This window comes from Pinus tabuliformis, chromosome 3_2 (assembly GCF_031772625.1).
Source record: "Pinus tabuliformis cultivar Carrire ecotype Pingquan chromosome 3_2, CPIR1, whole genome shotgun sequence".
In the NCBI taxonomy this organism is placed as follows: Eukaryota; Viridiplantae; Streptophyta; class Pinopsida; order Pinales; family Pinaceae; genus Pinus; species Pinus tabuliformis.
Genome location: NC_142302.1, coordinates 1,106,035,251 through 1,106,107,339, shown reverse-complemented (window position 1 = coordinate 1,106,107,339; position 72,089 = coordinate 1,106,035,251).

Below are 72,089 nucleotides of genomic sequence, written 5' to 3'. Positions count from 1 at the left end.
TTGAGTGAAAGTATGGTGTTGCCCTACCTTAAGGGTTTGATCAATAGAGAAGCATTTCTATCTATATTCAGATCTTGTTATTTTTGTGATTATTTACAGTTATTGGGTATATTGGTATCATTTCATATATTTGCAGGTCAGATCTATAACAAGTGGTATCAGAGCACTTTCTTGGGCAAAGCAGAGAAATTTTTTTTTTTTTGCAGGAAATTTTTGGGCGGCGAGTTTGTAGATCTGATCTGTAAATTCTGGTGAAAAATTTACAGAATCTAATTGCAGATCTGGTTTCTTTGCAAAAAATACCCAATTTGAAAAAAATAAAAAATAAAAAATAAATGGCCAAATCAGAGTCCGGATGTGGGAGATATCGTTGATTTAAAAATCAGTTGTGTTGCAGAAATTTTTTGGGGTGGCGAGTTTGCAGATCAGATATGTACATTCTGTTGCAAAATTTACAAATTCTAATTGCAGATCTGGGTTCTTTGTGAAAAAATACCAAATTTCAAACAAACAAAAAAAATCAGTCGAATCGGAGTCTGGATGAGGTAGATTTCGCTGATTTAAAATCAGCTCTTTTTTTTAGAAATTTTTGTGACGACGAGGCAGTTGCAACGTGAATCTGACCATTTTAAATTTTCGCCAAGTAATTGATTTTTTTTTTCAAAACCCTCTTCATGGCTTATAATAATAATTTTTTTACAGGAAAAACTGATGGGCCGACTATTGAAAATTTTATAGTATTTCATAAGTTTGACTTCCCAAGGTGTTGGAAGGACAAAATAGGGTATTATTTGAAAGATGAGGCTGTTATATGATGGAAATCACTTGACAGTGAGATTCTGAAGTTATGTCGTGCTGACGAAATTGAAGAACCATTTTTGGACAAATGGTCTCATACTAGAAATAAGGAAACCAAAAAACCTAGCCAAGATTTTATTTTTATGGGAAAGAAGGAAACCAAGAAACCTAATGGGCTATTTTCTGTTGGTATCTCCTTATTACAAGTTCATGGATTGATTCAGAAGGAGAAGATCATTGTGTCTATAAATCCTAGCTACAAGCATAATTTTATCAATGTTAATTTGGCAAAAAAATTGCAATTTACAGCAAAACACATTGAAAACACATAGGTTGATAATGAGGATGTTCAAGTTTATAAAGACTTGAAGCTTTCTATCGATAAGTATGTGTTGCATTGTGATTTTTATGCTTCATATATGGATAACATGGATGTTGTTTTGGGATATCCTTGGATGGAATCTGTGGGTACTGTCAATATTAATGTGCAAAAGAAATTCATGAAGCTCTGGTATAAAAAGAAGAAAATTACATTACAGGATATTTCCATTAAGACCCAATCAGAGACTATGGAGGCAGAAGCACAAAGCTCTCATGACATTTACACATCATATGATGAGCCTTTTATGATCGACAACCAAACACAAACATCAAACCAAGTACCAAAAAAACAGGCAGAGCCCAAGGAGGCTGAAGCCAAAAATGTTATAGGTACTGATATATCAGATGAGGAATTTGTGGTTGAAGTAATATTGGAAGATAAGAAACAACAACAGGCGCCATAACATGTACCAGATACCAATCAAGCTCCATTAGGTGGTGAGTTAAATAAATATACGTTGTTGGTTAAAACTTCAGCATATCACCACCCACATCACCCCGCAAGAAAACAACCAACCCGATGGCAACAAATTTGCCACAAGGACAACAACCCCTACATGATAGATAGAGAGGGGTGATGATCCACCCACAACACATTAACACAGAAGAGCCACCAGGGTCAACTTCCATCTCAAGTGAGCAAAGCACCAGCTAGATCGAGGGTTCACCTTTCTCTTGGATGGCTAGATGCACATGCATGGTACCAGTGGACTACTCTTTTGAGTAGATCTTATTATTTGTGTTCTTCTTATGTTTCGGGGACAAAACATGTTTAAGGGGGGTGGAATGTAGTATACCTAGGGGGGATAGTATGGGATACAAAGAGAGTACCCAAGGGAATAATGTAATAGTGGGATGGGCCATAGCTAATAAATAAAGAGGTTAACCTGCATCATGTAACGGACCACAAGTAGTTAGCAATGATGTGATAAGCCCATGGTATTAGATGTATGGTATTGAGAGAACCATGGTAATGACCCATGGTATTGTATCTATGAATCCTATATAGAGGCTAGAGACTCCCCATTGAGAGATGTCAAGGATTTTTGTATGGACAAGCATATGGCTTGTGGAGAGTTCTCCTTCCTTAAGGAGTGAATGTATGGTGTTGCCTTACCTTAAGGGTTTTGATCAATAAAGAAGCATTTCTATCTATATTTAGATCTTGTTATTGTTGGTGATTATTTACAATTATTGGGTATATTGGTACTATTATTTCATATATTTGCAGGTTAGATCTTGATCCATTAATGAAAAAGGTATTATAGATTGTTTTTGAATTCGCTTATGTTACTTAGTGCAATGGATCGAAAAGATTGTGAATAACATAAACACATGAACAATTTGAAAACACATTTAAACACATCAACACAACCAAATTTAATAAAAGAGTTCACCAGAATTTGTGGCTACGTCTCTTGGTCCTTTCGCTTCTAGTGCTGACCTATTTATTTTGTCTTCAGTATGATTTTACAAGCATGAGCTCGAAAACAAAGTCTCAGATGATAAAATGGACACCACCACTGCGTCTAGCTCAAAATTTCAAGTCAAATGAGTGTAAACTTGACCATATTTGGCCACAGTGACTTCCAGACCCCTTGGAAAGTAAAAAACCACCATACACCTACAAAAACCGCCTTTGCACTGCACAAAACCACCTTTGCATGTAAAAACCGCCTTTGGAAATACCGCGCGCTCCTTGGGCGGATACACCTACAATGAAATGCTATAACAATGTTGGAACGGCTTGTTAACGAGCCCGTTCATATGGTGTAGTGGTCATGCTTTGTTGTGGAGGCACATATATATAATGGAGGTCAGTGGGTCGAAACCCGCACCCGACCATCTGGCATTTTATATGGCATAGTTATGATACATATATTGCAAGTTTATTGTTTGATATATCGTATAGATATATTTCGATATGATATATATCGTGTGTGGAATATACATGGCCACATATGTTTAACACTATTGGTTTATGTGTGGTGGCCGACGGTTATGATAACACTTAATGTTAAGGGACCAGCAGTCGTGGGGTTAACCCAGACCGTTCGGCCCTTTTCCGATGGTTATATATCTGTTCACAATAAATACTATATCCACACCACCTATACACAAGCGACAAAATAGCTCGTCCGGCAAGTAGAATTCGATGAAGTATTAGCCTTCCAGGAGGTCAGGGGTTCGATCCTCCCTGACCCCCAAAATTTTTGGATTGCATGCCAATATTGGGAAAATCTAGGCTGCCACGTGTCAGAACCAGATTGGCCCACGTGAACCAATCAAAAATTGCCACGTCACCTTCTCTGTTGACGTCATCCAAAACATGTGGCACATTCCCAGGACAACATGTGTCTTGCTAACGTAAGAGTTGACTGTTGATCTATTTGACTTTGACTTTGACTTTCCTTTGATTTTGACTTTTTGACTTTTTTCCCTAATTTGCCTTGAAACTTTGATTGACCTTAACTTCTTCATCCGAACTTGGATTTTCGCGTTGTTAGCACTATTGGAATCATCTCGTCAAGCACTTTGACCTAATCCCACTTTCATCTGAGTTTGAAGACTTTGATCTGGAGGAAAAACTAGATCCATTTTGGATCACTCCTCCCCATTGGAAGCTTTTGGACCACCAAAAGTTGGTTTTATTTATCGAGTAAGTGAGGATAAAGTTCCCTCACTTTTCCAATCTCTATCCATCGTGATTTACTTGGATTTGTACCTTTGAGTCCAACCCAAAGATACTCAACATTTCCCCGTCGCAAATTCCTTATCCTCCTATCAATAATTGTGTCCTCTTGTAGCTCATTAAGATACTCGGGCAAAAGATCTTCAATGGAAGGTAGCTGACATTGCTCTTCAGGATCTTCAATCAATGAAGGTTCATACAATCTCAAGTTTTCAACAGTTACAATGGAATAGATCTGCATGTAAGCTAGTAGATCTAGGCAGAAAGAATTTTCACCAATTTTATCAAGGATTTTGAAAGGACCATATCTAATTGGTTTCAAATTTTTACCTTCCCCTTGTAGTCTTTCTTTGCTGATGTATAGCCAAACTTGATCACCAAATTGAAAATCATGCTCAACTCCATGCTTGTCATGTCACACCTTATACTTTGTTTGGCTTCTTTGCAGTTGTTCCTGTACTACCTGGTGAATTTCCTGGATTTGTTCAATGAACTTGGTTGCCTTGTCCACATCACTGTGTCCATCAACTACTATGTCTTTACCAAATACAAAATCCATGGGAGACTTTGGTGTAAAACCAAAACAAGTCTCAAAAGGAGATCTCTGAGTTGAAGAATGTTTTGCATGGTTGTAAGCATGTTGCACATAACACAAATTCTCATCCCAAAGTTTAGGATGATTGTCGCAATATCCTTGAAGCAACTATATCACTGTCCTGTTGACCACTTCTGTCTGACCATCTGTTTGTGGATGCAATGTCGTCCTCTTATTTAACTTTGTGTCCATTAACTATCATGGACTTGACCAAAAATTCCCGACAAATCGAGAATCTCGATCGGATACAATAGAAGTGGGTAAGCCAAAATGAACCCATACATTTTGAAAGAACAACTTTGCAGTTTATTCAGCTATGACCTGTTTATTACATGGTGTCAAAATACACATTTTACTGAACCTATCCACAACTACATACAAATAATCATGACCTTTTCTAGACTTTGGCAATCCCCCAACAAAATCCATGGAAACACTTTCCCAATGATGAGAAGGAATTGGAAATGGAGTATACAAGCCTAATTTTCTATTACTTGGCTTGCTTGTAGCACACATAATAAATCCTTTAATATATCTAGAAACTGTCTCATTCATTTGTGGCTAATAGCAGAATCTTTGTAATTGTGCGACTATTTTACTTACACCAAAATGACCTGATATGAGAGAAGTATGTGCTTCTCAAATTATGTTAACTCTTTTAGTTTGTGGAATGTATAACTTTCCCAAATGATATAAGAGTTTTTCCTTTATGTAATAATCCAATTCTTCTACTTTCTTGCCATGACTTAAAGTTGCATATACATCCCTAAAGTCTGTGTCTTGAGCATATTGTTCAATGTAAATTTCATGAATTACTGAATTATGCTTAAGTATTGTGGATGCATTTATGATTGGTCTTGATAACATGTTTGCAACCTTATTATGTATGCCCTTATTATATCTAATAACAAGATGAAATTGTTGTAGAAAACCCATCCACCTGTAATGTCGTGATTGTTGCAATTTAGTTTGTGAGTGTAAATATTGAAGTGGTTGATGTTCTATGTGTATGATTGTTTCTTTACCCATTATGTAATGTTTCCAATTTTTAACACTCTGAACTAATGCATATAATTCCTTATCATATGTAGGTTAGTTAACTACTGTTGATGTGAATGTCTCAGAATGAAAGCATATAGGCTTTCAGTGCTGCATCAACACTGTCACCATGGCATATTCCTTTCATCTATCTTGATCTCAAATGGATGTTGAATATCTAGCAATGTTAGTGGTGAGCTCCAGTTTTGCAGCAATAACGCTGCAACTCCTGGGGCTTCCTTCTTTACTTTTATCAACCTGGTAGTTAGTAACAATCTTGGAAGCAACGATGTTGTATGCACAAGTACTAGCTCTTACTGCAGGCTATCACTTGATCAGTTGCCGCAAGTTCGCTAGGAGCTTAAGCCAACTTCTATGAGTTCTCAGAAGAAGCTTTAATCTGATGGAAGAAAGCTAACTCTATAGAGGCTATTCTACTTTCAGAAAGAGAGGGAAAACTTAAAGGAAGTGCAAACCCTAATTTTGCAAGAAAAGAGATAGAAACTACTGAAATGGGTATCATTGGCTACTGAAAAGGTAAACTAAATTTATTCAAGCTACTTCTAAATAGAAATGAGAGGGAATCATCTTTTTGTACTTTTGAGTATTTTTATGTGGAATTATTATGCTTATGGTTTGACTAGTTGTGACTATGCAGAGGTTTGGTGGCCAAGGAAGATGGGGTTGGCTTTTGAAAATGGTGAGAAAGGTGTGGAGAGGTCCTAAGAATTCCCTAGTACCCTTCTGGAGACTTCCATTGTGATCAAACTTTGAAAAATCACTTGCATGAACTTCTACAGGAGGCTACAGAAGGTTCTACAAGAGGAGGTTGAAAGCGGTTTTTGGAGGTTTGAAGGTGGAGAAATGATGGGAAAAGTGAAATGAAGGTTGGATGAAGGTGTTGAGGGCTCTAGGACTTTGTTAATGAAGATCAGGAATGGAGATGGTTGGATTTGTTCAAAGGGCAAGAAAGCAACTTTATGGAAATATGCAAAAATTAGGGCAGATTGGCGAAATATCGCGAAAGAGTGGGGAAATCTTTGAAATATGAACTAGTACAGGCTATGCTATGGAGGAATGATGAGCTAGAATGTTCCATCAGTGAGATGCACACTTACCTCTCAAAACTGACCCAAGCAAAAACCGAAAAATGGAGTTTTGTCTATTTTGACCTAAAATCTGACCTAAAACCAGAGAAATGCTAAACAGAACTTTATGTACAGAAAATGATGTGAGAAAGCCATGATAAATGAACATGAAAATATCTAAGCATGTGAATCTAATCTAATATCAACTTCTCCAACTTGAAATATCACACTAGTAATTGCATTTGAAGAGCAAACACTATGTTTTTGGTGGCAGCAGTAGTGCCTTGACCTAAAATCATGGTCCCAAGGAGGGAGAAAGGATATCAAGACCTGCTAGTAGCCTTTTTAGATCTTTCTCTGTTACTGTAGAAAACTACTTAAGCAACTTGAAGCAATAACAACTATTCTAACCATCAAAAGCAACCTAATTTAACAAAGTAGGATTTACCTAAACAATAGAAATTATCTCATGAATGCAAGCAAAAGCATATAAATACACAAAGGAGGTGTTGGGAACTTGGGTTGGGCCCTAACCCAAGAGCTTCAACCCTCTAGGAAAGATCAGTGCTATTTCAAAACTGGATTCATCTTCATTGATCAAAAAATAATATCAGTTACATCACAAAACTGTCTTCAAAAAGAGCTTGAAAATGCGTTGAGTACAAGGCTGCACAAAAGTACGAAAATAGACTATGAAATGGCTAACCTACTGAGGCTTTAAGCCTTCTTATTTATAGAAGTGGGGACTCCCAACAGTCCTCCTAAACTTAAGGAACTTGGCTATGTGGAACTAAAGATAACAACAACCCTACTTGACTTGCTCGGCTGCCACTTGGAATCATCAATGTGGGCCCTTGCACTCTGAGCTATTGATGAAGAATTCGAGGAAGGGGTCATTTAATGAAGCAGACATCCCTCCTATAAGTCCATATCCCTGTTTCCTTGATTTTGGCTATCATTTTGCTCCTAAATTCCTGGTCCTTGTCCAAAATTTTCCAAAAAATATGCAATAAACACTCATTAGACCACGTGGCAAAGTGACCATCCCCATTCACTCTATTGACATAAATATATTCAAAAACATACACAAAACTATTGATAATAGTGGATTAAATGAAAATAATAGGCATAATGAGCCCATATAGTTACCCATTTCATCATCACCCCCCTGCTGAATGGGTTGCTCATCCTCAAAGCAACTAATCCAGTTCTTCATCTTTAATAGCTTTAACAGCCTACCTGACATCCCAAGTGATGAGCCCCAAATTTGGTAACATTTTGGGCTCATTTGGCCTAACTACCTCTGCTCAATCCTTCATTTTTCATAACTTATGCATCATTTTTTAGTATATTTATGTCATTTGTACGAATGAGGGCAGTCACTATTCCTAGGTGGCTAACATGTGCTTATTTCAGGTTTTTTGACATTTAATGGAGCAAAACCACGCAGATGAGGGCTAGGAGACAGCCAAGATGGGGTTGAGGATTCGTAGGAGGGTTGTCCACAGCATTAAATGGCCTTCCTTGGGATTTTCACCCCCAACTCCGGGCTCTGACAACCACCACAACCGGATCTAGAAGGCAGCCAAACGGATTTTGAGGAAGCAGCAGTTCACTCTTAGTTTGGTCAGCCAAGCCCCACTGATTTAGGAGGCCAGCTTGGGGCCTCGAGATGTATAAATGATAGGGCTTTAGCCTTCGAAAAGGACTTTTGAAACCTTGTGCACATTCTGAACTACGAGCTGTTAGCTCTGTTTTGCTCTTTTGTAGCCATCATTGGCATGTTATTTGACTTATGATTATTATCTTTTAATGGAAAGCAGGCAGATTTGAGTTCAGTTCTGAGTTCTTAAAGGAGCCATAGCTCTCGGGGTTGGGCCCAACCTGAGAGCCTAAGGCCTCCTTCCTTTGTATTGTTATCTTTCTTTCAGCATTATGGTTTTTATCTACATGCATTTGAAACATAGTTGTTGAATCAGATTTCTTGGTATGGTTAAGTAGGTCATTGGTAGAAGATAGAGTTGCTTTAGCTGTTTAGAATAAATTGGAGAGATTAGAGTTGATAAAGGTTCCAGAAAAGGGTTGCTTGCACACTCATTTTCACCTCTTTCTAGGGGCTGGAATTGCAGACAGTGCTGCCCACCAAAACCATTGGTTTACACATTCATGCAATCTTTGATGCAATATTTTTGTTTGTAGAATTTTCCATGCGTTCAGATCTCTTGGAATTTTTCTTCGTTTCAGTACCATGCATGATTCTCCTTAGAAATAACGTTGCTTCTCATTGGTTTTATTAAACAGATAGAATAGGTTAATAATATTTTGGTTATGTGCAAGACGTGGATGATTTATTTCGTTTACACTGTGCAGCGCTACTCCCTCACTCTCTTGTCCTTCTAAGCCGTGCCCAGGCTGACTACTCATCTCCCAATCATATCCCTTTGTTTTCGGGAAAAGTGTCTATTCAGAACGACCCTATCCCACTGGGTTGTGACAGAGACCTCAGAAACAAACAGGGAAAACTACTCTTGTATTCTCCTTTATGAACTATAAACGAAGATGAATAGGATGAACCAACCTGTGTCTTGCGTTAGTCCTTTGATCCAATCTCTCTTCTCTTTGACAGCTTCCAGCTACCTTCTCCCTTACTTTCCCAGGATCACCAAGTTCCTACAAGTTCACAGAAGGAAGAAACTACACAAAGACATGGATTTATGTTCATAAAAAGCTTAGGATCAGATTTAAGCTAAACATACAAATATAACAAACATCAGTGAGATACAAGCATGTAGGAGAAACTCAAGTAGTTTTATTGATAAAACAAGAAGATCCAGGAGGAGTTACAACCGATGATTCCTGATCCAGCATCAACCTCCCAGCATAGAATCTCTTCTTCACCTCTAACAAAGCATAAATCACCCAATACTCTAATATCTGTCACAAAACCAATAGCAATTCTCTGCAATGTACAAAATTCCAACCTCTGGATCTCTTGGTGAGGGATCCATATATAGATGTATGCAAAGAGGATGAGTCAGCTCATGAATTGATTAGTGGCTTCTCTCTGTCAGTTCTTGCTTCCACTTGGAGACTGAGAGCCTCTTACTCATCACTGGTCGAATTCAGTGAGGCAAGTGTCATTGGAGAAGATTCTGGAAGCTTCCATTGTCTCTCCACCTCGTGGAATGACTTTGCCACTTGTCATTTCCCGCTCAACGCACCCTGGTAGTGCATTCAAGTGCATTGCAACGCACCTAGACAGTGTATTTGGGTGCTTTGCAACGCAGCTAGCTAGTGGAGCATCTGAAATGATCCTGATTTGACTAGTTTTGAGCAGTTTCTGGTGGAGAACTTTTGGGAGAAGCTGTAATTTGTTGACCTTGTTTCTTTAGGAGCTGGAACAACACTTTTAGGGACTTAGGATCCCTTGGTTTATGGACATTTCATGCTTATAGCTGTAAGGCACAAAAATGTCTATAACAGTTGCCCCCTAAAGTATGAGGCCGTTTATCGGGTGAAATGCTTTATTAGGAGGATCCGAAGTTCTTCTAATGTTGGGGAGGAGACCTGTAATAAGATACAATACAATACATTATCTTCAAACTATTTTCATGATCTAGCTGAGGCGGGCATTCCCATGCTCATCTTTATAAATTCATTTTCATGTACATAGGATAGACAATCGTCTGATGGTAGACTGATGATTCTGATGAAGTCATCATCCTTTTGGTAGGATGATTATCTGTGCTGCAATGTTGTACATTTCAATGTCTTTATTTTTCCTGAATATATATCGCAGCCCGGATGGATGAAACTAGATCTGGGGTCTTCAATCTCGTCCGATCTTCACTCGAAGTACAAGTCGATCCATGTGAGAAATGTTTTGAAGTCGAACATGGAAAGACATCGCTTGATTACCAGTCAATGATGTAAATTGTTAACAAGCGCGAGAGGAATCACCGATAATGATAATGACCCTCAAGGTACTGCAGTACAATTCACGTGGTGTGAATAAAGGACTTGGCATCGAACACCACGCAAAATCTTTCGGTCGAAGGTCATTGATGTATACCTGTCGCCGGAAGTGAGAAACTTGCCATTGAGGCATGCAAGCTTCAAAGTACTGAATGGGGTGTTCCTAGATCGACTTCTTGAATAATGAGCTGATGTCGACAAGAAGCGATCCGTCAAAGGAGGCCTTAATGAATCCCACATCGATAACACGGAACGGAGCAAATGATTTTGATGGAGGTGAAAACGATCTGGTGATATATGGTTCAGGGTGGCGGTCATGAAAGAATGAAGTATAGTGTATGGTAGTGGATGGGACACGGGTGACTTCTCTGGAGGACTTCTCTTGAACATGTCGGCGACACTTATGTGATGGATCGGTAGCATTTACCCCAAATGTGGATGGTATGGCGTGACCATGGTGATGTGACCGGTGAATGAAACAACCCAACCTGACTCTGGCACGGAGTGGAAGTGTCATGTTCAAGAGCGACTTGCTACCAATAAAGTTTCTTTGAGTTTTCTTCCCAATTTTTCCCCAGTCATTGCTGACCAGTACCTCTTTATTTTTGTCAAGCTTGAGGAGGATAATATATGCTTGTTCTATAATTTTCCCTTCGGGCAAACCCATCGCTATGTTTTAACGAGCCTAGCGATAGTGAAACTCGTTCTCATCTAAAGACAAGTTTGTCGCTATTAATTCTTTTTAACGAGTCTAACGACAAAGATAACTCGGTCCTTTTCATTTTTAGAGAGTCTGAAAAGGTACGTAAAGGTAACTCTGGAATTCCTTTTTCGTCATCTAATCCCTTAAGTCCGAAAAAGTATAAAACAATACAGAAGGGATGATTTTTCGATAGTTTTAATGAGCCGAACAAAACAAGCGCTCGATCTTTTTGTGTAATAATCCCTCAGGTCCAAAAAGATTAAAATCTAGAAGAGGGATAGCACTTCTTGTCGCTTTAACGAGTTGGAAGGCCAAAACTCGGCAATCTTTTCATATTTTACGAGTCAGATGAAAAGAGCTTAAAGAAGACTCGTCTTTTGAGGAACGAGCGATAAAATGGGTAGCAGCTGATTCCAGGTAAGGTTTGGAATTTTCCAATCACGGCAGTGTCACAAGGATGGCTAGTGAAATCACTCTTCGCACCTGTTCCTCAAAATGGGTAAACAATCAAATGGAGGTGAATGATCGGCCAATGGAAAAGTGGAGGTGACGGTGCAAACACGACCAAGGCTTTAATGGCTGAAAATGCTTCATTCACGGTGGTTATTTACCGGGGCGAATAGTTCATTTTTTAACGAGCTTAAACGCGGGTGGAAAAGGACCGAACGACCCTATCCCACTGGGTTGTGACAGAGACCTCAGAAACAAACAGGGAAAACTACTCTTGTATTCTCCTTTATGAACTATAAACGAAGATGAATAGGATGAACCAACCTGTGTCTTGCGCTAGTCCTTTGATCCAATCTCTCTTCACTTTGACAGCTTCCAGCTACCTGCTCCCTTACTTGCCCAGCGTCACCAAGTTCCTGCAAGTTCACAGAAGAAAGAAACTACACAAAGACATGGATTAATGTTCATAAAAAAACTTAGGATCAGATTTAAGCTAAACATACAAATACAACAAACATCAGTGATATACAAGCATGTAGGAGAAACTCAAGTAGTTTTATTGATAGAACAAGAAGATCCAGGAGGAGTTACAACCGATGATTCCTGATCCAGCATCAACCTCCCAGCATAGAATCCCTTCTTCACCTCTAACAAAGCATAAATCACCCAATACTCTGATATCTATCACAAAACCAACAACAATTCTCTGCAATGTACAAAATTCCAGCCTCCGGATCTCTTGGTGAGGGATCCATATATAGATGTATGCAAAGAGGATGAGTCAGCTCATGAATTGATTAGTGGCCTCTCTCTGTCAGTTCTTGCTTCCACTTGGAGACTGAGAGCCTCTTACTCATCACTGGTCGAATTCAGTGAGGCAAGTGTCATTGGAGAAGATTCTGGAAGCTTCCATTGTCTCTCCACCTCGTGGAATGACTCTGCCACTTGTCATTTCCCGCTCAACGCACCCTGGTAGTGCATTCAAGTGCGTTGCAACGCACCTAGCCAGTGTATTTGGGTGCTTTGCAACGCAGCTAGCTAGTGGAGCAGCTGAAATGATCCTGATTTGACTAGTTCTGAGCAGTTTCTGGTGGAGAACTTCTGGGAGAAGCTGTAATTTGTTGACCTTGTTTCTTTAGGAGCTGTAACAACACTTTTAGGGACTTAGGATCCCTTGGTTTATGGACATTTCATGCTTATAACTGTAAGGCACAAAAATTTCTATAACAGTTGCCCCCTAAAGTATGAGGCCGTTTATCGGGTGAAATGCTTTATTAGGAGGATCCGAAGTTCTTTCAATGCTGGGAGGAGACTTGTAATAAGATATAATACAATACATTATCTTCATACTGTTTTCATGATCTAGCTGAGGCGGGAATTCCCATGCTCAGCTTTATAAATTCATTTTCATGTACATAGGACAGACAATCGTCTGATGGTAGACTGATGATTCTGATGAAGTCATCATCCTTTTGGTAGGATGATTATCTGTGCTGCAATGTTGTACATTTCAATGTCTTTATTTTTCCTGAATATATATCGCAGCCCGGATGGATGAAACTAGATTCGGGGTCTTCAATCTCGTCCGATCTTCACTCGAAGTACAAGTCGATCCATGTGAGAAATGTTTTGAAGTCGAACATGGAAAGACATCGCTTGATTACCAGTCAATGATGTAAACTGTTAACAAGCGCGAGAGGAATCACCGATAATGATAATGACCCTCAAGGTACTGCAGTACAATTCACGTGGTGTGAATAAAGGACTTGGCGTTGAACACCACGCAAAATCTTTCGGTCGAAGGTCATTGATGTATACCTGTCGCCGGAAGTGAGAAACTTGCCATTGAGGCATGCAAGCTTCAAAGTACTGAAGGGGTGTTCCTAGATCAACTTCTTGGATAATGAGTTGATGTCGACAAGAAGCGATCCATCAAAGGAGGGCCTTAATGAATCCCACATCAATGACACGGAATGGAGAAAATGATTTTGATGGAGGTGAAAACGATCTGATGATACATGGTTCAGGGTGGCGGTCATGAAAGAATGAAGTATAATGTATGGTAGTGGATGGGGCACGGGTGACTTCTCTGGATGACTTCTCTTGAACATGTCTGCGACACTTATGTGATGGATTGGTAGCATTTACCCCAAATGTGGATGGTATGGCGTGACCATGGTGATGTGACCAGTTAATGAAACAACCCAACCCGACTCAGGCACGGAGTGGAAGTGTCATGTTCAAGAGCGACTTGCTACCAATAAAGTTTCTTTGAGTTTTCTTCCCAATTTTCCCCAGTCATTGCTGACCAGTACCTCTTTATTTTTGTCAAGCTTGAGGAGGATAACATATGCTTGTTCTATAATTTTCCCTTCGGGAAAACCCATCGCTATGTTTTAACGAGCCTAGCGATAGTGAAACTCATTCTCGCCTAAAGACAAGTTTGTCGCTATTAATCTTTTTAACGAGTCTAACGACAAAGATAACTCGGTCCTTTTCATTTTTAGAGAGTCTGAAAAGGTACGTAAAGATAACTCCGGAATTCCTTTTTCGTCATCTAATCCCTTAAGTTCGAAAAAGTATAAAACAATACAGAAAGGATGAATTTTCGATTAGCTTTAACGAGCCGAACAAAACAAGCGCTCGATGTTTTTGTGCAATAATCCCTCAGGTCCAAAAAGATTAAAATCTAGAGGAGGGATAGCACTTCCTGTCGCTTTAACGAGCTGGAAGGCCAAAACTCGGCAATCTTTTCATATTTTACGAGTCATTTGAAAAGAGCTTAAAGACGACTCGTCTTTTGAGGAACGAGTGATAAAATGGGTAGCAGCTGATTCCAGGTAGGGTTTGGAATTTTCCAATCACGGCAGTGTCACAAGGATGGCTAGTGAAATCATTCTTCGCAACTGTTCCTCAAAATGGGTAAACAATCAAATGGAGGTGAATGATCGGCCAATGGAAAAGTGGAGGTGACGGTGCAAACACGACCAAGGTTTTAATGGCTGAAAATGCTTCATTCACGGTGGTTATTTTCCGGGGGAATAGTTCATTTTTTAACGAGCTTAAATGCGGGTGGAAACATTTGCTCGGTCTTATGTTTATTTTTTAACGAGCTTGAACTATGCGCTAAAATCGCTCGATTAATCCAGTCATATGATAAGAATGTCTCATATAAAAGCGGCAATCTTTCGAGTGTTGCCTCATATCCTTTCTTTATGCAAGTTAGGAAACGACCAACCCTACGAGTTTAAAGGGTTAGAGGTCCTATAAATTTAAAAAATAAATAGTCGCTCTTCGCTTGCATTCCAAAAGTTTTGCATGCCCCCAGGTATAAAACAGAGTTTCAAGGTTACCTCTGAATTTGTAGACAAAACATTTGTTCCATCAGGAGAGGCCTACCTCTTACAGGTTACCCAAAGATTGTTCTATTTACGGTGTAGACAAAACACTTCTTCGGCGATGTTGCTCGAAATAAACAAAGGTGAGTGACGATGCCCGCCAACTCACATAACTTTGACAAGAGAATCTTATTCTAGAATAACCCCTCTTCCACTGACGGATGGGGTACAGACTAGTCATATTCTCCCGCGGAAACCTACTCTATACCCGAAGTTTTCCTGCCGAAGCAGACCAGGGTGCATGCCCCCTGGGTTTCAGTCATATCCCTCTGAATTACTCGTGCTCATCGGGAGGACGGACTGGGGGTTGAGACATTTCTTGTGTGAAGAGACCATTTAGGGACGGTATATGACTATTTGCTATGCGTGATCCGGGAAATGAAAGTTGGTCCACGAGCTTGACCACTCTTTCTTCGTGCGGAAAACACATTACTCTAAAGAGTGAGGAGATGATGGCTCCCATGCAATAAATATAGTCTCGTCCAAGGAGTAGGTTATAATCCAAGGGTCCTTGAACGACCATGACGTTCATGCGAACTGTCTTCCCTCTCAATGTTATGGGCACATCGGGAAGGATCCCTAAAGGTCGACTGGTTCCTTTATTAAAGCCTGTCAAATTTCTCATTTCAGGAAACAACGATGGCGAACCAAGCGCTTTCCAAGCAATAGAGGAAAGGATACTCACAGAAGCCCCCTCATCTATGATGGTACCAGCCATGACCATTCTATATATTTGAACGATAATTTGGAATGGTACGCTTGCTGGTAGGCGGGGTCTGCCTAGTTGATTCCAATCGAAGGAGACAACTAGGTTGCTTGGAGGTGGGACCGAGTAGACGACCGGGTATGGCTCTGACGAACTTCCTTCCTGTGGTAAAGGAATGGGTGGATTGCCCCCATGTTCATCGGAGTCTGTGTTGATGAAGAGAATTTGGATGGTGTCATCCTTATTCTCTTCCGTGATTGTATCATTCGAAGATAAAACCTCTGAAGGCAAGACCGGGTCAACTGCCGCCTCGACCTTTTGAATTTCGTCTGGTATGGATTCAGTTGGTTTATCTTCAACGATAGGTGCTTCAGCCGACCACCTGAGCGGGCCAGCTGGGTTCTCAACTAGTGACGGACTCGGCAAGTGTTTTTTATATCCAGGAGGAAGTCGTAACGGTGAAACCGGACGATCATCCAAAACTCTTTTAGGTTCGTCTAAGAAGGGACAACGGTGGAGGGCATGGTCGCCTTCGCACAGTTTACAGGGAAATCTAGCTTTCCCTTTTTGTCTTGGGGCTTCACTTTCACTAGTTGACGGTGTGCTTTCAACATGATCTCCAGAGGTTGATGACACCGGATTGTGCAAACAAGGAGACCAGTCCCTTAGTATCCAGGGGATGCAAGGACAATCTTTGTGAAAGTGGTCTCCTCTGCAAATGACACATGGCGATTTAGGCCTGGTCGGTGCTGTTTGTGGATTTTCGTTAGACGACACTCGTTTTCCCTTATTCGCCTTTGGCTCCTTCTTATTTTTCTCTTTCTTCTTCTTTTCCTTCTTCTCCTTAGGAACTTGGCTTTTAGCTTTACCAGTCCCGTCAAGCGAAGAGGAAGGAGGAGAGGAAGAATTAGAGGAAGTAGAAGGCTGGTGGGTAACTCTGGACTCGTCTAATTGCTGATTCGACTGTTCAGGAATAATGGTGTTCTGAACGACATTGGTTGAGAAGAGCCATACTGGCAAGCCAATTGTCAGTCCTGGAAGCGATAATGTGGCCATATGGGGCGCACCAACATCTCCCCAAGAGGAGAAGGGACTAGGATTTCCACCAAGGGGAATTCCTTGGTTGGTAGGCTCCATTTTCTCAACCTAAAGATCAACGCAGGAAAAGGGTATGAATATTCCGTTTAAAATAAATTTTAACACGCTTTGACACAACTTGTTTTTTCAGTTTTAAAGAGTCAAGAAAAAACAAAAGATGACTCTAGTCTCCTTCGATTTTTAATGAGCCTGAAGTGACAAGTGCTCAGATGGGCCTTTTCCGTTAAGGAGTCTGAAAAGGAACGAAAGGGACTGCTTTGGAGGTCTAGGTAGAGGGAGTACCAAACCAATCGCAAAACTACAGAATACTTTTTAGGGTACGGCAGTCAATCTTCCTAAATGCTGTGTTCGGTGCATTGCGATCAGTAGGGCGGCCGACACGGCTTCCTATGGATAAAGGTTTTATGCCTATAGGGGTCTCCCAATATATACTCGACGGTACGTGGGAGCACAAGTCTGTACTGGCACTTATCGTCTCAAAGTGGAGGAATCACCCAACCATCAGTGAGGACAACAGTTACCAGGCTTTACGACGCCGGAACACGTCTCTAGCCTAAACCTCTAAATGTTGTGCGTTAAGTTACAAAGCGTTGTTAAGTTCATTGAATTTATTTTAGGTTGATCTTTCTTATGAAGTTTTCCTTTTGGGTTCACCACGAGATGTAGATGTAATTCCTAAAATGCAATCTAAAGATGATAAGCAAGCTTTTATCTCTTTTCAGCAATGAAAATCCTAGCTACAAGGGGAAAAGAAAGACACAAACTTTTCTCAAAGAGAAAAGAGCACACTATAAATGCACTTTTCCTAAATCAAGCCAAACAGAGTGTCAATATGAAAATGCACATGTGCATGTATTTGTTTTTCACTTTCTTAATATTGATGCCTAAAAAGAAAGTTTTTGTACAAATTTGAATTCGCTTTCAAGTGAAAAACACAAACAAGCTTCTTTTCGAAATCAAAAGGTAGAGATGACTACGACACTTTATGATTTTGAAGTAAACACTTGTTTCGACACTAGAAATTCACAAATTCAAGCCAAAGGCAAAAGTAAAAGCACAATCGACTGTCAACAGCAAATAAACTTTCTCCTAAGATCAAAATCGACACTCACGACAGATCTCAATCCAAGGACGACAGTATGACTAGTTTACTTTTGCAATGGGAAACTATAAATGACGCAACAAACACACAAAAACAAATACAGTTTCTTTTATACAACTGAGGCAGAATTAAGGCAAAGAAAATGGGTTTTTAAACAGACACACACACTGATCACAGGCTGCAAAAATCAGAGACAAAACTGGAAAAAATGAGCAAAGAACCTCAGCTAGGCAGGGCTAAGCTGATCAACGCACCTGCTACACAGAGAAACTGAATTGCAACGCAGGTAGCCCTCTCGGGAACTGCGCTGAAATGCAGAGTCTCTTCACAGAGCCTGCGCTGGAGCAGAAACGAGAATTCTCTCCGGGTTCTGGGTCACGGTTTGCAGTTTAATCTATGGTTTTCGGCCGGGTAAAAGCGATCAGTAATGCACAATCATAGGGTTGATTTAAAAGAGGTTTAAGAGCTATCACAAAGGGTAATCAGATCATTTGTGAATCAACTGTTCAGATCATAAACAGATCCAGTGAATGGACTAGAGTAGCAGATGTCTACTTTGCATTTGTAAATGGCAAATGCAGTTCGATTCGCTACTCCTAAGTTTATGAGATGAACAACAATAGAAACACAAACAAACTAACTAGACACGATCCCCAGCGGAGTCGCCATTTTGTTTTCGGGAAAAGTGTCTATTCAGAACAACCCTATCCCACTGGGTTGTGACAGAGACCTCAAAAAAAAACAAGGAAAACTACTCTTGTATTCTCCTTTATGAACTATAAACGAAGATGAATAGGATGAACCAACCTGTGTCTTGCACTAGTCCTTTGATCCAATCTCTCTTCTCTTTGACAGCTTCCAGCTACCTGCTCCCTTACTTGCCCAGCGTCACCAAGTTCCTGCAAGTTCACAGAAGAAAGAAACTACACAAAGACATGGATTTATGTTCATAAAAAAGCTTAGGATCAGATTTAAGCTAAACATACAAATATAACAAACATCAGTGATATACAAGCATGTAGGAGAAACTCAAGTAGTTTTATTGATAAAACAAGAAGATCCAGGAGGAGTTATAACCGATGATTCCTGATCCAGCATCAACCTCCCAGCATAGAATCCCTTCTTCACCTCTAACAAAGCATAAATCACCCAATACTCTGATATCTATCACAAAACCAACAGCAATTCTCTGCAATGTACAAAATTCCAGCCTCCGGATCTCTTGGTGAGGGATCCATATATAGATGTATGCAAAGAGGATGAGTCAGCTCATGAATTGATTAGTGGCCTCTCTCTGTCAGTTCTTGCTTCCACTTGGAGACTGAGAGCCTCTTACTCATCACTGGTCGAATTCAGTGAGGCAAGTGTCATTGGAGAAGATTCTGGAAGCTTCGATTGTCTCTCCACCTCGTGGAATGACTCTGCCACTTGTCATTTCCCGCTCAACGCACCCTGGTAGTGCATTCAAGTGCATTGCAACGCACCTAGCCAGTGTATTTTGGTGCTTTGCAACGCAGCTAGCTAGTGGAGCAGCTGAAATGATCCTGATTTGACTAGTTCTGAGCAGTTTCTGGTGGAGAACTTCTGGGAGAAGTTGTAATTTGTTGACCTTGTTTCTTTAGGAGTTGTAACAACACTTTTAAGGACTTAGGATCCCTTGGTTTATGGAAATTTCATGCTTATAGCTGTAAGGCACAAAAATGTCTATAACACCTTTGTCTCTCAACTATTCTATTACCCTCGTTATTCTACCTTCTTCGGCCTTCCATTCCCTCTGCCCTCTTTAAGACAACCTAGCTTTGTACACCCCCTCTTCATCTCAACTCTCTGTCCCTAAGTCATTACAAACCCCTCTCCTACCTCCCTATCCACCCATGCAGCTTCCTCCACTCACCCATCACCCAAAAATCCGATTGTAGAACATCCTGTAGGAATTACTGAACATCCTGTAGAAGTTCTGAAACATCCTGTAGAACCCCTGCAGACTTCCTGTAGAAGCTCATAAACGCGGTTGCTTGGCATCCAAACTTTGTGAAACTCTCTAAAAGGATGTTAGGGGCTCCTTAGACCCTCTCTGAGCCTTCCTAACCTCTTCCAAGCATTTCCCCCCTTGATCTACCCCTGCACAGTAAAGATCCAGTTAGAAGCACATGCATAATAACTCCAACAACTTGAACAAAAATACAAAAATATGTTCTCTTCAGATCAAAGTAGTCTAAACACCTGCATTTCACCTTCGTAGAAGTAATGGCATCGCTTTCAGTAGTTTGCATCCCCATCTCTGCATCGGTAAGACTAGCTGGTAGAATTAGGGTTTGCTAGGGTTTGCGTTTCTTGTTGGCTTTCAGTTCTTTTTTGCAAATAGATTAGCTTCCTTTGAGTTAGCTTTCATCCATCAGTTAAAAAGCTTCTTCTGAGAGCTCATAGAAGTTGGCTTGAGCCCCTAGCGGACTTGTGCCAGCTGACCAAGTGACAGCTGCGACAAGAGCTAGTACTTGTGCATACAGCACCGTCGCTTCCAAGTTTGTTACGAACTACCGGGTTGATAAAATTAGAGAAGGAAGCTCCAGGAGTTGTAGCATTATTGCTACAATACTGGAGCCCACCATCCTTTTAGCGCCGTTGCTGGGGAAGCATCAGATTATTAGTAATTGTTGCTTTTCTTCTACTTTCCTACTCCCGCCTTCTGCTAAGTAGTATTTCATTTCCATTCTGCAATTTCCTTTCTGCAAAAGTAGTATAGACATTTCCTGCTTTCATAGATTAACATTTCAATTCCGCAATTTCATTTCTGCAAGCGTAGATTAGCATTTCAATTCTGCAAGTGTAGCTTAGCATTTCATTTCTGCAATTTCATTTGAGCAAAATAGATTAGTTCTTTCATGCTTTCATTTCAATTCCACATTTCCATTTCAGCAAGATAGTTAGTTGCAGTTCAATCTATTTTAGTTTTGCAGGTACCAGAAAAACAAAAGCAATCAGAAGTCTTTTCATTTCATGCCTCGTAGAAACCGAGATAAAACAGGCAAATTCTTACCCAACACCCCCACCACATCACTAAGTCACCCTTCTCTCTTCTTTGGTGACAGTGATCCAGAAGAACCTATAGGTGAACCTCCTGAGATATACGAAGATCCTATAGCAGAAGAAGAGTTAGAGACCACTCCATCTGAAGCTATGGCTGACAATAGGGGAGAAGATGAGAGAATTGAAGGTGCCTTCCCCATCCGAGAGACCAATGGAGACATGAAAATGAAGAACATCAGTCCCTCCGCTTTACCTCACTTCCATGGACTGACTACTGAAGACCCTGATACCTTCCTATTTGAGTTTGTTGTCCTTTGTCGAACCTATGACTATACTGAAGATGAGCAGAAACTGAAACTCTTCCCCTCAACCCTTAAGGATGCAGCATTACGCTGGTTCATGGGCTTACCTGGGAACAGTATCACCACTTGGGCTCAGATGCAGCAAGCTTTCAATACCAAGTACAGGGACTACTGTAGGTCTAAGGAAACCAAGGGAGAAATCTTTCGGATGACCATGGGGAATGATGAGTCTTTAGAAGATTACGAGGAAAGGTTCCAACTCAGCTATAAACGGGCTAGGTGCACACTTGACCCTGAATCCCTCAAGTTGGTCCTGCTCCGAGGAGTCCCTGAAGACCTCTTAGATACCCTTCACATGCTAGCTGGAGGAGATATTTACCAACTGCCTTATGAGGACATAAAGACTGTGTTTAGAAACCACTCTAGGGTAGCCCGGAAAAGAGGTAGAGGAAACCTCCTCTCCGCTGGTATTCCTTTCTCCAAACATGAGTTTGCAAATCAATTAGAGGATCTCAATAGTGAGGTGAGACAGACCATTGCCATGCAACTTGATACATTCCGAATCTAGCAGAAGAAAGAGGAAGCTGAGAGGGCTTTGGCTATTTTCTGCCCTAGGTGTACAAGGAAACACCCTAAGAATGAGTTCCCATTACATTCGGTTGAGGTATGTTTTGTCTGTGAGGAGGACCACCCCACAAACCAATGTCCAACCTTACCTGGGCTTAAAGCCATGTATCAAGGGATAGAAGCACCCACTGAACCTCTTTATTTCCTCAACCAAAGAAGGCCACATGGACCTAGACCTTACCAACAGGGGATGCAAGGGACACCCCAAACCTATTACAGCCCCAACCAATCTGCTCCTATGCCTTCTTGGGGGCCCCCTATTCATCCTTCCTGGTCTATACCTCCTCCATGGTCTTACCCACCTCAGTACCATACTCAGCCCACTACTCCTTCGTTTCACTCACATGCCCAGCCACAGCCTCAGTGGAATGCACCTCAACCGGGGTGGAGGCCCCAGTATAATACTCCTCCCACCATTTTTCCTCCACCACCAGCTCAACCACAACCATTACCTCTTGCTCCTCCAAGGCAACCCAAATGCCTGCTCAACCAAACCCGAACCCCAACAACAGACAGGCCCAGCAGGTATATACTGGGGAAACATCATGCCCTACCTATGTTGTGGAGATCCAGGAGATCAATCTGCGATCGGGGAAGAATCTTCCGGATCGCCAACCTCCTCCCCCAGAGGACGAGGAAGATAAGCAGGAAAGTGAACCAAAGGCTATTCCAACCTTTCCTGAGAGACTAACGACCACCACACAACCCAACCCAGAGGAGGATGAGCTTCTGGGGAACTCAAACAGTTGTGTGTGAGAATACCACTTCTCCAAGCCATCAAAGATGTACCGATATACAACAAACTGGTTAAGTAAAAGTGTTTCAGACACCCAGGCAGATGAAAAAGAGATGCTTCAACCATCAATGTCATAGGACAACTGTCTGATCTTATGTTGGGACAAGTCATCTGCCCAAAGTATTTGGATCCTGGGAGTCCTGTAGTGGATGTCCACATCAATGGCACCATCATACCTCACACATTGATTGATCTGGGGGCTGCCATTAATGTGATGACCAGGGATACCATGCTCAAACTCAACCTTCAGGGTTCCCTGAGAAAGACCTCGACAGTCCTGCAACTAGCAGATCGCTCCACCGTGACACCCAAAGGGATCGTTGAGGATGTCTTGGTCTCGGTTGACTCTTGGGAGTACCCTGCTGACTTCTTGGTTCTGCAACCAAATGAAAAACTTACTGGATACCCTCTCATTTTTGGAAGGCCTTGGTTAGCCACTGCAGATGCTTACATAAGCTGCCGTGCGGGAAACATGACCATCAAAAATGGTCCTATGTCCAACCAGCTAGTCATGTACCCTCCTGCCCAACCCTTATTAGAGCATGACTTACCACTTTGGTTGGAAGAAGGAGAAGAAGATGAGGTGTACTCAGCACCTTTGTGCACCCTAGACACCACTAGGGGAGGCCTCCCGACAGAGGATGATTTGATTGAAACCTTGATCCAGACTCCACCTCCCAGTGCATTGTCCTTAGAGGAATTGGTGGAGGATGCCCAAGCCAACACCTTAGGGGACCTTTGTGTGACCGACCCTGTCACTCCCAGAGTCAAAAATGTGGAGTTCGGTCCTGAGAGAACGTTAAAGATCAGCTCCTCCCTATATCCTTCCCAGGAAAAGGAGCTGTGTAGTCTGTTGGCCAGGCATCTAGATGCTTTTGCTTGGAACTATAAGGAGATGAAAGGAGTTCATCCTTCGGTCTGTACCCATCACATCTACATCAAAGAAGACTGTAAACCGGTTAGGCAACCCCAAAGGAGAATGAATCCAACCCTTAAGGACATCGTCAAGGAGGAATTACAAAAACTGTTGGATGCCGGATTCATTTACCCCATCTCGGATAGCGAATGGGTGTCCCCTTTGGTGTTGGTTCCCAAGAAAAATGGGAAGTGGAGAATCTGTGTGGACTACCGAGAACTGAACAGAGCTACCAAGAAAGACCATTTTCCTCTACCTTTCTGTTGTGGTCACAAACAACCCCCCTCTTCGTTTGATATTAGTAATAACATCAAGCAAAGGGGGACCCTTAGCCAAAAATCCAAAAAAATATTTTTGTTTGAAAAATCTTTTATATCAACTCCCTAAGAGCTATATCGCATCGCAATGGAAAAAAGAGCGCTTGCCCAAAGCGCATAAACGCACTGAAAATGAGCAACACGAGAACCCATCGCATCGCGAGCATTAAAAGCGCTTGAAAAGGGAGAACCTAAAGAAACGCCGACGGCCGATATGCGACGTCGCACGTCGCAATGTCGCATGAGCAGCACGAAGTGACAAAGCGAAAACCTTGTGATATTGCGATATGCGATCTGCGACCATGCAAAGCTGCGATCTGTGACCGATGGTTTGCGACGAATGAGACTGTCAATGGCTGCGACGCCACCAATTTACATCGCAATTTTCAAGACTGCGATGCAAATCGCAGAAATCATTCGTCGCAGGCATTCCTCAGCATGATCTGTGAGCCCAAAATTAGGCGCGCACCTTACGGGAAATTAATGACCGCATGCTTGAGTATCCAGAAATGATTGCATCTCATTTATCGAAGTGTCAAGTCATGATGAATGTCAGAATTACGCATTCATTAGAATTTAATGCTTTCATGTCAATCTTTTCGTCATTTCCCTTCTTCTTTGCGTAAACTGCAAGACATGCTACTGATATAAATCTATATGCAGGAAACATCTAAGGGAAGAGCGCCAATAAGACAACAGAGAGAAGATGCCTCCGCAATTGGATGCCGCATGCAGCAGAACCTCGGATTCCAGAATATCGCCCAACAGGCACTGATGAAAATAGACTGTCCAAGACTCAGAGTCAAAGGCGCACAAAAGCAGCATGTTTACAAAAGATCCTAAAACTCAGACTTGGTAAAGCAAAGAAAGAAGCGCAAGAGAAGGAAGACGCTCTAGAAAAGCCTGGAACAAAGAACGAAAACAATTCTCGAAACAGGGGATTGTCCATACAGCGTGACTTCTAACTCATTGAGTCATTCGCACGACCGAAAACCGAAATAGCAACAGCAAAATCAGTTCGAGAAGAAACTGGGTTGTACTAAGTGTGCGCACAGCGAATACACCCAGCCAGAGAAAGGTTTTCGAAAATATCTTCTAGCCTGTCAGAAAGAGGTGCCAGCTCTTGTTATTTCTAATTTTCAAGCTCGAACAAAAGGAAAGGACAACCAGCCGACTCTTTCAGGGTGAACAACGCATTGCTTACAGCACTAAAGAACAGATATAGAAACGGTTAGAAATTAGATTTGATTTTTAGAAATAAATTTGCTTTTAGTAAAAGGGTGGTCATTTGAAGCCGTTCCCTCAATTTGTGTAATTAAAATTAGCCGGTTAGTAGTATTTAACCCTTCTCGTTGCATTGGAGAAGGGTCCGGAAATTTGTCAAAAAACTTGTCCTCAGAACATGCACTTTTGCACCCTCGGAGGGGGTTTTTGATGAATGGACGGATCAAGATTTATTTATGTTTGCATTTTAATACCTACTACTGATGTTGCACTTCTGTACTCTTAGTAGGCATTAGAAGTAAGTAGAAATAGATCATTATTGCTTCAGGTCTGTGAGTATAAAGTCAGTCATAAATGGTACTTTTATCTCTTGACGAGTTTTTGCTTGCATTCTTAGAGTAATATACAGTTGATGTTGTTTATATGTTAACGTATGAATGAGTGGACTACCATTTGGCACTTTTGTACGGTGGAGTCATTGATTTGTGCTTAATACATGAATAACTGATTATGCGATATGCTGTTCACAATCGTTCTGCTTAACTTTTTATGCAGGATGGTTCATCTTAATTGATTTATATTCTCATAATAGCTGAATAATCTTCATTACCAATTATTGTGTGAAACCTTTCTAGATCGCATAATGGAAAAAGTTCTATCCCGGGTTAGCGTAGATTAGATGTGTTATTCTTTATAGATTAAAGTAGTATAAAATTCACTCTCAGAGTTCAGAACTAGATTAGCTTAGAAATAATTCCATATTTTCATTATCATATTCTACACACACACACATCACTAAACTCTACACACACACACCCCCTTAGAACGGGAAGTTGGTCCCGTTATCCCCAGTCGGACCCGCTACACCAAACGGGCATGGAGCTGCCAACCAGGTTCCCGACCGGGTGGGTATCCCCCTTGTTGTTGACCCGATTTCAGGGCCCTCAACATATTTGGCGCTAGAAGGAGGGCATGAACCTCCGAATGGCACCTAAAGCAATATCTAAATACCATTCTGAGAGTAATACACCCTCATCAACTCCCTCGACTTCTCCAACACGGTTAAACCCGGAATTTGAAGTCGCTCGAGTATCTACCACTACTACATATTCGAATATATCAGACCAATCTATCATTGAACCCCCTGAAATTCGGACTTTGATTCGTAAACTCCAGGGATTTTCTATTTTTAACCAGAAGTCTGATAAATCTAAAAGCAGCATGACTTCGCAGTATAACCCTGCTCATCCCCTTACCAGATGAAAGAGTGAAAAATTTTGCATACAACCAAGTGAACTCCCTCTCCCTACCAGGAAAAGAGCAAGGAAAACACCACCAAAGTCTGACAGTCGGACTCCTTCATCCACTTCGTCCATATCAACTCCCTCACCGCGAAGTCAACCACCCACTCTTTCATTCCAACTCACTCACCCATATTCTACAAACCTTCCTCTTCAAACATCAAAGATCTTAATATCTTCATCTTCTCAGCATCAAAATTCATCTTCTACACTTCCATTAACTAGCAGCTCAACGATGGCCCAGTCTCCATGGAACAATCCTGGGGCGGTTTTAATGCCTCCACCCCTGAGCCCTATACCGGCCCATCCTGAGAAATGGCTGCCTAAATTCAATCCGGAAGCAGGCATGCTATCCGAGGAACATATCAATAATTTCATGCTTTCTGTTAATCTCAACGGAGTCACTAACGAAGACGCTGTTGTCCGGCTGTTCCCTTATACAATGCAAGGAACAGTCAGGTCATGGTACTTTTCGTTACCTTCCGGATCCATCACTAGCTGGGACATTTTTCAAAGTCAGTTCCTCACCAAGTTTGGTGATGACAGATCCACGACGACATTGATCAGTGACCTATCTAATATTAAGGCTGAGGCTAGAGAACCCATTAAAGATTTTAACTTACGGTTCAATAAGATCCTCAACAAAATCCTCGCTACCTCACAACCCAGCGAGGAAGTAAGATGTGAATGGTACATCACGGCTTTACCTCCAAACTTGGCTATCTTCATTGATAGGGCAAACAAGACCACCTTAGTTGACAACTTGATAGAAGCGTTAGCAGTGGAAAAACGCGTGGTAGCCCTAGAAAAGAGATCTGCTATAGAATAACGCAAATCTAAGAAGATCTCTTTCAAAGAAGACACCAAGAAGAAGCAAACGAAAGATCCTTTCGATTTGGAAGGATTACAAAAAGTGTTGAAAACCATGTCAAATGAGATGATTGATATTAAGAAACAAGTAGCAGAGACTTCTTCGAAAAAGCCCTTTAGGACTTTTAAAAGAAATCCTCCCATGGAGGTAAGACCACCTAGTGTTGTCTCAAACGTTGAATCTGAAGAAGACGAAGAAGAAGAGAATACCACTGAAGGGCAGACCGACGAGGAAGAGGTCGTAGAACTACAAGGAATGTGGGACTTCATCCTCCCACGAGAAGAGGATCAAGAAGCATTTCTTGTTAGCACGAGAAGCAAAAATCAACTTGATCCTCCCATAACTACCCCAAAACAAAAGGGCGCAAGCCCTGCAACAAAAGAAAAGGTCGCAACAAAAAAGACAACTGCTAAAGCGACCCAGATTAGCCCAGTCCAATCTGATCAAACGCCTCCATCAAGAACACTAATAGTGTCGGATGAAATGGAGTATAACATCACTGATGACATGAAGAAGACTAGGGCTAATATCACTCTGTATGAATTGAGTAAATTGAAACACCAGCAGAAAATAATGATGAAAGAATTACATGCTGTGCCTACTACATCTTTACCTACAGCGGTAGCTTCCCACAATCTGGGAAGGCCTCCAACCAACATGATCAATAAAATTGATCCAAATGACATCGCCTTGATTGGAGGAAGATCAAGATCTCATACTCCTTTTCTTCTCACATATGAAATCTTCAACAAAAATGTGCACAATTGCTTGGTCGATTCTGGTGCTTCAACGAATATTTTACCCAGGTCAATATGTGCTAAATTGAATGTGCAACCTCAAAAATCCGCAGTACGCATAGTTCAACTTGATCGATCCCAAGTCGAAGTGATTGGTGAACTCAATCAGGTGACCATAAGATTGTCGTCTAACCCGAAAGTGTGTCAGGTTATCGACATTCTAGTAGCTGATATCCCTAAGTTCTATGGTTTAATTCTTAGCAGGGATTGGTCGGAAAAACTCCACGGATATTTTTCAACCGATTGGTCGCACATGTGGTTACCATACAATGGTAAACCAAATCAGATAAAGTTTGAACGAGAGTTGCACCAAAAATACATAGTGACAGAACTGGAAGGAGAAAATGAGGCCATAACGTACAATAACAGCATTGTAGGCAATTACGCAATAGATTCTTTCCTAGGTAATTTCAATGCTCATATTTCACCATACTTAGAGAATTCAGTTTTATCCCAAATTGAAAATTTCTCACAGACTGATGACTCAAAATGTTTTAGTTTTTTAGATAATTCTGTAAATACATCTTTATTTTGGAAATTATATTTTGACGGATCTAAATCAAATGAGGGAGCAGGAGCAGGATGCGTTCTGATTAACCCAGACGGGAACAAGATTATGCTCACATGTAGACTTGAGTTCGATTGCACGAACAACACAGCGGAGTACGAAGCCTTGGTTCAAGGCCTATACAAAGCAATCGGATTGAACGTTAAATATCTTCAAGTCTTTGGAGATTCGGAGATCATTGTAAAACAGGTACGTAACACCATACATTGCCTATCAAGTCATTTAAAGCATTATCAATCATTAGTTCAAGATCTCACTGCACATTTCGTAGCATTCAACATCTCGTCAATTCCAAGAATTCAAAACGTGAGCGCAGACCTGTTAGCTAACGTAGCCTCTAGACTTATCCCTTCTGAAGATTTTAGTCCTGATAGGTTTTCAATAGAATTGATCTTTAAACCATCCATCCCTGACAATATCACCAATTGGAGAGTGTTCAACGACGATCCTGACATCGTAAATTTCCTTACTTCTGAAGGATCCTACTCAAATCAGATAATCGACGAAGACCATCATGATCATCAAATACAACAAAATAGCTCTGACAATGCTATACCGAAATCGGTGGTCAAGCTAGAAGATCTATATGATTTGAAAAGTCGGTTTAAAAGGTCCGCCAATGCTAAACTTTGCAGTTCTACCCTGAACTATGAATTAGTAAACCTAGGGACCGATCAGAAGCCACAGAACGTTAACCTAGGCCAGGGCCTAGCCCCTGAAGAAAAATCAGCATATATCCGTCTTCTGAGACAATACAAAAACGTTTTTGCCTGGAATTACGATGAGCTGAAGACTTACAACACTTCTATCATTCAACATGTTATCCCTATGATTGACAATGAAAAACCTGTCCAGCAGAAGCTCAGAAAAATACACCCTAACCTAGAAAATCAGATAAAAACTGAGCTTAATAAGTTGTTGAGAGCCAGAATAATCTTCCCCGTTAGGCATTCTAAATGGGTATCCAATATGGTGCCCGTTAGGAAGAAAAACGGAGGCATTAGAATCTGTATTGATTTCCGAAATCTCAACAAAGCCTGTCAGAAAGATAACTTTCCCCTCCCACCTATGGAGCAAATTCTACAGGCAGTAGCAGGCTCAGAATTAATGTCATTCCTGGATGGATTCTCAGGATACAATCAAGTACTGGTGCATCCCGATGATCAGTTAAAGACTACGTTCCGAACCAAATGGGGCACTTATGCATATCGGAAGATGCCATTTGGTCTGATCAATGCCGGAGCTACCTTTCAGAGAGCCATGGACATCGCGTTTAAAGGGTTAGTCAATAAATCAGTAGTGATTTACCTAGATGATATAACAGTGTACTCCAAAAATCGAAACAACCACCTCAAAGATTTGAAGCAAATCTTTCAAAGATGCTTGAGGTATGGGATTTCGCTCAACCCAAAGAAATCTTTCTTTGCGTTAAGCGAAGGGAAATTGCTCGGATTCATAGTGTCAAAATCCGGTATTCACATAGAACCCGACAGAATCAAAGAAATTTCCGAAATATCCATACCTCATAACAAGAAAGCCATGCAATCCTTCCTTGGACAGATCAATTTTGTCAAAAGATTTGTCCCGGATTTTTCACGTATTATTTCTCCCTTACAAAATATGATAAAAAAGAATTCAACTTTCAAATGGGGTCTAGATTAGCACGAAGCATTTAACTTAATCAAACAAGCTATCATCAATGCTCCATCTTTGGCCACCCCAAATTTTTCAGAATCTTTCATCTTATACACTTTTGCCTCAGAGAAATCCTATGCCGTGATTTTGACCCAAGCAAATCAAGAGAAAGCGGAAGCTCCAATTGCATTCTTTAGCTCGAACTTACAAGGTGCTGAAATTAATTACTCAGACGTAGAGAAACAAGCATATGCTGTTTTCAAAGCAATCAAATATTTCAGACCTTTCTTGCTTAAAGCCCACACCAAAGTCGTAGTGTTGTTTCCAGCGGTAAGAAACCTTTTGGTGCAGAAAGACGTGGGCGAGAAGAGAGCTAATTGGATTACCGCTTTACAAGAATATGATCTTGAGATCAAACCAGCAAACATCGTAAGAGGTCAAGGCTTCTGCAAGATGTTAGCCGGAGCATCGCAAATCCCAGAGAACTCATCTAAAGAGGTACAAGCATATGAGGTAAGCCTAAACGATGCAGAATCATTACATGCTGACACCATTTATTTTCTTAAGAACGGGTATGCTCCATCACATCTGGATCATACCAAGAAAAGAGCTCTGAGATTAAAAGCTAAACAATACCAGCTCATAAATGATGTCCTGTTTAAAAAGAATTACGATTCTGTACTCCTTAGGTGTCTTGAGAAAACTGAAGCCGAAAAGGTTTTGCAGGAACTTCACGATGGACCAGCAGGTGGACACTATGCCGGAGATGCGACTGCACACAAAATCTTGCGTGCAGGATATTATTGGCCCACACTGTTCAAAGACTCATACAATCACGTAAGGAAATGCCAAGTCTGCCAGACTGCTGCAGGAAAACAAAGGAAACCATCCATGCCGCTACAACCGGTCAACATCGACCAACCATTCAGTCAATGGGGCTTGGACATAATAGGTGAGATCGTTCCTCACTCTTCTAAGCAGCATAAGTATATCCTTACGGCAACTGATTATTTTACCAAATGGGTAGAAGCAGTTCCTCTCAAGACAGTTCATTCTGAAAACATTATTGAGTTCATAGACCAATTTATCATAACTAGGTTTGGATTGCCAACGGCCTTAATCTTTGATAATGCTTCATATTTTTCTGGAAATGCTATGACTGAGTTTGCGCTTAAAAGAGGGTTCAAACTGAAATATTATGCCAACTACTATCCGCAAGGTAATGGATTGGCTGAATCAACAAACAAGAACCTAATCAGAATTATCAAAAGAACAGTTGACCAAAACCAAAGGAATTGGCACAAAGCGCTGGTAAATGCTTTATGGGCTGATAGAATCACAAAGAAAGCTTCAATCGGCACTTCTCCCTTTAATTTAGTTTATGGGAGGGAAGTGGTTCTTCCGACTCACTTAGTCATTCCCTCTTTGTCTTTAGTGCAATACATCGATGAAGTACCTACTTCCTCATTACAGTTAAGACAAATGGAAATAATCAAACTAGAAGAACAAAGAGAACAAGCTAGGAAAACCCATGCTCATCACCAAGCGCTAATAAAATCTTCTTTTGACTCAAGCATCATAACCAGAAAAAACTTTCAGATGGGTGATTTAGTTTTGAAATGGGATAAGGCTCATGAAGAAAAGGGAAAACATACGAAATTTCAGAAGCTGTGGCTTGGCCCTTTTCAGATTGTGGAAGTCGTAGGCCCATCTACATTCGTATTGCAGGATCTGGCAGGAAGGAGAGATTCTTTACCTGTCAATGGACTGATTCTTAAATTATATTTTCCATAGAAGAGAAATCTTCTAATTTTTGTAGGATAGATTTAGTTTTTAGTTTTTATTTTTGTTTTGTTTTTCTCTTTTGAATAAAACCCGTTGTAGATGATCATTTAAAAAGGATTCATGAAAGAGCACGCCAATTCTCTATCAGATTTTGATTTCGCTTGTACAAATAGCAAAAATTTTGAAAAATCTGAATTTTATTATTGAAAAATAGAGTTAACTTCACTTTGATTACGATACTCGTTTCAACCTCTAAAAAACTTTGACAAAAGCAACCTCTGGTAAAAGAATTGTTTTGTATCAGCACCATGAAGGGTATCATCAATAATGAAATAAACATTCTCTGCAAAGCTGTTGTTTTCAAAAAACTCTATTATTGTCGTCCAGAGCTTTCTTAAGGAAAAACAATGACTTCCTCCCTGCAAAAAGGAAACTACAGCATCCAGAGAAACAATCCAAGCAAAACACTATATCTCAAAGAATAAGAGGTCTCATCACGAGCCGGCTTATCATGATCACAGATATTATAACTTGCTGACTTTGCCAATACTGTCTATCAAAACAGGGCAACGACTTAAGATTGTTGCAATCCAAAGACAAGAGGTCTCATCACGAGCCGGCTTGTTCAGCACAAGTGTAAATCAGGTGAATGACTATGTCATAATTTGGCCACCAAACCAAGACATTGTTCTTTAGAGAATTAAAAAGGAAAAGTGTGTTAAAAAGGATTTTTCTCTGGAATGTTGCGAGTAACCTCAAAGCAGGAAAAAGGATCATTGCTGGATAATATGGTAACCCTGTCGAGGCTATGGACGCTTGCGGGCAGCAGAGGCTCTACCTACGACAAATGAGCATACTTTTAAGCCAGTACGCAGAGAAGACCTTATTTTTTATCAAGACCAAGTAATGTCTGATGCAAGTGCAAGAAGAAACCTTAGGAAGCAAGAAATTGAGATATAAAACAGGTTGAAACAAAATATCGTCGACAAGGTGAGGGGCAATCTGCTCTATCTGTCCATAACAAAATTTAGACATATAAAAATTTTTGCTGTTTCGGAAGTGAACGGTCAATAGAAATATAGAGATAACTGGTTCTTCACAGTGAATCGCCATTGTTGTGGTCACCAACAACCCCCCTCTTTGTTTGATATTAGTAATAACATCAAGCAAAGGGGGACCCTTAGCCAAAAATCCAAAAAAATATTTTTGTTTGAAAAATCTTTTGTATCAACTCCCTAAGAGCTATATCGCATCGCAATGGAAAAAAGAGCGCTTGCCCAAAGCGCATAAACGCACTGAAAACGAGCGACGCGAGAACCCATCGCATCGCGAGCATTAAAAGCGCTTGAAAAGGGAGAACCTAAAGAAACGCCGACAGCCGATATGCGACGTCGCACGTCGCAATGTCGCATGAGCAGCACGAAGTGACAAAGCGAAAACCTTGCGATCTTGCGATATTGCGATATGCGATCTGCGACCATGCAAAGCTGCGATCTGTGACCTATGGTTTGCGACGAATGAGACTGTCAATGGCTGCGACGCCACCTATTTACATCGCAATTTTCAAGACTGCGATGCAAATCGCAGAAATCATTCGTCGCAGGCATTCCTCAGCATGATCTGTGAGCCCAAAATTAGGCGCGCACCTTACGGGAAATTAATGACCGCATGCTTGAGTATCCAGAAATGATTGCATCGCATTTATCGAAGAGTCAAGTCATGATGAATGTCAGAATTACACATTCATTAGAATTTAATGCTTTCATGTCAATCTTTTTGTCATTTCCCTTCTTCTTTGCGTAAACTGCAAGACATGCTACTGATATAAATCTATATGCAGGAAACATCTAAGGGAAGAGCGCCAATAAGACAACAGAGAGAAGATGCCTCCGCAATTGGATGCCGCATGCAGCAGAACCACGGATTCCAGAATATCGCCCAACAGGCACTGATGAAAATAGACTGTCCAAGACTCAGAGTCAAAGGCGCACAAAAGCAGCATGTTTACAAAAGATCCTGAAACTCAGACTTGGTAAAGCAGAGAAAGAAGCGCAAGAGAAGGAAGACGCTCCAGAAAAGCCTGGAACAAAGAACGGAAACAATTCTCGAAACAGGGGATTGTCCATACAGCGCGACTTCTAACTCATTGAGTCATTCGCACGACCGGAAACCGAAATAGCAACAGCAAAATCAGTTCGAGAAGAAACTGGGTTGTACTAAGTGTGCGCACAGCGAATACACCCAGCCAGAGAAAGGTTTTCGAAAATATCTTCTAGCCTGTCAGAAAGAGGTGCCAGCTCTTGTTATTTCTAATTTTCAAGCTCGAACAAAAGGAAAGGACAACCAGCCGACTCTTTCAGGGCGAACAGCGCATTGCTTACAGCACTAAAGAACAGATACAGAAACGGTTAGAAATTAGATTTGATTTTTAGAAATAAATTTGCTTTTAGTAAAAGGGCGGTCATTTGAAGCCGTTCCCTCAATTTGTGTAATTAAAATTAGCCGGTTAGTAGTATTTAACCCTTCTCGTTGCATTGGAGAAGGGTCCGGAAATTTGTCAAAAAACTTGTCCTCAGAACATGCACTTTTGCACCCTCGGAGGGGGTTTTTGATGAATGGACGGATCAAGATTTATTTATGTTTGCATTTTAATACCTGCTACTGATGTTGCACTTCTGTACTCTTAGTAGGCATTAGAAGTAAGTAGAAATAGATCATTATTGCTTCAGATCTGTGAGTATAAAGTCAGTCATAAATGGTACTTTTATCTCTTGACGAGTTTCTGCTTGCATTCTTAGAGTAATATACAGCTGATGTTGTTTATATGTTAACGTATGAATGAGTGGACTACCATTTGGCACTTTTGTACGGTGGAGTCATTGATTTGTGCTTAATACATGAATAACTGATTATGCGATATGCTGTTCACAATCGTTCTGCTTAACTTTTTATGCAGGATGGTTCATCTTAATTGATTTATATTCTCATAATAGCTGAATAATCTTCATTACCAGTTATTGTGTGAAACCTTTCTAGATCGCATAATGGAAAAAGTTCTATCCCGGGTTAGCGTAGATTAGATGTGTTATTCTTTATAGATTAAAGTAGTATAAAATTCACTCTCAGAGTTCAGAACTAGATTAGCTTAGAAATAATTCCATATTTTCATTATCATATTCTACACACACACACATCACTAAACTCTACACACACACACCCCCTTAGAATGGGAAGCTGGTCCCGTTATCCCCAGTCGGACCCGCTACACCAAACGGGCACGGAGCCTCCAACCAGGTTCCCGACCGAGTGGGTATCCCCCTTGTTGTTGACCCGATTTCAAGGCCCTCAACACTTTCATAGATCAAGTGTTGGATGGACTGGCAGGAAAGAAGTTTTTCTCTTTCCTAGATGGGTTTAGCGGGTACAACCAGATCCAAATCAGCCCGAAAGACCAAGATAAGACCACCTTCACTTGTCCTTAGGGTACCTTTGCTTACCGAGTTCTTCCCTTTGGACTATGCAATGCTCCTGCCACCTTCCAGAGAGCCATATTGAGCATCTTTTCTGAGCTGGTCCATGATTCGGTGGAAATCTATATGGATGACTTCACTCCTTATGGGTCCAACTTCCAGGAAGCATTGTCCAATCTGGGAAAAGTCCTCACCAAGTGCATTGAGATGAACCTGTCCCTTAGTCCTGAAAAGTGTGAATTCTTGATGACTGAAGGGACCGTGCTACGCCATTCCATTTCTTGCCAAGGGTTACAAGTGGATCCTAACAAAATTGCTCTCATCAAGAAGGTTCCACCCCCTCAGAAGGTAAGAGATGTCCAAAGTTTCTTAGGATTAGCAGGGTATTATAGGAGATTCATTAAATACTTCAGCAAGCTAGCCTCGCCATTGTTTGGCCCCTTGGCAAAAGATGTTGAGTTTAAATGGATTGACAATTTTCAGAAGGCTCTGAATGAATTAAAGGACAAGTTGGTGTCTGCCCCAATCTTGAGAGGTCCAAACTGGGCCCTACCTTTCCACATCCACACTGATGCCTCAAACAAAGCCATAGGGGCAGCCTTAGGACAAGTTGAACAAAAACTCCCATATGCCATCTACTTTGTTAGCAAAAATTTATCCAAGGCAGAACTGAATTACACTGTAACTGAGAAGGAATTCTTGGCCGGGGTCCATGCACTGAACAAGTTCCGACATTATATCACTGGCTATCAAACATTTGTACATACTGATCATGCTGCAATTAGATATTTAATGAATAAACCAGATGTGAATGCTCGTATTATTAGATGGTTACTTTTGTTGCAGCAGTTTGATTTGACTATCGTTGACACACCAGGTAAAGAAAATGTTGTTGCTGACTTTTTGTCTAGATTGGATTTATCTACAGATGAGGATGGAACAGTGGATGACCAGATGCCCGATGAACATCTGTTTGCTATTTCGGTACTCTCTCCATGGTTTGCTGATATAGCAAACTACCTTGTTTCAGCACAGTTCCCTCCGCACCTATCCTCAAGAGAGAAGAGCAGGATCATACGGAAGAGTGCCTCATTCACTTGGATCGGGGGCAACCTGTTCAAGCTTGGCCCTGATCAGATCTTAAGGCGTTGTGTAAGGGAGGAGGAAGTCTTTGATATCCTCCTCACCTGTCATGACAGGCCTTGTGGAGGACATTTTGCAGCAAAGAGCACTGCCTTCAAAATCTTGCAGGCAGGCTACTATTGGCCCACGCTTCATCAAGATGTCAGAAGGTATATCATCCAATGTGACCGATGCCAAAGGATGGGGAAACCAACTCCAAGGGATGAAATGCCTCTCCAACCTCAAGTGACTCTTGAGCCATTTGAGAAGTGGGGTATGGATTTTGTGGGTCCAATCAATCCTCCTTCGAGGCAGAGGTCTTACATCATTGTGTGCACAGACTACCTGACAAAGTGGGCAGAAACTAAGGCCATCAAAGCAGCGACAGAAGAAAAGGTGGCCGAGTTCTTAAGAGAGAACATCTTCTACAAATTTGGCTACCCAAGAGAGTTAGTCATCGATCAAGGAAGCCAGTTCACATCCAACTTAATTGAAGACCTACTCGCTCATCACAAAATCAAGCATAGGACTTCCACCCCCTATCATCCTCAAGCAAATGGGCAAGTGGAAGTCACCAATAGAGCACTAGAAGGGATCTTGACTAAGGTGGTGAGCAGCAGTAGAAAAGATTGGGCAGATCGCCTGGTTGAGGCCACATGGGCTTACAACACCACTTGGAAGACCACAACCGGCTTCACACCTTATGAGCTGGTCTATGGGAAGAAAGCTTTGTTGTCAATTGAGTTTGAATACAACACCTTGAGGATGGCAGCTCAGCTAGACCTAGATCTCAGCCATGCCCAACAAGAAAGGTTATTGCAGCTGAATGGATTGGACAAGCACCGAATGCAGGCCCTTCTCCACTCAGAAGTGGTTCAACTTCAGAGGAAGGTGTGGCATGACCAACACCTCAATGACAAACAATTTCAGCCGGGAGATTGGGCGTTGTTTTATGATTCCAGGCATAAAGATTTCAAGGGGAAGCTAAGAACCAGATGGCTGGGACCATATGCAGTGGAAAAATGTCATGACAATGGATCTGTTCTTATTCGGACCATTGATGAGGATGCCATCCCTATGCTTTTCAATGGGCATCGATTGAAGATCTACAGGAAACCTCTCTCAAGACAAGAATTCATCAAAACTGTGGAAAAATCAGTGTTGGTCATAGATCAGGGTTCTGCCTCTGTTTTGGGCACACCCTGAAGATCTTAAAAATAAATAAATAAATAAATAAAAATAAAAATAAAGATCCTTGGGTGAAAACCTTTCTGAGGCTCCCAAGGCAGATGGTAGGGGTGAAAACCTCATTGAGGCATCCCTACTATCTTTCTGAAAATGTTTGAGAAAAGACCCTTGAGTGAAAACCTCTTTGAGGCACTCAAGGTAGATGGTAAGGGTGAAAACCTCATGGAGGCGCCCCTGCTATCTTTCAAAAAAAAAAAAAGAGAAAAAAAAAATAAAAACAAAAAATAAGGAAAGCAAGTTCACAATGTGGCAATGCATGCAGGTTGCAGGTATTCTATGAAGGAAAAGAGGCCCTCAACTCAAAGATAAGGGTCCCTACGATGCTACCAGGTGACCTCACCAGCACCCCCTCCGGAAACACTCATCTTCTCCAAGGTCTAGGCACGATTTGGTCATAGTTTAGCCTTCTACAGGAAGCTACAGGACTTCCTACAGGAAGTTCTGTATTTCTATAGGAAACTTCCTGTAGAAGTTTTGGACGGCCCAGAACTAAATGTGTGGGGAGATCTAACGACCGAGGTCCGACATGGAGGCATGCAAGATACTATTTTCTCCATCACACACTGTTGTCGCCTCCTTCTACCACCCCAGTTGCCATGCAATGAAAATACCTGCACAGTCAAAACAGAACATTGAATTATCAGAGGAAGCGCTTCTCAAATGGAAAAAAGATGCAGAGATACCATGCAATACTTATCAAAGCCATCCGAGGGCCCTACAACCATGGCTATGATGCCACCATCTCCACTGTCTCAGCATGCACCCGAGGAGGAAAAACTGCTACAGGACATCCTACAGGAATCTTGTAGCAGTTCATCCAGCTAGAGTGTACACCATTAATTCGCCTGCAACATGCAATAATATAGCAGGCACATGCAGCCGAGTCACAAGCTTCGTCATCAGTGGCAGTCTGCAAGGAAGGACCCTCGGGCTTGTGCAAATAGCAGCAGCGAGCAAATTTAATCACCATCGTCCTGAAACCTGGAAAATCATGTCGCGGCCGCACAGGTAAGTGCCTCGCCCTTTCTTTCGTCAAATTACATGAATACTACTCTAGAATGTTTGCAAGTATGAAATGAACGGGTTGAGCAATCGAATGGCCATTCAACTAGCCACGACGACCAGTCAGATGGTCTAGTCGGATTTGTAAAGTGGTGGTCGTGGCAAGAAAAACGGGTAGTGGACACGTGAGAAGCGTCCAGTCGGGGAGAAGCGCAATTTAACAGAAATGGCGGCGGCAGATCTGCGGGGAATGATGCGGCAGTCGGGCAGATTTGCAGTGAATGAGTAGGTGACGTCGTCCAACGGTCCAGCAGGGACATCTGCATTTGGCCGGGATGGCTGGATCGGCAAGTCGAGTGAGCGTCCGAGAAGCTCATTGTCAACATCTAGTAGCGGCATGAGTGCGCTAGGAAAGCTACGCTACAGTCGTTGGTCCAATCGGTGGCGAATTGGAAAAGGTAAGCCTGAACCTGTTCCTCCCATGCAATTGGTTAAAAGGGTGGCTAAGTCGACGTCTTCGAAAAGCCTGAGCATAAAATTGCAAGCGTCGTCTTCCTTTTGCATGAATTGTCGTCGAAGTATATGTGGGGATTTCTATAGGATGTGATTTATAATTGAGCCCCTGTCAAGGCTCATCTGTAGAGAATCTTCACAAATTGCGTGCGTGACAGAGGCGTAATTCTACGCTCTGTCCCAAAGAAATCTGAAAGGCCATCTTTTGGTACGCACCCGCCACCTCCGGTTAACATAGCAGGTTTTCACCATGCCGGGTGGATTCATCAGAAAGGAACTGACCGACTCAAAGAAATTAACGGAGAACCCTGAGGTGGTAGAATTGTTCACTCGGGCGCGATGGATGTCGTTCTGCGACAAACTTCAAGGATATGATGATGAGGTGGCAGAGGAGTTCTTGTGAGCTCTGAAGCCAAAATCAAAAACGCTGGCCACCGTCAATTTTAGGGGTTTGAGTCTCAGACTCACCCCACAGTTCATCAGCAGAGTCACTGAGCTCCCAATGGGGGTACCGTGGGACAAGGAGGAGAGGAAATTAGGCTAGAAGGCTAAAAAGGAGTTCTTTCCACCAGAGGAGCAATTCTCAGAGGATAAGAACGGGGTTCACAGAGCTAGCTTGCAGCCACTTTGGAGTGAGGTCAGCCTCCAAATTATGAAATACATCACATGCGAAGGACGGTTCAGCATTGTATATGGGTACCATTTCCAGCTACTCACAGAATTAAGGCATCAGATGGACCTACCTGCAGAAAACAAACTAAGTATTCCCTACTTTCTACTGCAGTCTATGACTGAATGTGCCACCAAATTACGAGAGGGCACACCAGACCAGGTAGCTCATCATGGGCTCATTAAGCTCCTCGTGGAGGATGCACTCCACACATACAAAGTCCCTCTCTCGTGGGAAGCCTTCCGAAATCTGACTAAGGATGGCGATATAAAAATGTTGACCGAAGAGCTTGGTTCCTCCAGCAGTGAGGAGAAGGAGTCAGTACCCACAGAGAAGAAGGGAAAAGGCCAAGAACCCATGGCCAAAGCACCGAAGAAAGAGCAAAAAGGGAAACAAGAGAAAAAGGTTGCCGAAGAGAAGGATGACAAATCCATATTGACGCCCAGAGAGAAAAGATTACAAAGTAGGGTGGACAAGACTGAGCCAGTCCACGTCAGTAAAGGCACCTCGACAGCAGCTTCAGCAAAGTCAAAAAGCAAAGCCCCCGCAGTCAAACAAGCTAAAATGGTGCCACCTGTTTCTATAGGAAAACCAAAAACGGCTTCTATAGGAAGCCAGAAATCAGCTGATAAAGGGCCTTCTACAGGAAGCCCTGAGAAAGGAAAACCAAAGGAAAAGAGAGCCGACATTCTTGCAAGGGAGGCAGCCACCGTGCTGGCTGCCCTTAGTACACCTCCTAAGCCGAAAGAAAAACGAAAGAGGGAGATCCCTCTGTATTTTAAAGCCCAGAGAAGTGTGAGAATCAAAACAGGGAGGCCACAGCCTCCATCCAGCAGCCAAATTACTATAGAGGATGCCCCTACTTCGCCCAGGGAGAGGTCCCCCTCAAAAATATCAGTCACTTATGAGCGGGGGAGCCTGAAGACAACCACGTGGAAAGAAAGAATGGACAGGTTGGCTTCACAAGGCCGGCTATAGGATGCTGAGGCCGCTTTACAGGAAACCTTGGCCCGGCTTAAGGAGACAAAGAGGATGGAGGGAGAGGCACCCTCATCACCACTTAGGGAAGATGAAGTAGAACCACCAAGGGAAGAAGAAAAAGAGAATATTCCGGAGCCTAGTCCCCATCCAAGTTTAAGCTCATATTATAACTTCTTAGAAGCTGGAAAAATTATACCACAGAAATTCACTGTGCCACTCTTCTTCGCGTTGGAGGAAGAAAGAGTGAGAATGCACACGTGGATGAAAATAGCTAAATCAAAAGGCGTGGCAGATATAGGCCCCTTGGAGGAACAACTCAAGGAGGCAAGAAAGGAATTAGCTATGGCTAAACACATGGCAAACTGCCAGCGGGTGTTCCTACAGGAAGAGAACGAAAAACTTAGACTGTAGCTACAGGAGCTGAGGAAGGAAAAAGGCACATCCTCAGGGGACACTACAGCAGAACATCAAGGCAGAGAAGGACTGGAAGTTGGTCTTGGGGGGCAAATCTCGCATCTACAGGAAGAGGAACTGCAAGCACAAATTGAGATACAAGCTCTCAAACAACAGTTGCAGCAAAAAGAGGCACAACTGGCTTGCATGGCCAGTTGGGCCATGGATGCTCTACAATGCAGACAGCCGGCCAAATCCTATGGCCTGTACCTACGAGACCAGTGGCTGCAATTTCAGATAAATGCATTGGCACAGAGGGGTATCTCCCAGCTCCAAGACCCCCAGCAGTTCACAGCATTATGTAATAGCAGTTCATCAGAGGATAAGGCAAAACTCTCGGAGTTCTATCTCCATAATTTGGCCCTTCCTAACGTGACTACATGGGATCCCAACACAGTTGTAGGGGATATGCAATTGATGGCATTTGCCTCATGGTTGAACCATGAAGAAAAGAGGGAGCAGAAGTCAAGGAGGTCATGGACCGAGAATTACATGAGCCACTGCTGATCAGAGCAGAGCCAGGGGATCCCACTGCGTTGATATCAGCCCACCAACACTTAGCCACCAACCCTCAAACTTTATTGAAATACATGGATCAGCAAGCACAGGCCATAGCACATTTCGAGGATATGGAGCGACTGTTAGGGGACAACTGTGTTCATGCTTGCACCCGCCGATGGAACACATTGTCCCACAGCCTTACAATCATAGAATATCATACTCCAACTCGAATGAGGGAAGATCTAACATGGGTGCCCCTCTACAAAAAGTCCATACAAAACCTTCAAGCCAGCTGGATTGGCCTCAAGCTAAGCCCACCTCTGCTGTTAGGATTGATGGAAGGCAGCACAGACAAAGAAGAGAAAAAGTAGTGGGAAGAGGTGGAAAGGAAGGCTGGGTTCCATGCCAGTGAGGAGGAGACCACTTCAGAGGCCTGGGATGTGAGGGTGGCAGTGAAAGCAATGAAGGACGAGGAGCTGGATTAGTTGCTCAAGGATGAGCAATCATTTTAGCTGGGGGGTGATGATGAGCCCCAAATTTGGTAACATTTTGGGCTCATTTGGCCTAACTACCTCTGCTCAATCCTTCATTTTTCATAACTTATGCATCATTTTTTAGTATATTTATGTCATTTGTACGAATGAGGGCAGTCACTATTCCTAGGTGGCTAACACGTGCTTATTTCAGGTTTTTTGACATTTAATGGAGCAAAACCACGCAGATGAGGGCTAGGAGACAGCCAAGATGGGGTTGAGGATTCGTAGGAGGGTTGTCCACAGCATTAAATGGCCTTCCTCGTGATTTTCACCCCCAACTCCGAGCTCTGACAGCCACTACAACCAGATCTAGAAGGCAACCAAACGGATTTTGAGGAAGCAGCAGTTCACTCTTAGTTTGCTTAGCCAAGCCCCACTCATTTAGGAGGCCAGCTTGGGGCCTCGAGATGTATAAATGATAGGGCTTTAACCTTCGAAAAGGACTTTTGAAACCTTGTGCACATTCTGAACTATGAGCTGCTAGCTCTGTTTTTCTCTTTTGTAGCCATCATTGGCATGTTATTTGACTTATGATTATTATCTTTCAATGGAAAGCGGGCAGATTTGAGTTCATTTCTGAGTTCTTAAAGGAGCCATAGCTCTCGGGGTTCGGCCCAACCTGAGAGCCTAAGGCCTCCTTCCTTTGTATTGTTATCTTTCTTTCAGCATTATGGTTTTTATCTACATGCATTTGAAACATAGTTGTTGAATCAGATTTCTTGGTATGGTTAAGTAGGTCATTGGTAGAAGATAGAGTTGCTTTAGCTGTTTAGAATAAATTGGAGAGATTAGAGTTGATAAAGGTTCCAGAAAATGGTTGCTTGCACACTCATTTTCACCTCTTTCTAGGGGCTGGAATTGCAGACAGTGTTGCCCACCAAAACCATTGGTTTACACGTTCATGCAATATTTGATGCAATATTTTTGTTTGTAGAAGTGTCCATGTGTTCAGATCTCTTGGAATGTTTCTTCGTTTTAGTACCATGCATGATTCTCCTTAGAAATAATGTTGTTGCTCATTGGTTTTATTAAACAGATAGAATAGGTTAATAATATTTTGGTTATGTGCAGGACATGGATTATTTGTTTCGTTTACACTGTGCAGTGCTACTCCCTCACTCTCTTGTCCTTCTAAGCCGTGCCCAGGCCGACTACTCATCTCCCAATCAGATCCATTGTCTCTCAACTATTCTATTACCATCGTTATTCTACCTTCTTCGGCCTTCCATTCCCTCTGCCCTCTTTAAGACAACCTAGCTTTGTACACCCCCTCTTCATCTCAACTCTCTGTCCCTAAGTCATTACAAACCCCTCTCCTACCTCCCTATCCACCCATACAGCTTCCTCCACTCACCCATCACCCAAAAATCCGATTGTAGAACATCCTGTAGGAATTACTGAACATCATGTAGAAGTTCTGAAACATCCTGTAGAACTCCTGCAGACTTCCTGTAGAAGCTCATAAACGCGGTTGCTTGGCATCCAAACTTTGTGAAACTCTCTGAAAGGATGTTAGGGGCTCCTTAGACCCTCTCTGAGCCTTCCTGACCTCTTCCAAGCATTTCCCCCCTTGATCTACCCCTGCACAGTAAAGATCCAGTTAGAAGCACATGCATAATAACTCCAACAACTTGAACAAAAATACAAAAATATGTTCTCTTCAGATCAAAGTAGTCTAAACACCTACATTTCACCTTCGTAGAAGTAATGGCATCGCTTTCAATAGTTTGCATCCCCATCTCTGCATCGGTAAGACTAGCTGGTAGAATTAGGGTTTGCTAGGGTTTGTGTTTCTTGTTGGCTTTCAGTTCTTTTTTGCAAATAGATTAGCTTCCTTTGACTTAGCTTTCGTCCATCAGTTAAAAAGCTTCTTCTGAGAGCTCATAGAAGTTGGCTTGAGCCCCTAGCGGACTTGTGCCAGCTGACCAAGTGACAGCTACGACAAGAGCTAGTACTTGTGCATACAGCACCGTCGCTTCCAAGTTTGTTACGAACTACCGGGTTGATAAAATTAGAGAAGGAAGCTCCAGGAGTTGTAGCATTATTGCTACAATACTGGAGCCCACCACCAAGCCTCTGATGTTATGTCTTCTTCTCTATCATGAAAACTTGCTTTCCTGTCCACTTCCTCTCATTGTTTCTATTCTTTCTCTTCCTTAACCCCTTCCAACAGTCCTAACAGTAATGGAGGACTGAACTTAAGACCAATCCAATTGGCTTTCAAGTTTTGCATTGATTGTTTATATGGAGGCACTCTCATCATAGCTTCCCTCATCCTGGTTGGGAAGTGATACTCCCTGATCTTTAGGCTATGTGACAATGTATTCCACCTTCTCATGAAAGCATGAAGGCAGTTATCGCCAAATAATTTCTCCATATCTTCAAAATGAGTGATAGCTTGTGCTTGCCTATCAACATAATCAGGGAGAACTTGGGGGTTGGCTGCAAGGTGTTCATGGGCATAGATGAGAACCAATGGTTCTGCTAGTTCTGCCCTTACCATCAGGGGCTCACTTAGTTCTTTTGCCATTATATTTTGAATTTCCCCTACTCTCTTTTCCTCATGGCTCATCCAGGAAGCCATAGCCATGAGCTGTAGGTCTCCCAATGTAGCATTTGGATCCCATAATTTCATGTCTAGAAGTTCCATATTGTGTAGGTATAATTCTGATAATTTGGCTTTATCCTCGACTGAACTATTATCACATAAATGCATAAACTGACCATAATCCTGAAATGGGATGGTGCCCCTCTGGGCCAATCTTTTAATCTGGAATTGGAGCCACTATTTTTTGAGATATAGTGCATAGGATCTAGCTAGCTGTCTGCACTACAAGGCCTCCATTGCCCAGCTGGCCATGCAGGCCATCTGGGCTTCCTTTTCCTGCAACTATTTTTTCAAAATCAACACTTCAGTTGCTCCCTGAGACTCTCTTTCTTGTTGTTGTTTCATCAGTGTTTCAACATCCATTTGTGGTTCTTCTTCTTGTTGTTGTTTCTTTGCTGCTTCAGTGTCTGCTAGGGGTCCTTCTTATTGTTGTTGCCCTTCCAAGATTGGCAACTTGTCTCCCCCTTGAAGTTCTCGTTCCTGTAACTGCTTTTTCAGCAATTCATTTTCTTCCTGTAGTTGGGCTCTTCTAATGCTCTCTGTGTGTCTTACCATGCCCAACTCTCTTCTCAACTCTCTCAACCTATCTTCCATGTGTCGTGGGTTCTGACCCTTTCTTTTTTTAGTTCAAAGAAAAGAGGTACAACAAATTTTTGTGGGATGATCTTCCCACCTTCTAGAAGATTGTAATAGGAGCCTAAATTAGGTTGAGGGCTTGGCTCAAGTATTTGATTTTCCTTTCCTTCCTCTTGCGACTGTTCTGCTACCTTCTCTTCCAATTTTTCAGTTTCTTTCAGCTTGGCCAGTGTCTCCTATAGAGAGGTTTGTGCCTCCTGTAGGACTGCTTTGGAGTCCATCAATTTGATTCTTTCCTGTTGGGTGGAGGTTTTGGGACTCCCTCGCTCATAGGTGATAGAGATTTTAGAGGGAGATTCCTCCCTTTTCTCAGTAGGTGCATCCTCAATGATAATGGGTTTTTTTGATGGTGGTTGGGGCTTGCGCACCTTAATGCTGGTGCTCCTCCTGGCTTTGAAATACATAGATGTTTGTATTTTTCTTTTTCCCTTTTGTTTTTCTAGAGTGCTTAATGCAGCAAGCACAACTGCTACTTCCCTTGCCAGTGTTTCAGGGGATATTTCCTCTTGTTGTTTTTCTTCTTTACCCTCTGCAATTTTTCCTGAGTCTGTTGTTTCTGCTTTTGTCTCTGCTATCTCTGGTGGTGTCTTTTCTTTTTCTTGCTGAGTCTCTGCCTCTCCTGTGGCAGTCTTTTTCTAAACCTTCTTGGGATTTTTTTTCTCAGCTTTTATTCTCTTCCTTTTCTCTGCTTTTGATGTTGTTTTCCTTCCTACCTTAGGTGCAACTGTGGTTTTGTCCGGCTTCTCCTCTTCTTCCTGTTTTTCCTCTTTTTCCTCTTCTATTTGAATATTTTGTTGCTCCTCATGAGTTTCCTTTTCAAGTTCCTCTGTCTACTCCTCTTCACTTCCAGATGGATTGATTTCATCAATAAGAGTTTTGATGTTGTCTCCCCTAGACATGTTCTGGAAAATTTCCCAAGCTATAGAGATGGTGTAGGTGTGTAGGGCATCTTCTACCAGCAATTTGATGAGCCCATGGTGGGCCAGTTGGTCTGGAACCCTTGCGTTCAACTTGGTGCCACATTCTATCAAAGATTGAAGGAGGAAATATGGGAGATTGAGTTTCTTAGCTGTTGGTAGATCCATCCCATATCTCAATTCATGCAATAACCTGAAGTGATACCCATAAACTATATTGAATCTCCCTTCACAAGAGATATACTTCATTATCTGGTAGCTGACTTCACTCCATGGAGGAGGTAAGCTTGTCCTTCTAACCCCATTCTTATCCTCTACAGGATGCTCATCAGGCTGAAAAATGTCTTTTTAGCAACCTATCCCAATGGTTTTTCCTCTTTGCTCTAGGGGAGCCCAACTGGAATACCTATGATTCTGCTAATAAAATTTGGTGTAAGCTCTAGGGCCAAACCCCTGAAACTGACTGTAGCATGTGTTTTTGAATGGGGTCTTAAGGAAATTAAAAATCCTTTAGTCACCTCCTCATCATATCCATGAATTCTCTCAAAGAAAGATATCTAGTTTTCCCTGGTGAAGAGGGCCACCACCTCGGGGTGCTCATGCAATTTGTTGGAGTTCAAAGGCTCCTTTCTCATAAAACCTCCTGGCATGGTGTTTAGTGGTTTCTAAAAATGCCCAAGTGAGGAAGAAGGCAATAACTTCCAAAAACAGGGAGAGAGGGATAGATGAGTTTTGTTTTTTCTAAAACTGGAGAGGGAATTTCCTGTGTGCTTCTTCTTCACAACATCAATTCGCAATTTTACCCTTTCTTCAAACTATTTTCAACCTGAATTTGCTTGTTGGTTTTTGGAAAAAAAATCAATACTTTGACAGAACAGAGGATATATAAAACAGTGTTTTTCCTTCTCACAGAGTAAACAGAATTGCAATTTCATTTCCTTCCCAGGCTTGATTTTCTATGGTTTTAACTCTTTTTTTCTAGGAGAATACAGGAAAGGAAAGGAAAAAATAGAGTTTTGAATGCAGAGAAGAAAATGGAGAGACTGTGTAGAACACAGAAAAACACAGGCAGACTTTTGAGCTTCTCTTTTCCTTTCCTTTTCAACCTAATACTTTACTTTTAATCCACCACCTTATATAGATATATCGTATACAGAGCAGGTTTCCCAGCCTACCTCATTCCAAGCTCGAATTTGACAAAATTCTGACCTTTTCTGCTGCAGAGCTGCTCTCTGGCCTTCCTATAGAAAGCCTCCTGTAGACGGTGTTCCTGCTCCTGTAGAATGCAGTAGTGCTCCTATAGAGCCCGATAGGTAGGAGGGTTTGAAAAACTAGCAGAAAATCACTGGTTCACTGTTCTAAAGGTGGTAGATGAGTACTGCAGTCGAGAACTCGTCGATGCAAATGCAAACAAAAGGTGGTGGAGGCTTAGACTGCACTATACTTAAACTGATGGCGTAATATGCAGTGACGAGGTGAGGTGGCTAGATGGGTACGTTATCCCCATCCAGACCATTGGTCCTATGCTAGTTTCATTATGGTTTTTCATGTCACCTGACTGCCATCACCTCCCTTATTCCCATTATATGCCACCACCACTACCAATTCTGAGTTTTTTCTTCCCAAGTTGACGGGCCACATGTATTGACTGTGTATCTAATATGTGGTTTGAATTAGATGAGGCTCATTTGAACTGCACAAGGGTGTGTTGAACTAAACGAGGGTGGCCAGTTAGCTAGCCACCAATTCTGTTTAATCGCGACCATTCCCATAGTTCATGTAGTTTCGAAATAATATTCATGCAATCGAGGAATAGGTTTATCCACTTACCTACTAGTCACTGTTGTGCTCTGCATGCTTCAGACTTTGGCACTTCATTTCCTCATTGTTGTTGCTACTGGTGCTCTGCATGCTCGACCTTTGGCTTATGCTAATGATTTTTCAATCAGGCTCTGCTCCTTGCATGCTTCATGCATCTTGGCTGCGCTGACCCTATCTCTGGAGTTTGTTTTTCAAAGGGATCAGCTGCTATAGGAATCCTGCAAGATTTCCTGTAGCTGCTTCTCCTTCTAAAATTTCAAGATGATGCTTGAGCAAGGCTAAAAATATTGCTGAAGAAGGTTCTAAATGAAAGGAATAATATCTGGAAGGCATTAGGTAAGAATAAGTAAAGAACGTTGTTGCTTTATTGATCATCATTTTTTTGTGTTTACAGAATGAAAGAAACATAATTTATGTATTTGTCTGTGCAGGGAAAGAAAAAGTGAGTGGAAATGTGGGTGTGCAGGGATGGAATGGAGAGTTAGGTAGATGGATGGTGGCAGAGAGGTTCATAGGCCTCTTAGACAAATTTCCAGCCCTCAGGGTCTTCTCAAATCTTGATTTTGGGCGTTATGTAGTTTCTACAAGAGCCTCCTATAGAATATACAGAGTTTCCTGTAGGATGCGAAATTTTCAGAACAAATGAGACCAAGGCTTGGGAAAGGATAATAGTGATGGAGGAATGGACTATGAAGGGTGTATGCAGCCTGGCCATGTCTTTTTCTCTTGTGTGACCCTCCTGCAACCTGCAATTCATTCAAAAGAAGTTTTTTTTTTTTTTTATGAGACAGCTAGGGCACCTCCAAGAGGTTTTCACCCTCACTGCCTACCCTGGGCACCTCCAAGAGGTTTTCACCCAGGGATATTTTATTCCTTTTTCTTCTTTTTTTTTGGTTTTTTTCTTCTTTTTTTTTGTTTTCTCAGTGTGTGGGTGCAGTGGAGACAAGGACCTGCTCCACTACCAACATTGTTTTACCCATATTCTCAATGAATTCCTGCTTGGAAAGGGGCTTCCTGTATATCTTCAACCTATGCCCATTGACAAGCATGGGGATGGCTTCTTCATCAATGGTTCAGATCAGGACTCAACCATTTTCATTGCATTGTTCCACTATGTATGGGCCCAGCCATCTTGTCCTCAGTTTGCCCTTGAAATATTTATATCTCGAATCATATAGCAGTGCCCAATCTCCTTGCTAGAATTGTTTTTCTTTGAGGTGTCTGTCATGCCATATTTTTCTTTGAAGTTGTACTACCTCTGAGTGGATTAGGGCCTACATTCTCTATTCATCCAATCCATTTAGCTGAAGCAATCTTTCCTTTTGTGCATGGCTGAGATCTAGGTCCAACTGAGCTACCATCCTTAATGTGTTATATTCAAATTCTATTGATAGCAGGGCCTTCTTCCCATAGACCAGCTCATAGGGTGTAAACACTTTGGTGGTGTTATAGGCCTAAGTGGCTTCAACCAGTCGATCTACCCAATCTTTTCTGCTGCTGCTCACTACCTTAGTCAAAATTCCTTCGAAAACTCTATTAGTGACTTCCACTTGTCCATTTTCTTGTGGATGATAAGGGGTGGAAGTTTTGTGCTTAATCTTGTGATGTGTGAGCAGGTCTTCAACCAGATTGGAGGTAAACTGACTCCCTTGATCTGTGACTAACTCTCTTGGATAGCCAAACTTGTAGAAGATATTTTCCCTCAAAAACTCAGCTACTTTTTCTTCTGTTGTTGCCTTGATCGCCTTGGTTTCTACCCATTTTGTCAGATAATCAGTACACACAATGATGTAAGATTTCTATTTTGAAGGAGGGTTGATCAGACCCACAAAGTCCATGCCCCACTTCTCAAATGGTTCGAAATTCACTTGAGGTTGCAAGGGCATCTCATCCCTTGGAGTAGGTTTCCCCATCCTTTGGCATCAGTCACATTGGCTGATATATCTCCTGACACCTTGATAAAGAGTGGGCTAATAGTAACCTACTTGCAGAATTTTGAAGGTCGTCCTTTTTGCTGCAAAGTGGCCCCCATAGGGCCCATCATGATAGGTTAGGAGGATGTCAAAAACTTCCTCCTCCCTGACACATCACCTCAAAATCTGATATGGGCCAAGTTTAAAAAGATTGCTCGCAATCCAGGTGAATGGAGCACTTTTCCTCACGATCTTGCTCTTCTCTTTTGAGGACAGGTGTGGCGGAAACTGTGTTGAAACCAAATAATTTGCTATATCAGCAAACCATGGAGAGAGTACTGAAATAGAAAATAGGTGTTCATCTAGCATTTGATCATCCACCATTCCTTCTTCACCTATAGGCAGATCTAGTCTAGACAAAATCAGCAACAACATTTTCCTTACCCGGCTTATAAACAATGGTTAAATCAAATTGCTGCAATAAAAGTAACCATCTAATGATACAAGCATTTACATCTGGTTTATTCATCAAATACCTAATTGTAGCATGATCAGTGTGTATGAATGTTTGATAGTCGTTGATGTAGTGTTTGAACTTGTTTAGGGAATGGGCTAGTGTTTGAACTTGTTTAGGGAATGGACTATGGCTAGGAGCTCCTTTTCGGTTACAGTGTAGTTTAGTTCTGCCTTGGACAGGTGTTATATACCTAGGGGGGATAATATGGGGTACCAAGGGAGGTACCCAAGGTAATAATGTAATAATGGGATGGGCCATAGTAATAAATAAGGTGGTTAACCCATGTCATGTAAGGGACCACAAGTAGTTAATAATAATATAATGGGCCCATGGTATTAGTTGATGGTATCAGGGAACCATGGTAATGACCCATGGTATTGTATGTATGAGGCCTATATAGAGGCTAGAGACTCCACATGGGAGAGAGTGAAGATTTATTGTATGAACATGCATACGGCTTGTGGAGTGTTCTCCTTCCTTAAGGAGTGAATATATGGTGTTTCCCTACCTTAAGGGTTTGATCACTAAAGTGAATCATTTCTATCTATATTCAGATCTTGTTATTTCTTGGGTTATTTTCTATTCTCATATATTTTTGGATTAGATCTACAACAACAGGTTTTTACTGACAAAGTATATGGCATAAGGCAGCTTCTCCTCAACCCACCCTAAGGTTGCTCCTATCGCTTTGTTTGAGGCATATGTGTGAATGTGGAAAGGTAGGGCCCAGTTTTGGCCTCTCAAGATTGGGGCAGTTACTAGCTTACCTTTCAAGGCATCTGGAGCCTCTTGACAGTTGTCAGTCCATATGAACTCAGCATCTTTTCCCAAAATACCAAACAATGGAGAGGCTAGCTTACTAAAGTCTTTGATGAATCTTCTATAATACCCTACTAAGCCTAGAAAACTTTGAACATCTCTTACCTTTTGAGGAGGTGGGACCCTTTGAATGATAGCAATCTTGTTGGGATCCACCTATAATCCTTGCTAAGAAACTGTATGACCTAGCACGATCCCCTCAGTCATCAGGAATTCGAATTTTTTAGGACTGAGGGACAGGTTCATTTCAATACACTTGGTTAAAACTTTTCCCAGGTTATTCAAAGCTTCTTGGAAGTTCGAACCATAAGAGGTAAAGTCATCCATATAGATTTCCACTAAATCATGCACCAATTCAGCAAATATGCTCAATACTGCTCTCTGGAAAGTGGCGGGAGCATTGCACAACCCAAAAGGAAGGACCCGGTAGGAAAAAGTACCCCAAGGACAAGTGAAAGTGGTCTTATCTTGGTCTTCTGAGCTGATTTGGATATGGTTGTACCTGCTAAACCCATATAGGAAGGAGAAGAACTTCTTTCCTACCAGGCCATCTAACACTTGATCTATGAAAGGCAAAGGGAAATGGTCCTTCTTGGTGTCCTTGTTTAGTTCTCGATAATCTACACATATTCTCCACTTCCCATTTTTCTTTGGCACTAGCACCAAAGGAGAAACCCATTCACTATCAAAGATGGGATAGATGAATCCTGCATCCAGTAACTTTTGCAGTTCTTCTTTGACAATGTCCTTAAGGGCTGGATTCATCCTCCTTTGAGGTTGCTTGACTGGCTTAAAATCTTCTTTAATGTAAATGTGATGAGTATAGACTGAAGGGTGGACTCCCTTCATCTCCTTATAGCTCCAAGCAAAAGCATCCAAGTGACTATTCAATAAGATACACATTTCTTTCTCCTAAGAGGTGGATAGGGATCAGTTGATCTTCAAGGTTTTTTCTAGGCCGAATTCCACATTTTTAACTCAGAGGGAGGTTGGATCATCCATATAGAGATCAAATAGAGGATTAGCTTGGGTTTCTTCCACCAGATCTTCTAATGGCAACACACTAGGGGGTGGATTCTGAATCAAGTTTTCAATAAGATCATCCTCGGTTTGTGGACCCCCCATGGTAGCCTCTACTGTACACAATGGTGCGGAATACACTTCATTCTCATCTTCCTCCTCCAACCAGAGAGGTAAATAATGTTTTAGTAGAGGTTGTGCAAGAGGATAGAGGACTAGTTGTTTGGACATATGCCCGTTCTTGATTGTCATGTTCCCAGCTCGACAATTAATGTAGGCATCTGCAGTGGCCAACCAAGGTCTTCCCAGGATGAGAGGATACCCAGTGAGCTTTACCTTTGGTTGGAGAACCAAGAATTCAGCAGGGTACTCTCAGGAATCAATAGAGACCAGTACATCTTCCATAATCCCCTCAGGGGTCACGGTGAGGCAGTCTGCTAACTGCAGTATTGTTGAGGCCTTTCTCAGGGAACCTTGAAGGTTGAGTTTGAGCATAGTGTCCCTGGTCATCACATTAATGGCAACACCCAGATCAATCAAGGTACAGGGGATTATGGTGCCATTGATGTGGACATCGACTACAGGACTCCCAGGATCTAGATATTTTAGACAGATCACCTGCCCCAACATCAGGTCAAACAGTTGTCCTATGGCATTGATAGTTGTGGCATCTCTCTTGTGCCTGCCTGGGTGCCTGAAGCACTTCTCCTTGATCATCTTGTTGTATATAGGCACATCCTTTATGGCTTAGAGAAGCAATTTCTTTACACATAATTGTTTCAATTCTCCCAGAAGTTCAGTTTCTTCTAGGGTTAGTTGTGTAGTTCAAATTAGTCTCTCAGGAAAGGGTGGAGTGACTTTTGGTTCACTTTCCTGTTTTCTTCCTCATCCTCCTTAGGAGGAGGTTGGCTATCTGGGAGAACCTTCCCAGATCATAGGTTAATTTCCTGAATCTCCACAGCATAGGACGGGCCTGATGTTTCTCCACTATATACCTGTTGGGCCTGTCTGTTGTTAGGGTTCGAGTTCGGTTGAGAAGGTATTTGGGGTAGTCTTGGTGAAGCAGGAGGTAATGGTTGTGGTTGAGTAGGTGGTGAAGGCAAAAGAGCAGGAGGAGAGTTATATTGGGGCCTCCACCCCTGATGAGGTGCATTCCACTGAGGTTGTGGTTGAGCATAAGAGTGAAACGAGTGAGCAACTAGTGGAACCTGGTACTGAGGAGGATATGACCAAGGAGGGGGTGTGGACCAGGAAGGATGAGTAGGGGGACCCCAAGAAGGCATGGAAGTGGCTTGATTGGGGTTGTAATAGTTCTAGGATGTCCCTTGCATTCCCTGTTGGTAAGATCTAGGTCCATGTGGCCTCCTTTGGTTCATGAAATAGAGTGGTTCAGTGGCTCCTTCAGCCCCCTGATATGCAGCTTTGATTCTGGGCAAGGAAGGGCACTGGTTCGTAGGATGGTCTTCTTCACAAACTACACACACCTCTATAGAGTGCAGTGGACACTCGTTCCTAAGATGCTTTCTAGTGCACCTGGGATAGAAGATGGCCAAAGCCCTCTCGGATTCCTCTTGTTTCCTTTTGGTATGCAGTGTATCCATCTGCATGGCAAGAGTCTACTCACCTCGCTCTTGAAATCTTCTAGCCGATTCTCAAGTTCGTTTCTAAGGGATGAACTAGATGAGGATGTATTGGCTAAAGGTTGACTTCCCCTACCTCTCTTTCTAGCTGACCTGGAATGGTTTCTAAACACAGTCTTTATGTCATCATAAGGTAGTTGATAGATGTCTCCCCCAGCTAGCAAATGGAGGGTATCTAGAAGGTCTTCAGGGACTCCTCTGAGCAGAACCAACTTCAGAGATTCAGGTTCAAGTGTGCACCTGGCCCTTTTATAACTGAGTTGAAACCTTTCTTCATAGTCTTCTAAATATTCATCACTTCCCATGGTCATTCGGAAGATTTCTTCCTTGGTATCCTTTGACCTACAGTAGTCTCGGTATTTGTTGTTAAAGGCTTGCTACATCTGAGCTCAAGTTGTGATACTGTTTCTTGGTAACCCCATGAACCAGCGCAAGGCTGCATCCTTGAGGGTGGAAGGAAACAGTTTCAACTTCTGCTCGTCTTCTGCATAGTCATAGGTTCGACAGAGGACAGCAAATTCAAACAAGAAGGTATCAGGATCTTTGATATTCAGTCCATGGAAGTGAGGTAAGGCTGAGGGGCTTATGTTTTTCATTTTTGTGTCCCCATTGGTCTCTCGAATAGGAAAGGCACCTTCTATTCTTTCCCCATTTCCTCTAACGTTTCTGTTTTCAGCCATGGTCTTAGGAGGAATGGTTTCTTGCTCTTCTTCTGTTATAGGATCTTCGTATATCTCTGGAGGTTCACCTATAGGTTCTTCTAGATCACTGCCACCAAAGAAGAGAGAAGGGTGACTCAGTGATGTGGTGGGGGTGTTGGGTAGGAATTTTCTTGAATTGTCTCTGTTCCTATGAGGTAAGAAAGGAAATCTCTTTTTGGGTGATTTTTGTTTTTTTTTTTTTCTGCTTGTACCTGCAAAACTGAAGTTTCTTGAACAAAAAATTACAACGAACTGAAATAAACCTTGTTGAAATGAAAATTGCAGAATTGAAATGAAAGCAAGAGATGACTAATCTACATTTGCTGAAATGGAAACTGCAGAATTGAAATGAAAGCAGGAAATGTCTAATCTACGCTTGCTGAAATGAAATTGCACAACTGAAATGAAAGCAGGAAATGTCTAATCTACGCTTGCTGAAATGAAATTTCAGAATCGAAATAAAAGCAGGAAATGTCTGATCTACTTTTGCATAATTGAAATGAAACAACTACTCTACTTTTGCTGAAATAAACTACTTAGCAGAATGTTGTAGTAGAAAAGAGAAGAAAAGCAGTAACCACAAAATACTCTGACGCTTCCCTCGAAATGGCACCAAAAAGAGTGGTGAGCTCTAGTATTGCAGCACTAATGCTACAAATCCCAGGGCTTCCTTCTTTACTTTTATTAACCTGATAGTTCGTAACAAACTTGGAAGTGACGGTGCTGTATGCACAAGTACTAGCTCTTACTGCAGGCTGTCACTTGATCAGCTAGCGCAAGTTTACTAGGAGCTTAAGCCAACTTCTATGAGTTCTCAGAAGAAGCTTTTATTTTGATGGAAGAAATATAACTCTATAGAGGCTATTCTACTTGCAGAAAGAGAGGAAAAACTGAAAGGAAGTGCAAACCCTAGAAAACCCTAATTTTGCAAGAAAAGAGATAGAAACTACTAAAATGGATGTCGTTGGATACTGAAAAAGGTAAATTGCATTTATTCAAGCTACTTCTAAAGAGAAATGAGAGGGAATCATATTTTGTACTTTTGAGTATTTTTATGTGGAATTATTATGCTTATGGTTTGACTGGACTATGTAGAGGTTTGGTGGCCAAGGAAGATGGAGTTGGCTTTTGGAGATGGTGATAAAGGTGTGGAGAGGTCCTAAGAAGTCCCTAGTACCGTTTTGGAGACTTCTATTGTGATCAGACTTCGAAAAATCACTTGCATAAACTTCTATAGGAGGTTGCAGGGGATCTACAGGAGGTTCTACAGGAGGAGGCCGAAAGCGGTTTTTGGAGGTTTGAAGGTGTAAAAATTATGGGAAAAGGGAAAGGAAGGCTAGATGAAGGTGTTTAGGGGTCGAGGACTCTGTTAATGAAGATCAGGAATGAAGGAGATGCTTGGATTTGTTCAAAGGGCAAGAAAGAAACTTTATGGAAAAATGCAGGAATTAGGGCAAATTGGCGAAATATGGCGAAAGAGTGAGGAAATATTTGAAAGATGAACTATTACAGGCTATGGTATGGAGGAAGGATGAGCTGGAATGTTCCATCAGTGAGCTACATGCTTACTTCTCAAAATTGACCCAAGCAAAAACCGAAAAATAGAGTTTTGTCTATTTTGACCTAAAATCTGACCTAAAACTAGAAAAATGTTGAACAGAACTTTATGGATAGAAAATGATGCGAGAAATCCATGATAAATGAACATGAAAGGATCTAAGAATGTGAATCTAATCTAATATCAACTTCTCCAACTCGAAATATCACACTAGCAATTTCATTTGAAGAGCAAAGACTGTGTTTTTGGTGGCAACAATAGTGCCTTTACTTCAAATCATGGTCCCAAGGAGGGAGAAAGGAGATCAAGACCTGCTGGTAGCATTTTTGGATCTTTCTTTTTTACTGCAGCAAACTACTTAAGCAACTTGAAGCAAGAACAACTATTCTAACCATCAAAAGCAACCTAACTTAACAAAGCAGGATTTACCTAAACAACAAAAATTATCTCATGAATGCAAGAAAAAGAATATAAATACACAAAGTAGGTGTTGGGCACTTGGGTTGGGCCCTAACCCAAGAGCTTCAGCCCTCTAAGAAATATCAGTGCTGGTTCAAAACTGGATTCATCTTCATTGATCAAAAAATAATAGCAGTTACATCACAAAATTGTCTTCAAAAAGAACTCGAAAATGAGTTGAGTACAAGGCTGCACAAAAGTGCGAAAATAGACTATGAAATGGCTAACATATTGAGGCTTGAAGCCTTCTTATTTATACAAGTAGGGACTCCAAATAGTCCTCCTAAACTTAAGGAACTTGGCTGCCTGGAACTGAAGATAACAGCAGCCATACTTGGCTTGCTCGGCTGCCCTTTGGAATAATCAATGTGGGCCCTTGCACTCTGAGATGTTGATGAAGAATTCGAGGAAGGGGACATCCTTCCTATAATTCCTAATCCCTATTTCCTTGGGTTTGGCTGTCATTTTGCTCCTAAATTCCTGGTCCTTGTCCAAAATTGTCCAAAAAATCTGCAACAAACACTCATTAGACCACATGGCAAAGTGACCATCCCCATTCACTGTATTGACATAAATATATTCAAAAACATACAGAAAACTATTGAGAATGGTGGATTGAATGAAAATAATAGGCATAATGAGCCCATATAGTTACCCATTTTTGGGGCTCATCAGTTAGTACTTGCGTTGTACTGATCCTTTCTTTCAATGTGTCGAAGACTTTCTGTTGTTTGCCTCCCCACTAAACACCTGTTTCACACTTGTCAAAGCATGTAAAGGAACTGAAATCAAAGAAAATTTAGCAATAAACTTTCTCCAATATTGTGCTTCCCTTAAGAAACTTCTAACTTCTGTAGCAGTATTGGGTTTAGGCCAATATACAATGACTTCAACCTTAGAGGGATCTATCTTCAATTCACCACCCCCTACAATATAATCCAAATAATTTACAGATGTTCTACCAAATTCACATTTTGATAGTTTTACATAGAGATTTTCTCTTTTCAAAACATCTAAAATCTGCTTTACATGCTTAACATGTTCATCCCATGTTTTACTGAAAACAAGAACATCATCTAAATAGACTATTACAAAATCATCAACAAATGGCCTAAATACATCATTCATGGCTTGCATGAATGTAGCTAGAGCGTTAGTTAAGCCAAAAGGCATAACCATCCATTCATAGAGTCCTTTCTTCGTTTTGAAAGCAGTCTTCCATACATCCTGTTCTGCAACTTTAATCTGATGGTAGCTGCTTCGCAAATCCAATTTAGAGAAGTAAACTACATCTTTTAACTGATCTAGCAAATCATCAATACGAGGAAGAGGATAACGATTCTTTATTGTGATTTTATTTAATGCTCTAAAATCAATGCACATTCTCCATGAATTGTCTTTCTTTTGCACTAACACAATAGGTGATCTGCAAGGTGATGTGGTTGGTCAAATAAACCCTTGATCGAGCAACTCTTGTACTTGCTTCCTTATTTCTACATTCTCTAGAGCTGATAACCTGTACATTCCAATGTTAGGTAGTGGAGCATCTTGCTGCAAATAAATCTCATGTTCTATCTCTCGCTTGGGCGGAAGGCCTTTAGGCTCTTGAAACAGAATATCATAATCGGAAACAACTTTAACTAGATCTACTTTCTGTTTAGGATTACAACTTGGAATGCATCGGATTTATCAATATCCTTTTCTTTTACAATCATAAGTAAAAATTGTTTACTTTCATTTACAATTCTTTTCATCTGTTCTGAATTTATGAGAGAGAAGTTATCTTTGAGTTTATGAGCCCTTACAATATATTCAATTCCATCCTTAGTGAGTTGATACTTATTTTCAGTTCGATAGAAGATAGCATTTCTATTGTACTAGTATGGACTTCCTAATACAATTCCACATATGTCCAATGGGACTATGTCTAACTCAACCTCATCTACAAACTTTGACCCAATAGAAAAACTAAGTTTATATTGTTTCATAACTTGTAGCTTAGTTTATCACAAAACCAACCTAATGGATATGGTTTTTTGTGAGGCTTTGTTTCTAGACCCAACTTCTTTACAATTGCTTCAAAAATAGAATTAACTTGTGACCTACTATCAAATAAAGCATCAATTTTAGTATGCTTGGAAATGATTCTTATGTGAAATAGCTCATTTCTTTTCCTCCCTTTATTATCATTATCAACAGAATGTGAAGAAGTACTTGTAGATGCTTTAGAATCTTTACCTTTTATACCTGTAGCTGTAACTGTTGTCTCGTCACATGAATCTGATCCCAAGTCCTTTTGAATAGCAGCAACATTCTTTCACTCTTTACCTCCAAACTTCTTAGGCTTCAATTCTGGATGCAATGACTAGCAGTGTGCCTCATCGTGTCCTTCCTTCTTACAATGAGTGCATGAAGGTTTATCTTTCTTCATAATGTTTGTTTTCTTCTCCTTCCACTTAAGTTTCTTCTTGCCTTTATTCTTGCTTTCAATAGGTTTGGATGATTTCCCAACATTTGGGGTTACATTTTTACCTCTAGCTTCTAGATGAGTTGCTTGAACAGATACATCATCTAAGCTAGTTGGATTAAACATAAGTATGGTATGCCTCAAATAACTATGAAGACCACCTATGTATTTCAACAATGTTTCTGGTGAGTCCAATGAAATGCCTAGTGTTAAAGCTCTCTTACGGAATTCCTGAGTATAACTTTGAACACTTTGAACTTTTAATTGACGTAGTGTTTGCCAAATCATCATTGCTTGTTGCATATAAGCTAATGGATAAAATTGCTTTTTAATAGCAGAAACAAATTCATTCCAAGTTGAAATGATTTTACCATGCTTTTGGAGATCTGCTTGTGTCTTGCCTTCCCACCATACAAGTGTGGTTCCTCCAAGTTGAAGGCTAGCAAGCTGGATCTTCTTTCTTTCTGAATCAACTTTTTGCACCCTGCAATATACATCAATGGCCTTATCTAATTATCAAGCTTTTCATCATTAAGTTCTCCATCATAAATTGGCAAATCAAATTTTACATCTAATTTGATCAAAGAGGCTTTCTTTTTCTTCTTCTTAAAAGAACTAGTTTTATGATAAGAAGAGGATGATGATGATGATGGTGATGATGGAGGAGATGGAGGAGGCTTTTCTCCCTTTCCTTTATCTTCTTTATCTAGAGGAATAAAAAGAAGAGGTTCCTTTGCTCCTTTGTCTAGTTTAGGTGATGAAGTGCCTTCACCTTTACCCTTTTTAAACTCATGATACATCTCTTCCACCATGGCATGTATCATCATGAAACTATCCAAGAATTTGGATTCTGACCCAAGTGGAGTTTCATCTGCCATCCTTCTTTGTGAAAGACCCTTCAAATCTCTCGATTTGCTTCAACAAGCTCTCCTTCGCCTTATTTGAGCCTCATCCTAGTAAGCATTCAAATATTCACACAAACTTGTCAAACCTTAAAAACCTTGCTGCTCTGATACCACTTGATCCATTAATGAAAAAGGTATTATAGATTGTGTGTGAATTTTCTTATGTTACTTAGTGCAACGAATTGAAAAGATTGTGAATAGCATAAACACATGAACAATTTGAAAACACATTTAAACACATCAACATAGCCAAATTTAATAAAGGAGTTCACCAGACTTTCTGGCTACATCTCCTAGTCCTTTCGCTTCCAATGTTGACCTCTTTATTTTGTCTTCAATATGTTGTTACAAGCATGAACTCAAAAACATAGTCTCATATGATAAAATGACATCACCACTACGTCCAGCTCAAAATTTTGAGTCAAATGAGTGTAAAATCGACCATATTTTGCCATAGTGACTTCGAGACCCCTTGGAAAGTCAAAAACCACCATACACTTGGAAAAACCGCCTTTTCCCCTCACAAAACCACCTTTGCATGTAAAAACCGCCTCTGGAAATACCACACGCTCCTTGGGCAGATACACCTGCAATGAAATGTTATAACAATGTTGGAACGGCTTGTTAACAAGCCCGTTCATATGGCGTAGTGGTCATGCTTTGTTGTGGAGGTGCATATATATAATGGAGGTCGGCGGGTCGAAACCCTCGCCCGACCATCCGGCATTTTATATGACATAGTTATGATACATATATCGCAAGTTTATTGTTTGATATATCATATAGATATATTTCGATATGATATATATCGTGTGTGGCATATACATGGACACGTATGTTTAACACTATTGGATTATGTGTGGTGGCTGACGGTTATGATAACACTTAATGTTAAGGGACTGATGGTCGTGGGGTTAACCCTGACCGTCCGGCCCTTTTCTAACGGCTACATATATGTTCACATTAAATACTATATCCGCACCACCTATACACAAGCAACAAAATAGCTTGTCTAGTGAGTGGAATCTATTGAAGTCTTAGCCTTCCGAGAGGTTAGGGGTTCGATCCTCCCTGACCCCCAAAATTTTGGGATTGCATGCCAATATTGGGCAAATCTGAGCTGCCATGTGTCAGCACCGGATTGGCCCATGTGAACCAATCAAAAACTACCATGTCACTTTCTATGCTGATGTCATCCAAAACATGTGGTGCATTCTCGGGAGGACACATGTCCTGCTGATGTAAGCGTTGATTGTTGACCTATTTGACTTTGACTTTGACTTTCCTTTGATTTTTACTTTTTGACTTTTTGCCCTAGTTTGCCTTGAAACTTTGATTGGCCTTAACTTCTTCATCCGAACTCGGATTTTTGCACCATTCATACCATTGGAATCATCTCGTCGAGCACTTCGACTTGATCCCACTTTCAGCTAATTTTTAAGAATTTGATTCGAAGGAAAAACTAGATCCATTTTGGATCATATCTATAAAATTGACTCTATCAAACCAATAACTCAACTTTCCTTTTGATATCTTCAAATTTAATTAACTTTTAGAGCTCCCATGAACATTTCCAACCATAAACTGAAACTTTTTTTTCATAAGCTTTGACACAATACAAAAATTAGATGCAACTGGAACATCACAGTCGCTACCATAGGTTTGTCTTCATGTAAATGGAGTTTTTCAACTGCTCCCACGGGCTTGTCTCCATGCGACTAAGGCCAAAGATGAAGAAAACCAATGGATCTTTAGTCCAAAAGTTGCTCGAGCTGATGGAACACCTTCTTCTACATTTGATCACTCCTCCAAACCTCTATGACAAGTCTGCAAGTGATGACATAAGCCAAGAACAAGTCAATGACATGCAAGACCTATTCTACCAATCTCTACACCAATACCAACACCTCCAGGTCCTCAAGAAGCAACCACAACCTGTCCAAAGACCTCCAACACCTGTAGCAACATCTCTAACTCTTGAAGCATCATCCTCAACACCTACAATAGCTGCATCATAGCATCCAACTGCCTCCAAGACTGGTGGATGCACCTCCAACACAAGCAGCCACAAGTCAGCACATATAGCAACATATCTTATGTCTCCAAGACATGTAGAGACATATGCAACACCTAAAGTAGCACTCCAACCTCCTCCAACTGGAACATCTCCAACCACACAACATTTCAACCTTGTTCCAACATCACATGTGGAATCCAACTCTACTCAGTAGCCACAACATCATCTCCACTAGGTCTAGTCATAAGTATGTTGAAATTAATGCCAAATAACAAGACCATCAAGCCAAACATCCATCACACATGCATATGACAAGCAGCACCATCAACTTGTTGACATAAATTCCAACACTACAATTCAAACAAACTCCCCCTTTGGAATTGATGTCAACCTCAAGCTAATAGGTGAGGTTGATCTCCAAATCTGCCCAATACTGAACCTGCAACTTTATCCATCCAAATTCTCTCCCTCTTTGACATCAATAGAAAAGGGCGATACAAACACTAAAGTACAATGCCAAAAATGTGTTGGATGATAGAAGGACTCCCCTTTTCATACACATTGTTGTACCTTAAGAAACCAATTTCCTGGCTGTAGAGAAATTGTGCTTAAGACATTAATAAATGTTATTTACTGTCACTTATTTGTCACTTAGATATATGTTGTGTTCTCGAATGAAGGACCTGGAGACTTGGTTTTTAACCCTTAATACATGTAGGACCAAAACATCTCAGAATGCCATTTGTTGCTACATATAAATGATGAATGAAGAAAGTTTGAAGGAAAAGTTAAAGATAATATATTGATCTTTCACATAAACTATTATCTGTCACTTAGAACAATTATTAAAATGAGAATTGAATCATAGACAATATGTTGCTTAACATAGAAACTACTACTTGTGAATCTGGGAGAAGTTAAAGATAACATGTTGATCTTTCACAGAAACTATTATCTATAACTTAGAAAAGAAGGTGGAAACTTCAAGTGTAGGAGCGCTCTTTTAAGGAATTTTAACTTTATCTACATAAGCAAATAAAGACCTTCAGCTTCATTACTACACTTGAAAGAAGAAAACATAACATGACACATTATAGAGAAGGTTACAAAATCATACCCAAAAACTCATGGAAACTTCTGATTCTTTCATTAGTCAACGATGATATCATGAATACAGTGGCCTAGTCTCCCAGTTCTCCAAAATTCAAACCACCCCCCCTTTCTCTGTAAATTTTTCTCTTTTTATACATTGTGAAACAGTTGCTAATCTCTGAAACTGTCAAACTACTAAAACTGTTTCTCTAACTATCTGAAGTAAGAATCATTGCAAAATATTACACAGAGGGTAAAGACATTTCAAAGATCATAAAATAACAGGAACATAGCTGAATTTGGAAGAGGATGATAACTGTTGGCTTGCTCTGTTAATCCGTTGTTGAGTTCCTATGTAAATGCTTTAATAATAATTAATCCACTTTTACCATAATGAACTGTGTTTGACTTGTATAAACCTAGGCTTACGCATGTATCGTATGCATTTTAATGGGCCAAAAGACCAAGAAACCCGACTAATTGCCTTTTCTTCAAATTCAGCTTTAACACGGATTTTTCGCTTACACAGCGAAATCATCACAAAACACGCCAAGCAGAACTGAAAGGAATTAACTTTTTTTAATAAATCTATCAGATCCAACTTTTCAACAGCCTTCTAACTTCCCATCGAAAATCGCAATTGGCCCATTTAAATGATATATCAATAAAAACCTTTACAACCTGCGATAAGACGAACGCGCTGAGTTATAAAATATAGCATATAAACTATCGGTTATGGAGTCCCCATCGCTCATCGCAATCGGCAAAGGAACCAACATAAATGCATAAAAGGGTGGACCCACCGGAGTTATTAAACACATTCTATATATATATATATATATATATATATATATATATATATATACATATATACATATATATATACATATATATATAGATATACATATATATATATATACATATATATATAGATATACATATATATATATATACATATATATATATATATATATATATACATATACATATATATATATATATATATAGATATATATATATATATACATATATGTATATATATATATATATATATATATATATATATATATATATATATATATATACATATATATATATACATATATGTATATATATATATATATGTATATATATATACATATATATATATATACATATATATATATATGTATATATATATATATTCGGGCCCGGCCCTTATCGCAGATCGCGATCGGTGGGATCACATACATATATAATAAGTGCTCTGTGTTATTTCGGACCCGCCGACATTATAAAACATGGAATATATAATATCAAGTCCGGAACCCAATCGCAAATCGCAATTGGCGCTTGTCAGCAGAACCAATCGTCCATAATCATTGCGGACCCACCGAACTTTTAAATGCAACATATATATTTTGGGTCCAGTGTTAACACTTTAACACTTGTTTCCTTTGTAAATCCGATATATTTCTTTCTTGTTTCGATATGCACTTATATATATATATATATATATATATATATATATATATATATATATATATATATATATATATATATATATATATATATATATATATATATATGGTCTAGCTCCATATAACCATTTATATAATGACTTGTTTTGTTTGTATAGTAACTTTGGCTACTCCGGGGCCGATTCTTTTATAATTCTTTTAGTGATTCTGCTATGTCACTTCTTCATCCTGATTTTATCTCTTTTTAAAGATATTTTCAAGTGATTTTTTGAATGAAACATGAATATTAAAGATAACAAAAAATTCATGCTACAACACACACTATCATGTTAATGCAACCCAAGAAGTGTCTCCTGAAAAATAAGCATGTGAAACATACCAGCAAATCTCAATGAAAATTTTTAAAAACTAAAAATGCTCCCACTAAGCACATAATGGAGCTGCAAACATACTCTCTATGTCTTCTGCAATGAGCCTCCTTGCTAAGTGCAAGAGACTACTACTCATGGACCATGACTCCAATTGACTTTGGACATGATATACAATACATTACTGTACAATGCATAAATTCTTCATAGAGAAAATACATGGTTGTGACAAATACATAGGACTAATATATGAATCCTCTATAAGCTCTCCTATCACCAACCATGACTCTATGGACCCAAGTTTACATCATGCACCCAATATAGTGGGATTGCATCAAAGGTATACAACATGATACATGACTTGGTCATCCATCGACCCATACATAGCTCAATACATAGTAGACACTGTTATCACCTAAATCTGCCTTAGGCTGAAGGAAGGCAAAAATTAGGGTAACCACAAACCATGCTCAGTCTCGTAGCTAGCCCTATGAGAGTAAGAGAGGGCTCTCTCCAAGTCACACTCAGCGAATGGATAAGAAAAATGGTCTGAGATGACTTGCAATGCGATATTTACCTTAGGCTAGTAAGTGAAAAGGGATTTTGGGAAAGATTTTCGAAGTGACTAAACTTCTGAGATGTATATGGGACTAGCGCTTAGCAAGGAATGGAGAATTGAGAATGAAGGCACAGATTATTCCGTGAGGCAAGGTAGGCAGGAAGCGCAGCAATTTTAACTTAAGGTGACGCGGAAGGGAAAGATTGCCGAAGATAGTGAAAAGGGCATGGTCGCATGAATCCTTTTCAACAGAAGAATAACACTACACATGAAATTTTCCCACAGGAAAAGCAATATAAACTGAATTCTACCTAATCTCACTTAGAAAATTTCACTGAAATGAAACATGAAATGAATTATGAAACATAACAAGATACATATGGAACATAAGAACACATTTTCTACACTCACAACCACAAGAATCTCATGAAACAGAGCCACTGCCTTTCATTAACTCTCTGTCAAAAATACACAGTGCAGAAACAGAGTTTCTTTCCCACAGTCTCTCAGAAGTTACAAGCCAGCCAACCCTTCGCAAATAACTTGCTTACAATATATAGAAAGTGTAGAGAAGAGATGGAATTCCCAAGGGTTGGGAAGTTACTCAAATCATTTCGAAAAGGAGATGGAGAGCCAACCATCAGCTATAGGTGCAGCGCTCTCAAGCATGACATTTGGCTGTGGTGACCCTTTGTATTCTTTTGCCACTTGGATAGATGCCCACATGGAGAGAAAATTATTTAAAAGGTGCCCTTGGTGCCAAAAAACTGAAGAGTAAATGATCGGGCCCACTTGGAGAAGTCGCGACCCGAAATTTCGCGAAACGGGAGCAATTTGGCAATTTTTTCCCCTGTGCACCGCACCAAATTCCCTATGCGTCGCGCCACTTTGGAGCCTGTTTTGGGGCACTTGCAGGCGTCAAAAATGTGCCCAAGTGGGCTTGTTGGAAAGCCTGTCCTGTCTAATTTCCAACCCAACTAGAATTTCTGAATTTGAATCTCATTTTCTCCTCCAAAACTTCATTCTCCCAAGACTACTTTCTGTGTGTCCAAAAAGTGGCAGAGAGGCCATTTTTGAGGGTTTTTTGACCTTTAGGAGACCCAAAACTTGTCAAAATTTCTTGCCCAGACACCAGTAGACGTATTTTTCAATTCTGAATCTGAATATGCAATCCGTTCCTCGATCTGAGGTCTAGATTTTTAGCATCACGCCAGTGGCGCGGCGCACAGGGAGAAATTTCCTGTTTTGTGCCCAAAAAATTTGCCTGTGACCAAAATTTGCCTGGAGGTTCCCTATGAAGTACTTTGCTAGGCCAAGGAAGCCTTAGCCAATATTCGAAGCCGATATTGCTCCTTTGCCTCCTTTGCCTCTTTTGTCGCTTTTCTCAATTTTGCCTTTAGGCTCCTGATTCTCGCCTTGGAACTCATGTTGTGAGCCTAGTAGTGATGAGTCAAGCACCTCAACATGTCTTTCTCCCTGTTTGTTTTGTCCAACAGCCTCTCTAAATGCATGTTGACCCTCTCAAGGTTGGACTCCTGGTCTTCATCGATTTCTTGCTCCAAAGAGGTGAGCGGAATCCTTCTTCTTTGAGCAACTTGGCGTTGCTCACGGATGTTCTACAGCTCCATGGTCATCTGTTGGTCCTCAAGCTATTTTTTTCTCCGCTCCAGGTAGTTCATGTTCCACTTGGCCCTTTCTAGATCAATGGTCAAGTCTTCAATCTCTGATTGATGCTCTTTGATGATCTCTATAAGCTCCTCATTGGTGGGTTATGCATCTGGCTCATCATCCTGGAGGAGAACAAACTCAATCTCTTGCTCACCTGATGGCCCCTCCTCATGCACTGGCTCCTTGCCCCTATCCTGTACCTGTGTCGTCGATGTAGGAAGTGAGGCCCCTTCCACCCCGAGTGGAGATAACACTCTCTTTGCTGCTGCAAACAACGGTCTGGTGCCTTTCGAATAGCCTCTCTGATATGTGATGAAAACTGGCATGGCGGCAGTCTCATGGCTCTCAAACTGATGTGCAGGACTTCCCATCTCAGGCTCAAACTGATATGAAGGACCTCCCAGCTCATGCTCAACCTGATCTGAAGGACCTCCCACCTCATGTTCTACCTCTGATGTCACCGGTGGAGCGTTGAAGAAATCACGGGAGATGAAGTCCTCCCAAGCAATACCCTGCAATCCCAACTGATGGTCCACCAAAATCTGGATGAGAGCAAAATGATAGACATTGTTTAGCTGCTGTCGTGGGGTCTTGCGCTGCATGAATTTCTTCATCTTCTCAATGTTGTTGCAGATGAAAAATGGGAGGCTCATCATCTTCACCCTGGTGAAGTGCATGAGCAAGCGGATGTGATAGGCATAAAGGCGAGAAAACCTCCCCTCGCAACTGAAATATTTCATGATCAATCTCATGAGTGGGGCATACTCATCCCTCAAAAATCTGAATGGAAACACCCTGGTGAGTTGGCTCAAGCAGCTGTTCTTGATGTAAGGCTCATAGTGATGCCTCTCCACCTTGTTTTTCTTATGCCACTACTCCCCAACATTAGGTATCCCCATTGCCACTGATATAGCCTCTGGTTTCAAGGTGAAAGTGACCCCAGCCAGGACAAATTGGCCTCCCTATAGATGAAGTGCAAAAAGGCGGGCCAACTCATGATGTACTCTGACATTTGCCACCCTTTGGCAAAATTCATAACATGCCAAGTGCTGGAAACAAGACATGGCAAGCGGGCATGCCTGTAGCTCTGTGAGGGTGTTGGGCTCATCTCTGAGATGTCTGCCACTCTGGTGATGTCTCCTAGGGGCCCTCTCTCCTGAAGATGTGTCACTGTGTGTATCCCCCTCATAATCTGATGAATTTTCTGATGCCATCACTGCTGCTTGTATCCTGAGTTTAGTGCTGCCTTTTGAATCCAATGACACTGATGAATGCTCTGAAAATCTGTTACCAAGGGGACAATAAAACAGGGGAGTGTTAGGAGGGGAATGATGAAAAGGGGAATAGGGGTTTAAAGGGGAAATTTATCAGGGATTTGGGAGTGTTTTGGGTATGGTTTTGATGGGGTAGGGTTAGGGAACTTTTGAGCTATATGAGTAAAGGGGACAAAGGGATATGATTGCAATGTAGCTAGGGTATCTATTAGGGAAAAATGCTCCAAGGGAATTAGCTGATAGAGGTAGGGTAGGACCATATTTAACAATCAAGTTACTGTAGCAAAACCCTAGATTTTTTACCCTTTCATGTCATTTTTGTGTTTTCTTAAAAAAAATTATTTTTGGTCTCATGGTCACCAACATCATATTTTTCTTTAAGCTTAGGATCAGTGGTGAAAAGATTTATGGGCACTTTTGCAATTTTAAGAGCCAATTCCAAAAATTTTGGGCGATTCGGTGCATTCTTAGGCTCACAGGCTTGTGCGCCGCGTGCTTTTCCCAGTGCGTCGTGCGCTGGGTATGCGCTGCGCCAGTGTAATGTTAACACTGTGGCTGGGCTCCCAGTGCGCCGCACGCCCTGAGTGCGCTGCGCCACATTGTGTGTTCGCCACGCGCAGTCAAACGACACAATTTTTGTTTGAAAAATAGGGGAGGAAGTGTTAGGGGGATTTTAGGGGGTTTGCTTGGGGGACAAGGAGGAATGGAGGTGAAAATGATGAGGAGTGAGGGGACAAGGGGAGGAAAGTGACCTTGGTGCTAATCATTACAATTTGGCAACCCCATCAACCATTTTTCTTGTTGCTTTTTCCATGGAAGGCCATTGTGCTTTTGGATACCTTTCAAACATCTTACAAATAGCTAAACATTGACCAAATTGATGGAGAAGAGGTTTCATAAGGCCTACCTCGTGATTTGATAGCTTTCACAAAGATTTGAAATGGTTTTGCACTGTTTCTATGCCCCTGGCTGTGTGCGTCACACACCAAGCCCAGTGTGCCGCCCACCCTGGGTGCGTCGCGCCCTTGTGGATTTTTCACTGTGGGCTGGCTGCCAATGCGTCACGCCTTCCATGTGCGTCGTGCACCCTGGTGTGTGCGCCGCGCCACCTAGCAATCTGCCCTCCTTACCTGAATTCCTCCTCCTTAGCCCTCTTTTCTTCAACAATGCCTCTCTCAAGCTTTTTCATAACACAATGACTTAGCCTTGGGCCAAAACAAATATATATAGGCTTTGAGAGAGTTGGGTTTAATTTTTTCCTCTTTGAAGACCCACTTTCTAATGTTTGAGTTTTGCACTTTTCATTGACTTTTAAAACACTCTGTTTTTCCTTTTTCTTTGAAATTTTGCTCTCGTGATAAAATTTTCAGCGTTTCTTTGTAGGGACTGTGTGACTGAGCCTCTGGCTTTGAAATCCATGACTGCATCTGAAAATGTCAACTGTTGATTTTTGGAAAATTTTGTCATAGTTGACCTTGTTTGACTTTTCTTCAAAACAGAGTTTTGAAGAAGAGTCGATGTCTCTTGTGGTGATGATGAAGCTTTCTACACAGCAGGTGTATAAGATCTCCTTCTGGCCAGCATGGCTTGTTCTGGACATGTTTTTTCAAGGACCAAACTAATGAATTTCTAGACCCTAACAATAAAAAATGACTCTGTCCTACAATATGACCAGTCCTTGACTATCATGAATTTCATTGATTACAGACCAGTTCACGAACCAGCAGAGGCCAAACATGAGGGGAATGAGTAGCATGACTTTCTTCGTCAGATCATGGCATGTCCCTAGCGAAATGCAGCTTCGTGGATGGAGCAGGACACCTAAAATTGAAATGCACAAAGAGCTTTGATCTTTGACGGAGGGCTGACCAGACCGACTCTAACAGACACCATGGATATATCCATGAGAAATACACCCAAAAGATGATACAATGATAGTACATGGATTTTTATATCTGCATATAAGTGTGCTCTCTTATATACATGCCCAAAATATGAAATAACATGAGTACATGGCAACAATGAGAAATGAATATGATCCATATGGAAGCAGCAACATAATTCAATACATGGCATGTGCATCAAAACATAAGACCTCCATGAGGAATAACTTAATCTCTCAATGTGCAGCAACAACATAGGGTCATCATATCCACATCATGAGCAGCAACATTATCTCCATATATGAGCATCCATATAAATCAACATGACTCAACAAAATGAATATCCAACACACCATAAGAAACATCATGCTCTTTCTCTCCATGTAAGTGCAACATATAATCAAGCCATCTAAAATATATTAGCAGCATACTTGATTCATCTAGAATTAGAAACATAAGCAATGAGGTACATAAATTCTAGATGATCCAACTAGCAAAATGTGACAGCAGTAATAAAACTTATCCTAGATAAAACAATGTCAAAATTCTGCAAATTCATTACGAAGCACATATGCTCCCCCTAAATGTCTAATCCTCCATCATACCTTGACCATGTGTATGAGACAACCATATGGTTGTCATACCTCCAATAACATCACAAGAACTCAATCATGCAGGTGCTCCAAAAACCACCAATAACAATATAGCTGAAAAATAATCAATGAATGTTGCAACAAGGTTGATACACGTCTTTTTCACTCATATACAATAAATATATTTTCTGCAAAAATAATGAGTGAAAGGATATTGGGTGTGTTATATTTTTTCCATAACTAATCGCACGCCCATGGTATTTGTAGATCCAGTCAAGGGAACTATATATATATATATATATATATATATATATATATATATATATATATATATATATATATATATGTAACATTGAAATAAATATAATGAAAAATCACTTTGGTCCTCCTGGTTTTGGGATCTAAGGGAAAATCTTTGTGTATTTGTTTTATGTTCTCTCCATTTTGTATTTTTTGTTTTAAGAATTTGTTTGAAGTTAATTATTGTACAAGGTTAAAACCTACATTT